Below are 72,089 nucleotides of genomic sequence, written 5' to 3' on the forward strand. Positions count from 1 at the left end.
CAAATAACTAAATTAGAAAAAGATAAGATAAGATAAATAATTTTTTTTCTTTTCACCTTCATAATTGTCTTCTGCATGCACAACATATTTTTATAATTGTTAACAGTACTATAATTATTTCCGTAACAACTATTATTACTAACACTACCATTATTGTTATTATCATTTTTATATGTTGGTATATATCTTAAAAGTTAATTGTATAATATTTTTAGTCTTTTATTATATAATGTATATTATTAATAAAATATTTTTTATTGTGTTATATATTATTTATTTAGCTATTTGATTAATGTAATAAAATTTTTAGAAAATAGTTTTGATACCTATTTTAAAACCAGAGAGAAAATTACATATGTTTCAAGGATTATCAAGTAAAGTATGGGTTTGTAGACTTAAGAAGCACGCCTCTCCTTCTATCATTTTGTTATATATATATATATATATATATATATATATATATATATATATTATTCCTTTTTACAGCGGATCTTGGAGTCTTTATTAAAGTGTCAACTGTGGTTTCTCCTTCTCCTGACATTATTTTCATTTTCGGTCTTAGCTTCCCTTCTACTCTAATGCTTTATTTTCCTTTTCTAGAAGATATTATTTCCAAGATAGCCTTGAAGCGACATCCTCCTTTCTCTCAAGGGTATTTTTTCTTCACCTCTTTTCTTCAAAAGCTATTCTTTTTCGAGTTCAATGAGACATGAATGTCGTCAACCTTCATTACTCAATAGTCATTAAAGTCGCTGCATTGGAAACCACTTTACTTTCTTCCAAGCCTACTGGACCTTGCGATTATTCTTTCTAAGCATCTTTTGTTTCTTTGCACCGTGGATCTTTATTTCAATCCTTCTTATTTCATTCTTGGGTCAATGTGTCTTTTTTCTTTCCTATTTTATCTTTACTTTAGTATTCAGTTCCCAACAATACCATAAGGTATCAAATATGACTTGATGATGAGATCATATTAGCTGTTAAATTAGTACACGATGAATTAATGATTGTCTCGTAAGGAATGAATATAACATATCAATTATGCTACATGAGAACATATTAAGTTGGCTATAGTACTTTAACCACAATGAAAATAGTATATAAATCATTACATGAGTTATATGTATTAATGTCATCAAATATCATGTCAAACTCAATAAGTATAAAATTAGTTATTATATATATCACAAATCATATAGAGATAAAAATATAGTCAAATGAAATTTGTTTTTCTCATTAATGTGTTAAGTTGATTCTACCATGCTCCTTAGTTGGAGCATGCATGAATACTCTTTTAGTTATTAAGTTGTGAGTTCTTATTACTTATAAGTTGCTTAAGTTCTTTATTTTATTGAATGTATAACTTCTTCATTCATACTTGACCTTAATAAGAATGTACTGGCAAGTGCCATAGTTATCAACAATCATATAATTTTTTTTATTGAGTTTGCAAAGAAATATATATATGGACTTCAAGTTCATCATGAGTTTTGAATATAATATGGGTTTCAGGAAGATTAATATTATTTTCACATTTTATTTATCTTGCTTAGTTACTTTCCAATTCCAAGTAACTAAGATGAGCAATTTGTTGGCAATTGATCCCCATAAATTTTAAGGTTGCTTGCATACTTAATGGAATATTAAAGGTCCTAAAATAATTAATAACTGAATTTTGTTTGCACATGTTGTATGACAGGTTCAATAGACAAGTTCTTGATTTGGTTGAGAGTGATTTTACTTTGACGTCAAGAGCCTTCACAATGTTAAGGGCATCATGGTAGATGTGTATTTAAATAGTTTATGCACAAAGAATGGGGTTGGTGTTTGATTTTCTCACAATATTCTAAGATAAGATTGGGGTGAAGATTGCCACTACTAGTGTGAATGTTGCATATTGAGGAGATAATATAGGTAAAGAGAATTATGGATGAAATGAATATGATGAGGAGAGAGGTTTTGGTTGTGAAATGATGGTGATTCATTACCTCTTCTCTAGGTGTGTTATTGACTCTATTTTGGAGTATTTTATTTTTTTCATTAACTTATGCTAGGAAGAACTCAAGGGACCCCAAATGAATTAGCTTTGTTAACTTCTCTAATATTTCTTGCTAAAGATGATAATAAAAGAATTAGTTGGACTCAAATAAAAATTGTAAAGACTTACAATAGTTACATATTATATAGGTAAAGGATAATCTTGACCCTTGAATAAGTTATTATTATATCGATGACTATTAAGAATAGGAAATAAAGCTCCACATTAAGTCTGATGCAAGTATATATATTTTGATTTTGTTTTATTTTTATTATTTCAAATACAAAATCTTTTGAATACTTAAAAGATAGGAATGAGTTATTAAAATTATTGCAAGGCTTTAAAAAAATGATTTTTCTTAAGACAAGAAAGTTGTCAATACTACTTTTAGGACATTGTTTACTCTTATAATAAACTTATTAATGATATTTTGGTCTTAATTAGTCATTGTTACAATGAATTGATTTGATTATTGGATTAAATTAGTCTTTATAAAAAAATTGACATTATTTTAATAATCTTAATATCGATTTAGTGTTCACCTCATAACTAGCTCTAAACTTCTTGTTTAGATATTCTTTATATAGTTAGAAAACTTAAGAAATCAATTAATAACATTGTGAAATACAATTTGAGCTAACTTTAACATGTCCACAGTGAAATTTAGCCTTAAAGTTAGATCAGAAGTGCTAGGCGTATACATATGACATACTCTTAGTATTTGGGGCATATCTTACTCAAATTAAGCCTACTTAAAACAAATGAGAATTCTTAGAAAGCTAATTTTGTAAGTTAGTATCTTGACTGGAGATGGATTAGGAAATAACAAATATATGACAAATTTAAGAGGGTGCACAAAATAATATATTTGAATCATTTGTGTGATTGACCATTTTGGATTAAATAATTTTTCTTTTCTCTTTTCCTTTGTATTTCCTTCATTTTGTTGGAGCCTTATCTAATACAGTTTGCTATGGAAGATTAAACTCCTAATCAATCTAAGAAATTCAAAAAGTAATATAGCTTGAGTTTTGAGTTTCAAAGCATAACTCTATTGAGAATAATGATAAGTCCTACCACATGAGCTTGAATACTTTCAGTTGATATTTTTGTTAATTGAATTTTTGTTACATTTTTCTTGCATTTTAATATTTTTGCCATGAACAAGCGTCCCTTTTTCTAACCCTCTTAACTTATTCAAAAACTCAATTTAATTATTGAAAAGATATATAAATTATGCTTTACACTAAAAATAATAAGGATTGTTTATTTTTTTTGGGCATAAGTGTGATACTATCATGTCAATCTAGCATTCAAGCTTAGTTTTATATGCAATAATAATTTTATTTTTTGTAAAGAGAAAAAAAAAGACAAAGTATAAAATATGTAAATTATCAAAAATTAGAAATATAGAAATTGCATCAAGAGGATCATCAAGGGCAAAAGAGATTTTCAATCAAAAGGGACAAATAAGTTAATTTTGTAGGCTACTGAGTTAACCTCAAACAACATAACATATTAGTACATGAAAGAAGTTTTTCATAAGATGATCAATATTCTGTAGGATAAAAACATACTTTAAGAGAGACTAATCTTGATTTCTTCGGAATAAGGTTTACCACTTCTAAGCAATCAAATTCCAAAATCACCCTATCACTTTTCAATTTAGCTAGATGGAAACTCTAAATTATTATTTTTAATTCAACACAAAAAAGACTCATTACCATCAAAAGATGTAAACTTCATTAGCCACTAACCATTATAGTTTCGTATAACACTACTACTATATATATGATCTATTGTACAACTATCATTCACATTAATTTACTCTAGAGATAGTGGATCTCATGACACCTCTTGAAAAGAGGTAAATTTGAGAGATAACTTATTTGAAATTAGCAAAGAACAATCTTTCTTATATTAACTAATGAAATTTAAAACAAGATAGATATTACATTTCTCCTCATCAAAGAACACATTATTCCTCCAACGCCAAAGCCACTAAAGAATGGATAAATATGAAATAAAATCTCCGTGCGAGTTAAGGTAGCAATCCAAGTAGTAGTAGAGTCATGAAAATTACAATGGAAAAATAACACCTTCAAGTAAAATCAAACTTCTTTAGAGTAAGAACATTTCTTAAGACAATGATTAATATTTTTAAGCTCATGAGAATACCTAAGACTAGAGTTTAAAGTAGTAAATTCACAATGATAATGCAAAGCATTAGAAGACAAAGATCCATAGCCAATAAGCCAAATAAAAAAAAAATTAAACTTTCTCAATTAGTAACAACTTTCAGATCCAATCAAGATCTAAAATTGATAAAGAGTTGGATTTCATTTCACTAAGGCAAGCACAAGTTGCCTTTGCAAAGTAAGTTTATTTTGTACTTACCACATTGGTCTTCAATATTTTTGTTTGTTGACTCAAGAAGCTGGGTATATATGGGTTTGTTGTGCTACAGTATACAATGTTGAGTTGGTCCAATTTCTTTCCAAGTGTCACAAACAAACAACTCACTAACTTGAAAGTTTGTACTAGAGATGTGAACACATAAGACTGAATGATATCTAATAACCAACTCTTTTATATAGCTCCAATCAATATAATTGTTTACATCTCGAATATTTTATGCCAACAAACTAAGATTTTTGTAATCCATTAAGATTGGAATAAAAAATGATTCACTACCTGTCTTTCCACAAAAGTATATTTGTTCCTTGCCACATGTAATATAGAATATGTTATCTTTCATAATTATTAAGATATAGTATTCAAAGTTCTTTCATAATACCTTTTGCTTCTATTAGAAAGTCGTCGCATGCAAGTGGATGGAGATTTTGAATATTTAAGTTTCAAGTCTTTGAGATATGATGAGGTTTCTTTTTTGAATTGACTTTGACCTATTTTTCCATCATTAGCTCAATATGAAAGAACTCATAAACATGTATGTTATTCGTTATAATAATTTTCATAATATTTTCTTTTAAAATATGAAAATATTTGTTTTGAGCTTCAATTTTGTCTTTATTTTTGACACTTTTTTTTTTCTCCAAGTTAGGACAATCAACCAAGTTACATGTGCAAGTCCGAATTCCTTAGAAATTGTTCCTAAATTTTCTTTTTTATGATTAGCATTTACTGCACGTCATGATTAACAATTTTTACATCATGATTCTCACAATTCTGATTAACATTAGGGTTAACTACGTCATCGTTTTATGTAGGTTAAACTATTATCGAGTGGTAATAACAAGTAAAGTAGTCGTCATGTTAGACAGGAACAAGAGTGGCGTACATATCAATTATAATTAGAACAAATAATATGCAACATTCGCACCATACTGTACCAATTATTTTACAACCAAACCTTATTAACAACAAAGAGTTTGAAATTAATTTTAACACAAACACGAACAAATCTTCCTCTCTCCAAATTCATAATTCTAGTATCAACCTTAATAGGAGTACTCATTGCTAAAAGCAAGTAAAAAACTCTCGTCGTAATAAATAAGATTCAGCTCAAGAAATATAATTCAAATAAGTTTACTCCACCTTTTCTTCTACAGCAACAAAACTGACTTTAATTAGTAATTACTAAATAATGGTCAAAGCTCATTCATCCGCCGTTGATAATCTGCGTATGATCTTATTCCAAATTGAATTTCACTGTATAAAATTTATTATTAATATTCATGATATCATAACTTATTTAATAGTTTTCATTTTTGTTTCAAATTTTTTGTCTTAAACTTGTAGCCAATGTCTTTCTCTAATGACTCGATAATCAAAGCCTTTGTCCATAATGTTCAAAGCTCAAGTACCACTAAATTTGAAACTAGAACTTTGGGATAAAGTTGATTCTCACCTTCCAACTCAATTGGAATAAGTCCTTTCGCAATGAGATCCTCCCACGGACAAGAAGATAGTGGAGCCTTAGGACCCATGATTTTATCTATAAGGACATAGAAGCGAGAGAAAAAGGGGAAATGAGAGCATGTTCCTCTGAGTGTGGTAACTCGTGAGGTTTTAAGGGTCATGAAAAAATCTTGATTTTACACAGAAAAAATAAACTTTCTCATTTTACTGTTTGTTTTTTTTACTAACATAAGTTATTGTTTAAAAATAATTAATTAGATAAAATTTTCATTTTTTAATAAAAAAAATAAACTATAGAATATGTACACTATTTAAAGTTAAAAGTTTAAAAATTACGTCAAAAGTATCATCTACGTACAAATTTAATTTTTCAAAAGCATCAAATTAATTATATATGAAAAAAATAATTTCCTTCATAAATTTAGCGAGATATGATGTATATTCTTTTCATTAATTAATAACGTAATTAATTTAAGTTAGGTTTAAGAAAAATAAATGGAGTTCAAACTTATTAAAATATCTTAAATCAAATTTACTATAATGTTTTTAACCCAAATTCAATCAGCTCTACCAAATTTGAGGGTCGGGTTAAAAGACTTTTAAATTTTTATTGAAATCTACTTAAAATTTAAATAAATAAAATATTATTTGAAAGGAAAAAGAAAAGACATAGTTTGGTCGGAAACTTTTGAATTTTAACGGATGAGTCCAAATTAAAAAATTAGTTTTATATTGTCCCTTTCAATAGACCAATGAGTAGATGCCATACAATTACCTTTTATTTTCTTTTAATTTCATTTCATATATTGATTTATAAAATAACATAAAAAATACATTGTTTAAATTCAATGGCAGATATTAATTCCTGTGAATATGTATGTATGTTCTGAAAAATCACATCAATTTTTATAGAATTTTGCATTTACATTATATATGAATGCGTAATGGAAATAAAACAAAATATAAAAAATGGCAGGGAAGAAAATGAAAGACATAAAATAAGTAAATTTTTAACTCATTTAAATAGAGAGAAAAATAAATAAATGAAAAGAAAAAAAATACTTTATTTCACCACTCTTTGATTTGATAAAAAAAAAGTGTCAAGATAATTACTACCATGTCCTTTATGCAGATTTTGTATAATTAAACATTTTATGTGTCACTTAAGATTCAAATTGAATAGATCCTAATATTATAATAGAATTAAATTAGACCTATGTTACTTTAAAAAATTAATTTTAAGAAAAAGGATAATTGAAGTCTTATAAAAACTATTTTAACCTTTTTTTTTAATTTAGGTAAATTTTTAGAGAAATATTTATAATAAAAAATATAAAAAATGAATAAAATTTCTTTTATAAACTAAAAATAACTTATTTCTTCAAATTTTAAAGATCTTAAATGAGAAGCTTTCTACGAAAATAGATAAGTATAAGTTTAACTTATAAAACAAATATTATTTATTTTTATATTAATTTATTTTTTATAAAAATTTCTCTAAAAATTTATCTAAACTAAGTAAAAAAAAAACATTTTAACTTGATTTTTAAATGTACGGGGTTATTTATATCAACTTCTCTTTCACTCATCTTGAAAGCGTGTAACAAAAAATATGTTTAAGAACGTTTTTCTAACAAAGAAAATGAGATATTTATGAAAAAAAATATTAGTAATTAATTTTTTAAACACTTTTATGTTAAACAGTGTGTCGCTTCATTTATCTCTTTACAATAATTTTTTTTATTTTTTTAAACATATGCAATATTGTATAAGATAAAAAGTTATAAATATTAAATTTTTATTCAAAATTATAAAATTTAATGCAATTAAATGCATTAATACTATTCAATGCTATAATCTTTAATAAGAATATATTATATATAACTTCTTATTATTTACAATATTACACAATTAAAAATTAATTTTTCTTTATTTGGCTTTCCAATTCTCTTTTTGTGCAAAAGAATGAACACATTAATAAAAATATTATTAAAAATTTAAAATATTAACTATTACTTTGTAGACATTAGTAAAGGATAAACATAACTTTTTAATGCATCACAGTATAATTTCTAATAAGAAGCTATTATTTATTATTATTTTTAAGACACTGATTAACCTAATATAATTTCATTTTTGAGAACTTCAAATTAGGGAGTGTGACTTAATTTATAATATGTAAAATAAAATTACAAACTATTTACATTTATAACTATTTTATTTGCTCTGGTAAGTTTATGACTTACCACTTTTTCAAGAAATGTATCTTCCTAATAGAAGCAAAAGCCAATTCGTTAACTCATACCGTAAACCGGACGTATATACCTGTCCCGATCATAACTTGTGGAGCTCTTTCTGCAATCCAAAAATGAATGTGAATAAGAACCAATAATAAAATTAAAAATAAAGGAATATTATAATGGAATTGGAAAATATTTATTATAATGTAAAATAAAGTGCATTTTGTGCTTATTTTTAAGTAATTAAAAGTACTGAACTAGTTTGTTTAGAATACTCATTAACAGAATAATAATAATATAAACGCATTTCAATACAACACTTTATTAAGAATAATGTTACACTTTCAAAAAATTCTTATAATATTTCATAGCTTTATTTTCATTTATTTTTCTCTATCAAATCGCTCGTCTATTTTATAATTTTTTTTCTTTTTATCACAAATTGTAAAAAAAATTGTATGAGTAAAATTATCCTTCTATTAATCTACAAAATGGTATGACTTCCATCCGGGTGTCAAGCAGTGGCAAAATTGCAGGGCAAAGATAAAAAAACTAATGCTCACATGTCAAATGTTAAATATACCATACAAATTTGTGTAAAGGATACCCAGACAGTTGACAGGAACAAAGATACCGAGTCATACGTGGCTCGAGATTCGCACCCCCGCCACTTTATCCACTGTGGTCCCTCTAGAATTGAACTTTAAGCATTCAACATTCCAAAATTGTCCACAGCTTGTTAGGATTCCACACCTGGACATATATATAGACCTTGCCCAGATAAATTTCAGCTTAACTCATACCCTTTAAACAAAAGTGAAAAATTCATCAATCCAATCAATTTGCTATCTATTTTCTATTAAAAAAATTGTGTTTGCCTCCAGCAATGTTGAGTAATGTATCATATTTTTCAAATGCAGCAACCATAAAATCAAAACTCATGTAAAAAACCATGTGAAGTTGAGCCTCCGGGTTCACAAGTGCCAAAACACCACCAAAATAGCTGGCCAACTAATTTTATTTAGCTACACTTAAATCTTTTGAAGTTTCTTCACTTTCCCTATACCTTTTTTTATACCAGCCGCTTCAAATCTGCATCAAAAGATTCCTTTTTGCTCCCTCCTGCACTTGAAGCATGTTGAATCTTCTTTGGTTTTCTGATGCTGTAGTAAACAAGAGAGTAGAAAATCATTTTCTAACTACCTATTTGCTTCCTCAGGACTACTTTGACAACTTTGTCTTTTCTGTCTCCACGTCTCTCCCCACAGCTTGGCCTCAGCAACAGCTCGCTCTCTTTGTGAGTCTTTAGGCAAAATCACTGATGTCTCTTTTGAGGACTCGTCACTCTCTATCCCTCCTGTGTTAACTACGTTGGATACTTTTGGGGCATATTGCTTGGATGACAAGTACTCTATAGCTAGCACTATATCACCCGCATCAGGCCGGTGACGTGGCTCTTCTCGAAGACACATGGCTGCTAATTCAACGGCCATCCTTAGACCAGATCCTGGGAACTGACCTTTCAACCGTGGATCTGCCAATCTTGGAAAACTCCTTTTGTCCCTAAACACTGGGCGTGCCTATAGACATTATGAAACCACGCTTAGTTAACCTTGCAACTGGGAAAACCAACCTTAACTTGATAAGGTAGAAATAGCGTATATACCCCAGATCATAACTATATCTATCAAGCTATAACAACTTTCTTATGAATTATATGCATAGCCATATGAAACTATAATGTATTCTCAAATTTATGATTTCGCGACGAATGATCGGTTTATATTATCTTATCAAAATTAAGACTTTGGATAGCATTTAACCCAATCGCATATTAGGAAGAAATATCATGTAATATTCTGAAACAAGGGTTAGACCATGCGAACAGAAAGAGCAATGCAATTATATTCCCCGATATATTTAGAATAATGTATGTTATTCAACTAAGATAAAAACGAGTAACGTGTACGTTGTTAATCATGGGCCAGAAAAGTAATTTACCCAGTCAACGAGATGCTTGTCTGGGCCACGAGTATCATCATATGCTCTACGTCCAGTAATTAACTCCAATAACACAACCCCGAAACTGTAAATGTCTGATCTCATTGTTAATTTTCCACTAGTGGCATATTCTGGGGCACAGTAACCTTGTGTTCCCATAACCCTAGTGGCAACATATGATTGGTCTCCAGTTGGACCAAATTTTGCAAGCCCAAAATCAGAAAGTTTTGGATGGAAATCTTCATCCAATAGTATGTTGGAAGATTTTAGATCCCTGTATATAACAGAAGGCTTTGCTTCATGGTGCAAATAGTTTAGTCCATTTGCTGCTCCACCAGCTATCATCATTCTGGTATTCCAATCAAGAGGTTCTTTATCAGATGAAATATCTGCAAATAATCATAAACATATTGAGGCACAATGAAAAGTAACTTCTTGAAATATATCATGCAAATGAACAATAGAGTGCACATTAATAAGTGACCAAGTGAAACCTCTGTTTATGATTAATGAAAATAAAACAGTGAAATAATCAAATAGGGTGTGATCGTTAGTGTTCCTTCAGTCCCTTTATATTTAACAATTTAAGTTTTTCTTTCTTTGATGAGAATAGGTGAAAGAAAAGCAAAATAGTAAAAAATAATGAACCGCTAAAATTGTATGTAATTGTATCGATGATAGGGAATCACACTGGTATGTCATGTATTGCATGATTCAAAGTAATTTGCAATTCATCACATGATAAAAATCATTGGCTTGCCGCATCATTTCGAATCACGTAATTTGAATAATGAGTTGTGCGATTCTAGCAACTAAGGTTGCAACTACTTTGTAACAAAGAAGCGTGCCAAGCATACACGAGTCACAGGAGTTATAAAGCATTAACATCCGATACGAAACATGGCATTAATGACCTAATTAGCAGAACCTCTCTTCATCCCAATTAATCATGGATAGTTAGATGGAGTGTAATGAGTAACTGATGGCAATTTTGTGTTGAAGACAGTAAACGTTACGTTATATTATATACCATGGAGATGAGATTCTAAGGATCCCAAAGGCATGTATTCATACACAAGAAGACGTTGATCCCCTTCAGCACAGTAACCAATCATGTTAACAAGGTTGGCATGGCGTAGAAGAGAAAGCATGAGAACTTCCACCAGAAATTCTTTCTCCCCTTGGACACCAGTAGTATCAAGTCTTTTAACAGCTACAACCTGATCAAACAATGCAACATACTGATGAGCATTGTTAACAAGAAACAGGTACAAAAAAACAAATCCATCCATCAAAATGTACCTGATTTGTTTTCTCTAACTTTCCTTTGTAAACAGTGCCAAACCCACCTTGCCCAATAAAGGTTTCATCCCTAAAATTTTTTGTTGCCGTTGCAAGCTCTCGGAAGGTAAATATGTGAGCCTTATTAGAGGGAATACTCTCTTCTGTTTGATTTTCTTCTGGTCTAACTCCTGTATCAAGTCATGTCATGTTAACTTGAGAATACAAGTTAAGTTTAGGGCTTTTCAGACTTGTGATCACCTCCATGACACAAACCATAAGACAGGGTTATAAAAGTTTCAGCAAAAAGAAATAACAATTGAATGACATTTGCCTTTAAACTAATATTTTTAGATAATAGAGCTATTCGTAAAAGAAAAGGAGAGAACAAAAAATAGGAGACACCCTTCTAAAGCAAGCAAGAAATGAAGAAAGATATTCAGCATTTGAGAGAACATTAGCTCATAAGAGCTTCCTATCCCTCAGTATATATGGTTTGGGAATCTTAGTCTATATTTATACTTTATGTGCTCTAAGTTGATTGTACAACCTTCGTATTTCCTATTATCTCAAGCATTATGATGTCCAACAATCTTTTCTGAGTAGCCAAGAGAACAGAAAAATAAAAAAATTGGTTCTATTAGTCCAAAGCCAAAAGTTCAGCGAGCAGGCATCAGGGATTATGTGTATGCTTCACTTAAGATTAATTCTCAACTAGGGTGTCCATCCCTTTCATTTCATCGTAATTTACTTTTTCTAGTAGCATACTGTTACTGGATTAAAATTGTGTGGAATGAAGAAACTGTTTTACAATTTTACTAATAGGAAAGTCAAAGCAATTGATTTACTTTATAAGTATATATGACAGTTTCGAAAGACCCTTGGGTCCAGTATGATAGTGGAAGATGAGCAGGTAAATTCAACATCAATAATAAAAGCTACAAAAGCCCTTTCCCACTTAGTGGAGTTATTTACATGAGCAGGAAAATTCAGCAACCAAAAGAGAAAGGTAATGTTGAAACTGCTGTGAGCATAAAAATGATTTACACCACTACACTACTGCAACCATAGTCTATGCATATTACTTCTTCACTGCAAAGGTAACTTTGTGTCATATGAAGGAAGATAACTGCTATTCTAAATCTATATAAGATGTTGAAATGATTATGTGCAATTTGTACTAACTGTGTATACATTGTGTCCACGTATCTTGATGATGAATTTTAAAAGCAAAATATCAACTTCATTTAAAAGTGAAAATCTCTAAATAATTGGTATTAAGTAGACACACACAGAAAAGATATAACATTTTGCTTTTAAATTGGAAATTTCTTGCAAATTTTTTTTACATCTGGAATGTAGTCTGTGGTTTAAAGCTATACTAGAGCGATTTAACAGAGATTCCCTTCAGTTTATAACAAGTGCACCACATATGATTGTAAAAAATGCAATTAGAGTAAGGCTATGATAATCAATACAGGGAATTTGAGAGTTGAAACAAATAGTATCCTCCAATGAAATAAATAGTGAGTTTCAATGGGAAGCAGGGAACACTTAAGCTCTACAGATGACAAATAGTATCACCAAAAGTTGATAGAAAGCATATACTCACACTTAACAACTGTCTTCCTTCGTAAAGAAGGAAGGAAATTCTGATTATGAGAACAAGCAAAAATGTGATCAATCACCACAAAAGGTACATCTGTAACCAGTTCCTATGACATTAGAGCCATTGAAAAAATCAATGAATTTCACACGGCAGAGCATTACTTCGGCTATGTAGTGATTTTCCAAGGTTTACTTAAATGCAAGGGAGATGAGGTCTTTTCCTAGTGGTTTTTATAGCCTACAGCTACAGTAGTACTAAATTGATTTCAGATGAAGCATTACATTTCAAATTGATTTCAGCGTAACATTTTTATCAGTTTAACGATTGCTACCTCAACGATTTCTCTTAGAATTAAACGTTTATGCTTGCACTTCAAATAAGAAATAACCTGAAGATAACAATAACCAAGACCTTTTCTTTCTCTCTAAGCACCTTGTCAGAATTATAAGCAAGAATCAGTAGAAATTTCATCTAACAAAAACTTCTAAAAAAATCTAAAGCTTTGTCTTAAAAAATGATTAAAAATGGTGGTGAAGCACAAAAGCTGAGATTGAAGGATAACATGACACAGTGAATTCCTTAAAACCTAAGCCCATTAAAAAATAATAATAAATCTTGCAAATTACTATTTAAACAAGATTAAACCTTTATAAAAAGAAAACTAAATGACCACTAATAAAGTGTAAGAAGGTAACCTGAAGATTTTTGAGGGACATTCTCTTCAGGTTCATCATTCTTCGCAACCTTGTTTTCTTCCTCCTGAGTCTTGAGGTTCTTCCCTTTGCCCTTCCTCCTCAACCCAAAACAAGGGCATCGACCCATCACCCCTACAAGAATTCAAAGCCAAAACAAACGTTTATGGTGCTGTTATGCAGAAACAGTGCGAGCCTTTCAATTGCCAGAAGAATATGTCGTTTTGAAAGAAAGACAACGATACGTACACACACAGATCTCAACAGAATCTCTCACACATTCAACGCCACCTCGGTGTGTAGGTGTCGTTTGCCGCTATGACATTCAAAAATTGATGCAAGTTTTGGCCGAAAAAGAGAAGAATTTGCAGGCAATAATAATGTGATTCGTATAAATGGCAAATTCCCCGGTTTCGATTTTGTTTCCAATAATGTTTTCCTCTTTCCTTATGGAGGAAAACCACTGCTCTTATATGGCACAGTTTCTACGATGACGTGCATGTCCATTTGCTTTCTGTCCATTTGCTTTCTCTTATAACGTACTTTCTCTACAAATCTGTCCTGTTATGCAACATTTGTCTCCGATTTGGATTTGGTGCTGTTCAAAATGGTCCAGTCATGGTGCAGTGAAGGAAATCTACACCGTCCACACTATATCCAATGGCTCTCTTTTGTAATTACGACATCTGCAAAAATTAATAAAACTAGATTTTGCATAGTTTATAATATATATATATATATATATATATATATTAATTGTTTATAGTGTATTATTTATAATTTTTCATATCTGTATTTATGTTAGGTATATTTAATAAAAATATTAAAATTTATTTGAGGAAATAAATATTAAAATATTTATTCAATGTTAAATTTTTGCTTTATATTAATTTAATAATTAATAGAAGTTTATATTTGGAAATATATATTATCCGAATATTATTTTTAAATGAAAATAATATATTTAAATGGTATAATTATATATGAATAATTAATATTAAAACTATATTATAATTATTTATTATTTAATCAATTTTTATAAAATGTGAAATTTATCATGAAATATTTAATATTATCTTTATGATTAAATATTAATATAAATAATATACAATTATAATCTAATAATTAAATTATTATATTTTATATTAAATTTTTAATAGTATAAAATATATAATTTATATATGTGTAATTTGATAATTTTTTTGACGGATATTAATGTATCAAGGCTTTCATAGTATCCAAAAACTATTTATTTGACAATATGTATCGTTCGTTGGCGGTGGTGGCACATGCAGCATTGGAAACTTTGTATGTTTTAATTACTATTTAAGTTTTATTATTTCTATAAAATAGTCATTTAACATTAAGATACAGTAATTAAAAAATATATTTTATTATAAATATTATAAAAATTTATTATATATTTTATATAATTTTATAGTAAATTTTTTTAGAATTATTTATAAAATTATATAAAAAAGATAAAAAATAAATTTTGAAATAGTATTTATTTCTAAAATAAAATTAAAAAAAATAATTCTACATTGAAATTGTAAGATAACTGTTATTTAGAGAAAGAGAAAATTTGATAAAAAAATAAATTTTCAAAGAGAAAGAAAGTAATTAATATTAATGTATATTTTTAAAAATGTTATTTTTTTATAAATATTTATTATTATATATATAATTTATAATAATCAATCTATTATTTGTAATACTCTTATTCTAAATTTCATGTAATAAAAATAATTTTTCATTAGAAATTATAAATTTCATTTATCTTTTATAAAAAGTTAGATTATTTTTAAATACTATTTTTCATGATTTTTTAATTAATGATAATAAATTAATTTTTAATATTAATTATTTTTTAAAATTTTTCTATATATTGTAATATTATATATATATATATATATAATAGTCTTACTTTTTGACATTTTTTAATACAATATTATAATATTATTTAAATTATATTTTTATTTATGTATACATTATAATTAGTCTAATTTTATTAATTTATTATATTCAAGTATTTTTATAATAATGTAAAATTCTCAACTTTTATACATTTTGATTTTTATAATATATTTTAATATTTTATATTTATAAATTGTGTTATTTAATTACTGAATTATATGTATATTTATTTTAAAATAAAATATTTGTGTATTTTATATTACTATTAAAGTGGCTATTATAATAGTTAGTTTACAAAAAAAAATATTCACAAAAAATTATGTAATCATAAAAAAATAATTAACTCTTTCTTAATATTTTAAAGTATTAAATATCTTGAGATAAATAAAAAGTATTTCAGTACAATATCATTTAATATATTGTGTCTAATTAAAATTTATTAGAATGAAAAATATCATTTATCAATGTATAAACATAATATTTTAAAATAATATTAAAAAAATATATTATTAAGTTTAAACACGTATTAACAATCATGTATTGATTTTTAAATTAAATATTTAATAAAAAAATTTCTTGTTATTTTGTGTCATAAAAAAAATTGTATAAAAATTAAACTAATTACTCAAATACATACGTACGTGCTTATAAAAATTAAATTAATTATTTAAATGTTTAGTTTTTATCTTATTAATTTAATAATATTTTTGGTTTATTTAGTGATAATATGTGCATGTGTGTGCTAAAATTAAATTAAATATTTAAATTTTGATCTTAATTAAATTAAATTACAACTGTTGGATGGAGTAGACGGTGTAGATTTGTGTGAATGCCGAAGTTGTACAACAACTAATTACAAATTCATATTGGATGTCCGTGAAAGACCCTATTAGAGTTTGGAACGCAGTGAACCCTTACCCCTTACGAGGAGAGTTGGATGAAATAGGAAGCATGGGATTGACGAATTTTGTGCTGACGGTGGCGGGTGTGAGTGCAGTTGTTCTTCTTCTGAGGAGTGACGTGAAGCAATCTGCATCTATCTTCAGGCGCAATGTCAAACACATTCGCCACTGGCTGGAAGAAGAAACTGCAACTTCCTCCAAGTAAGTCCCCTTTTCTATTTACTTCAATTTGTGCATCAATTGGTTGAATATGACAGAAGACATTAATCCAGCAATATTTTGTTGCATAGATTATTAAACGTATGATTGTTCTGCTGTTGGTCTTTATGGTCATTGGAGGTTTTGCAAATACTATGAATCATTCAAGTGCCTCACTGGGCAACCAGGCTATGCTAATTTATTTATTTATTTATTTTGGGGAAGGGGTTGTAAATTAATCAAGTCTAGCCAAACACTTCAAATTTAAGATTAGACTCCAACAGTAAGTGAATGATTCAGCTCATATGCGCACTTAACTAATTGTGTAAAGTTTTGTCGGTGGGAATTAACTAGCTTCATAACACTCTGCTAGACTATCAACCCTGACCCATTTTCAGATTATGCTGTAACCTATTCCTCATTTAATGAATTTGTTGAGAGAATAATTATCATATTGGAAAATTAATTTCTTTCTTTCTGAACAACTACTGCTTTTATTTCTTTTTAATTTTCTTTTCAATTGTTTTAGTGTTTCATGTTTTTGAATCAATGTCTACCCATCTAAAATGTGGAATTTGATGAAAGTTCAACCTTGTAAATATTATTGAAAACGAAGAGAGTTGGTAGAAAATAGAAAAGTACAAATCAAAGAGAAAATTATCATTTTTCTAAATATATCAGTCCATTGTAAGGGAAATTAAGATATTCAACCTACATATTATATAGGTCAGGAGACAATTATGTGATACAAACTGGATCAGAAAGTGGAAAAAGAAAAGAAAAGAATGATAGGAATCTTTATTAAGAGAAAATAATTGAACAATATACCCAGGTTTGTTGAGAGATCTGGTAGCCTCCCTCTCACAACAACTTTACCCAAATCAGATCCTCCTTCTAACTCCTTTCTATTTTATAACCTCTCTTTTTGTTTGCAAATTGAGCTGAGTCCTCAATTAGTGTAGTTTCTGTTATTTAGTTACAAGTCACAGGGTTGTGATCCCCTATTGCCCCTTTTTTCTTTCAACTGTAGACCTTTTTAAATTGGTGGTCACCTAACAATTCCCCCTAAAAGGAGCCACCTTGTCCTCATTGTGAAATCATGGAAAATTATCTTGAATATTGGCAGCTGTTTCCCAACTCTTGTCACAATCTGGTAAGTATGCAATTAATGAGCACCTCTACATCTCCAAGGAGGCCTTTTCAACTGCTGATCACAGCTTTTGGTTGCAGCTGCAATTCCAAATATGCATTGAGCACCAAGGGAAGTGAGTGAGGAGAGTGGGGAGGTCTTATTGCTCTATTCTATTTAATAAGGAGACATGAAAAACAGGACAAATCTTGCTTCCTTTAGGCAATTCATGCCTGTAAGCCACAGATCTTACCCTTCTCATTACCTGAAAACAGCCATTAAAACAAGGCCTTAACTTTTCATTAAGTTTCTTGGCCAATGACCTTTATCTTGTCAGGCTGCTACAAGGTACACCCAGTCTCCAATCTGAAACCCCAAGTCTTGTCTATGTTTGTTTGCAGAAGGCCTCATATAGTTTTGTGCCTCTAGTCGGTTCAACCTTAAGTCAGTGAGCTATTCATCTTATTGTTGTGACATCCGATTCACCTGCCCAACCTCAGAAGGGATAGTTTTGCCCTTAAAATAGTGGTGGGATCACTTCCATATAGAGTTTTAAAGGGTGTAGCTGTAGTTGGTATTGAACAAGAATTCAGTGCTTTATGTTGAATTCTCTAGTTCATGAAACTTTTCCTGCTTTATTTTGAAAGGAAGCAAAACAACTGCAGTTGGTTGGATCAATCCAATTTTTCAAATAAAACTTGCTTAGTACCTCATTTTAGATTTATTGAGTTGGTTGTTAAAGTAGTAGTATTAAGAGTATTTTTTTTTTTGATTCATTGGTTGTTAAATGTATGCTTTGAATATTTTCAGATCATAATTTGATGACTTTTGGTTTGATTGCTAGTTCTCTTTTATAAGAGTATGCATGCAATGCTGCATTTTGAATGTCTTACATTTTTGTACTTAGTTATTTATATGTTCAGATACTTCCTTTCGTTTTTCTTTTACATCATAACCCAATGCTATTTTTATTTTTTAAAAATATAAAGCAAGTCAGGAGAGCTGAGGGATATCAAGCTTTGTGATTGCTTTTGTGGCAACTATTTATGATCAACTTGTTAAACCAAGAAAAAGGTGTTTTAGTTCTAAAATTTTATTTAGACATTTTTTGGGGGTAGTTCTAAATAATTATAATGTTTAATGGGAACAAATGGAACAAGATGTGCATGAGGATTAGGTTTTATTGCCTTTTTCTGGTTTAACGCCAATCTGTTGAAAAAATGTTGTTGTTATAAATATAGAACAGCTGTTGTAGTTATCCCACTTCTTTTATTACTTAGGCAATGTGATAGCAAACCATTAATAAAGCAAGTGTATGTTAAAAGGATTAAAAGAGGGGTAGGGGTAAATTAGTTGGAGGCGGTTAGTAAGAAATTATATATAAAAGGAAATATGATAGGATAGAAGGTAGGGAGGAACAGGATCACTGTAAGATTGGGGAGAGTCCAGGGTCACTCAAATACCCTGTGAACCATGTAGCATTTCCTTTTGTTTCTTGGTCACCTTGATTAGGGGCATTCATATGAATAAAATACATTTAAATGTTTCGTTTTTCATCTATATCGAACCAGTTCTAACACAATGTCTTGATGTTTTAGAGAGTAGGGGATGAGGAAGGATAAAATCAAAAGGGACTGGCTTGAATAGAAAAGAGTTGCCTTTCCAATGTGATGATTAACAAGTGAATAAAGATGAAGGAACAAAGGATTGTGTAAAATTTCATTATGAGTTGCTTGCATAAAATTTTAAAATTAAAATTATTTTAGGGGTAAATGGTAAATTGCATTTTTTTCAATAAAAATTATAGCTATCCCTACTCATTAGTCCACAATTACTATAGTATCAAAAGCTGCAATTGAGGAAGATTGGTTCCCCCAAATTCCTTGGCATTAGAGAATGAATTTTTAGATTCCTAGTGGGAGTGTGGAACTAACCATGAATTTTGTGCCTGAAATGGGACTCTTGATAATACTGCAAAATGTGAAATGCCTATATCTTGATTACGGTTTTTAAATGAATCATTTGATTATGATTACAACGAATGTATACTCTTTTGTTCCACTCCTTCCCTCAAACAGTCTTTATGTAAGTGATGGCTTATTACGTAGATTATTCACAGATTGTAACATGATTTTGTGCCGTCTTTTCAGGGCAATGGAGAAGCCCACTCCTAAAGAACTGGAATCAAAGGTTCCTCCAAAAGATATTCCTAAGGAGGACAAGCATTAATGTTTATGCAGGTGATGGAGATGTTTAGTGCTGTGATTTTGTTGTTTCTTTGTGCTCTTCTTACCGTCTTTGAATGGAATCATATTTTTGTTTTTGACTAAAATGAATCCTCTATCCATGTCTGTTCATATAACTCAGACCAATATTCATAAATATATTTAGCAATAATACGACAGTTATTGTTATTCCACATTCACAATTTTTAGCACATTTGCATGATTTGACTGCCGAGAACTATCTGGCTGTAAACTTTCTTAGACTTAAAAATGCTATCTTTTGGTGTGCAATATTTTTTTGGTTACTGCTGTGAAGTGATTTATATTCGACCTGAAAGTTTACATTGATTAAGGAAAACCCTTTTTCTCAGGCATATAAAAATTAGTAGATGGAGATGAGCATGTCTAAAGTTGACAATTTGCTTGTGATGAATTGTAAATTTGACTTATTATGTAATGGGTTTATGGCTTATGGCTATTATCGCCTTTATGGGTTAGGACACGTATTAGGATTTACGCAAGAACGGACCTATGGACAATAATTTATCCTTAGGTCCGTTCAACCTGTGACGTGTTGAAGATTTTTAAATTCGAATTGTTTTGCACAATAATTTATCATTATAAACGGTTATTTGTTGCTCGTGTGTTTTATATTATTGCATGAATAAAAAGTTATAGTAGATTATTTATTTATTTTCAGAAATAAACACATACTAAATTTTACAATAAAAAATTTTTTAAGGTAATTTTTTTTAAAATACACATGAAAAAATTCACATACTTTTTTATATATGTGAAGGATAAGTAACTGCTGTACACATTATCTAATTTTTAGACGCACATACAAACAAATATAATAATCAATTTAACGTTATAATTCATTTATACAAACAAATTTTTATTTTCTATTAGCTGTGAAGCACAAACACATTTCTTGTTTGAAGTATTAAGGGGTCAAGAAACATTTCTCACATTGACACTTTCCATACACTTATTCAACACATGTCACACACTCCTCAATATGTGACTATTTAAAAAGAGTAGACCACTAAATTAATCTCTCAAATAGTAACAATTATACATATTAGTTTTTATTTATTTAAATTATTCTCTTAATCTTTCATATATTAGTTTATCATGTATTTAAATTCTTGTTGTTAATAGATGTCTGAAAAATGTTAACTTTTGTTAAATAATCGTGGAAACTAAAATAATGTCATTTTGCACTTCCTCTCTATTCTCTCTTTTCCCTCTTTTCATATCCATGGTATTCATAGTGGTCTGGTTTGCTGTCAGCTCTTTCTCTTTCCCTCTCCTTGGAACCACAGTGGTCATGATAATTTGCACCTCCAAAGTCCTTACTACATCTCTCACTTTTTCCCTCTTGTTGAACCCACATCTCTATAACTCAACAACCAGCTCCTTGTAAACAACAAACTCCAATACCATTACATATTTTGGATATGCAAAAGCGTTGTCACCATTGTTGGAGTTTGGAAGTTATATGTTTACATTAAAGGCATTATTGGTTATTCTTTCAAGCTCCAACACCACTGTTATTTGAAGGTTTTCTATGTATGTGTGTGTTTGAGAGAGGGAGGAAGCCATGAGGGGTGGCTAGAAAGTTGTGGTTGGGAGGGAGAGACATCGAAGATGAGTTCAACAACAATGCAAAATCGATTAAATTAGTTCTTAAGATTATGTCAAACAACAACATTTTAGCTTCTACTGTCATTTGAGAAACTAATTTGAGAGTTTACTTAATTAAAAATTATTCTTTTTCAGCACAGACACATGAGCTAACACTTCAATATAAATGAAGATACACAACTATCATTAAAAAAATTATTTTATAATTTTTAAATAATTTAGCTTAAATTTCAATGTAAAAATATTTAAAAAAATAATTTTTTATAATTTTTTAAAATCTCATTATTATAAAAAAATAAAATTAGAATATTTATTAAAGAAGGTAAATACGATATAATTTTATTTTGTTTTGAGATCTTTTTGTAAAAAGACTAAATATTAACTTTGTAAAATAATATCCCTCTTAATAGATTTTTGAAATTATATATATATATATATATATATATATATATATATATATATATATATATATATATATATATATAGACACATGAGAAAGATCAAATCACATCGGTGTAAATTATATCTACTCTTACATAGTTAATAATTTGATATATAAAGTAATTTTTATTGATGCAACCTTTGACTTGTAATTATGTATTACTTGAATTTTGAACCAAAATTTGTCAAAATCGAATATCTATAAGATTGATATGAGAGAGTCTTTATTTCCATAAATTTTAATAATCTTAATATCAAATTTTGTAATATGATTAGAACTTTTAATTTAATAGTTGATTTTATGATTAAACTATCTAATAAAAATTATTAAATGGTGTAACATTGGTGTGATTTAATCACACAAATATATATATATATATATATATATATATATATATATATATATACACACGATACAGTGATATTCTATATTGTAGATCTTAATTATGTCATAGCTTCATAGTTATTGAAAAGTCTAGTGAAAATCTTTGATAAATTGATCCTATAAATTTTTAATTTTTTTTTTCAACATAACTTGAGTTTGCTAATCAAATAAAAATCTTTTTGCCCATCGTTTATAAATAGCAACCTAAATAATTTAAAAATTAATATTGACTAAATTTTAAAATATTATTTTTATGAAGCTGGTTGACTTAAATAAGACGCATAATATTATATTTTTTTGTTTAGAGGTTTAGAAAGAGTCTTACTTTAAGTCATCAATAATTTTCATTTTGAATTGAGTTATACTAATTTATTACAAATATAAAAATCAACCAAAATTATATTTCTTTGTGATATTGTGATACATATATTTTTTCTCTCATATACACAATCATATACACTAACCACTCAAGTCACCAACTAATATTCCTATTCTTTGTCAAGTTCAACATACTCGTTAAACTTTTACAAACATTAATATCATAGAATATCATCAATTTTCAACCTTGTATGAACAACTTAGTAATCTATAGCTAAATTTCATGTTCATAGCCCAACTTTATTTCAATTGCAATGTACTAGAGAAATCAAAATGAAACATAATAATCACTCTACTTATACTTATCTCCCTTTTGTTGTTAGTTCATGTGAATCTTAAGCTCAAATAGTCCATTAGAATAGAACCCCTAAATTTCATTTCTTCTACTTGTTTATCGTTCCCTTCCCTCATGTATTGGACCTTATTTTGTTATAGGCCCCACCCCCCACTATGCCTTGCCCCTACCCCATGCTATTGCAACTTGCTTTTGCACTTACGCTCCTGTGTCGTGCCTTAAAGCATCCACGTGTCATTGCATTGAGGATTAGGAGTGAATGTGAAGATATGATAATAACTATTGGACATGAAAAATAAGGGATAGAAACTTTTTTTGGTCAATGGGTAAAAACATTTTAAATGTGCAGAGGCTAAAGAGCAAACGTTAGAACTTTAAGAGTCCAAACCACCAAGCACTAGATGAGTCATGTGTGTGGGCATAAAAGACTATTCCAACCCAAGACATATTAGAGATATATACATATAAATATTCAGTCATTCAACTAGATATTAGTCTGTTTTCTCTATAATAGTTTGTTATATTTTCTATTATTATTGTTAGAAGTTAGTTAGTTTCCATTTTGTTCTAACTAATTGTAGTAGTTAGTTTCTATTGTATCTACTTTCCTGAACCTATATAAGTTCTGTTGCCTCCCTTTCTCATTTGGTGAAAACAAGAATTCTTAGCCCACTTTCTTATTAAACATTTCTCTCGGCTTTTCTTTCTTCTCTAAAATTCTAATATGGTATCAGAGCCTTGAGTAAGAAGGTTGAGAGAATAAAAGAGCAAAATAAGGAGCTTGAACCTAAGTTGAAATCTATAAAGGAGAATGAAAAGACGATCAAAATCAAAGAGAAAGAATTAGAGAAGGAAAAACAACAATTGCTTACTAATCGAGAGAGCTTGAAGAATTTAAATGCTAAACTTGGTAAGATAAAATATGAGATTTCTCAACAGTAACTACAAATATACCAAGAGAGTGAGAATTTAAAGCTTACTAAAGATGAGAGGTTAAAGCATTCTCGTTTGCAGTTGGAGCTAAAACAAGAGATAAAATATACCATATTGCAGAAGGACTTTCTTATAAAGGAATCTAAAAACTTGAGGGAAGAAAGACAGAGGTTTGAGAAAGAGTGGGAAGTACTAGATGAGAAAAGAGTGGAAATTAATAAAAAGCAGCATGGTATTTATGTGAAGAAAGAAAATTTAAGAAAACTTCATAACAGTGAAGAAAAAAGGCTGAAAAGAGAGAAACAACTTATGCAAGACCTATAGAAAGAAAGAGTTGGAGAAGCTTGAATTGGAGAAGAAATCATTTAGAGATTCAATGAAGCAAGAGAAATTTATCGTCTGAAATGGTGAAAAATTAAAAGGCAAAAATGGTTCATGATTTTGAATCAAAGACAAGAAATCTTGAGAATGAAATCCAAAAAAGATAGGAAGAAATGGAGAAAGACTTCAGGAGGAATAGGAGAGTAAATTTTAGGAGGAGATGCAAAGAGAACTTAATACTATTAATGTCTTGAAGGATGTTACTGAGAAGGAATAGAAAGAAGTAAAGTCTGAGAGGAATAGGTTAGAAAATGAGAGTAAGGAACTTGAATCAAATAAGCAGCAACTGCAATCAAGCCAACGTGAGATGCATGGAGATTCTGAAATGCTTATGAATCTCAACTGGAAGGTTAAGAGGGAGCGTGAACGCCTTGTGGCTGAAAGAAGCCTCTTTCTTGAAGATATTGAGAAGTTAAAGAGTTGCACAAGTTATGGTATTGTTGTTAGAGACTTTGTTGTATTTGATATTCAATTACCTGATTGTAAGGAAAGAGGATCTATTCCCTCATATACTTTTCTTATTCTAAATGACAGGCTTTTTAAGAACTCCAATGACAATATAGGGGCTTCTGAATTGAACAGTTTTGGATCTATAAAGTCCATGTCTTGGCTCTGTAAATGCACATCCACGATTTTCAATTTGTCCCCAAGTAAAAGAACTGATGCTATTAATGCTTCAAAAATGGCTGGGGCGTCAACGTTGTTAGATGTGAATGTTAGTGTAGCAAAAGTAGATGGACTTGTATCTCTTCCTAGTATAGAAGGAGCTAGAGTTATTCTTGAAGAACGACAACCAGCAAGTCCATCTAGTTTTTCAAAAGCCAGAGTGTGGAGAACATAGAGTAAGGTAACATGTCCTTGAAAAACCCTATTTTATTGTTTCACTATTGAATATGTTGGTAGGATAGTTAACAGACATTACTTAGGTTTTTCTTTAACTTTATCTGTATATTAAATGTAATAAGTAATTTTTTTTTTCCACTTATATTGCATTTGTAGGGGTGACTTTTAACTTGGTAATACACTATGGGAATGGAATTCAATTCAATAAACTAATTTAAGAATGCAATTATGGAGCACTCTATTTTGAATAGTCAACAAATTAAATTTGTGAAAAATGATGACAATAGATGCAGGGTTAAGTGACTGGTTGGAATTTGTTAGCAAAGTTAGGACCACAAGTTCCTACTGGTTAAAGACCTATATGTCAAAACATACATGTGCAAGGGAATTTGATACTAAGAATGTCAATGCAAGATCGGTGACAAAGGTTATTGTGGACAACCTGAGAATAAATAACAAAATGGAATTAAATGACATCATAAGTGAGATAAGAAATACTTATGCAGTGGACATTTCTAAATAGACAACTTTTAATGCAAGAAAAATGGTAATAGAAGCAATAAATGGTGAAGCAACAAAAAGTACACACTCTTGTGGAGTTATAATGCAGAATTTAGGAGAGTTAACTAAGGAAATTCTTGTAAGATAAGATTGGTTAGACCAGAACACAAATTATAACCAAACTTTGGTAGCTTTTACATGTGTTTGGATGAGTGTAAAAGACGTTTTATCTTTGGTTATAGACCATTCATTGGTGTGGATGGTTGTCATATGAAGACCTAGTATGGTGGGCAACTTTTTATTATAGTAGCAAGGGATGCAAATGAAATATATTTCCCACGTAGTATAAACATAAACAAAGGAGACTTGGAGGTGATTTTTGAGTTTGCTATTGGAGGACATTGAGGACCAATTAACTAAGAAATATGTCTTTATATCTTACTAACAAAAGGCAAGTTTCAGTATTTAGTTTTTTCAATATTCTATACTTTATGTTAGAGGGACTCAATTCTAACTTATATAAGTTTTAAAGGACTAAATCCTAACACTGGTTCTTTTTTAAGGGTTTGGTACAAGTTTTTGAGGAGCTATTAATGTGTTTAGAACAAGGTACTGTGTTAGATACTTATACAGTAATCTAGAAAAAAAAATTTAGAGGGGGTGCAATGCTAAAAATGTTGATGATGGAGGCATCTAAAGCAACTTACCTGCAAGCTTAGGAGAAAAAATGAGTCAAATGAAAGATATGGATGTTATGGCTTATGAGTGATTGTCTGCAATCCCTAAGGAAAATTGGTGTAAACATTGTTTCAATTTTTATCCTAGGTGTGATGTAAATATGAATAACTTATGTAAGACCTTCAACATCACTACTTTGCAAACTAGAGTAAAACATATTCTAAGTATGTTAGAGTGAATTATGTTGTATTTAATGGGAAGGTATTCCACTCTAAGAAAGAAAGGGAATAAATTGCAAGGTGATGTCATGCTTAAACCTAAGAAAAAGCTTGATATGGAAATTGAACATAGTGTAAATTGGTTTCTTACATGAGCTAGGGAGTTGAAATTTAAGGTCACACACTTTATTTACACAAAAATTTGTTGTTGACTTCCAGACACATCTGTTCATGTAACTTTTGAAGTGTAGTGGACATTCCATGTAGACATGCTTATGTTGTAATATCATATAAGGAGGATAAGTCAATTGATTATATACACTAATACTATAGTAAGCAAGCATATATGAGATGCTATGACCATGTTATTAGTCTAATTAATGGTCAAAACAGATGGCCATAAGTAGAAAAGGATGTCATTTTGCCACCTTCATACAAAAAGAGACCAAGTAATCCTAAAAAGCTGAGGAGAAGGGATCCTGTTGAAGAACCAAACCCAGCAAAACTAAGGAGGTTACATTTCTAAGACAAATACAATAAGTGTATGAGGTTTGGACATAATAGGACTATTTGTCCAAACATGTCTAAACCCCTAGTTTAGTAGGTAAGTTCAAGATTGATCATTGGTTAAATTTTTTTTTTTTCATATTAACGACTTTTTCATAGGTTAACAAATTCTCATTTTTTGTCTATAGGAACATGGATCACAAACATCAATACTCACTACAAGCCAATCTGAACTTGTAGTTATCAACCCAATTGTCAACCAATCTAATACGTTAGCTTAATTTAGTTTTATTAGGACCCTATTATTTTTTATGTAGTTATGCCGTAAGATGTACAAAATAGTATGATCTTATTTTAGATATATTTATGCCACATGATGTAAAAAATAATATGCTCTTATTTTGGGTATACTTATGCCATTAGCCTCATGACAAAACAACTTAGAAGGCTTTTATTTTGAATGTAAAAATTTGCCAAGTTATTTTTTGAAATGTCACTTTATTATCATATTGCAATGGTCTTATTATTTTTTGTGCTACAATGTTATTTATTACAACATTAATGACAATACTAAGTGAAATTGCAATTGGATTCAACCAAAATTAGTTAAATAAGCCAAACACTACACACCATAATAAACAACCATTTCAGACTAAACAAAACAATATTTCATTGATGTCAAATTTTGGTACATGAGTCAAGCCATATTGGAATACATACCTAAAAACTTAAGCATTGTAATATCTATACACAATTACATATTACCGATTTGTTAGCCTTTCATGGCAACATACATTAACAATGTAACGTCCTTAATTTATTTATACAATTTATGAAATAATTTTATAAAGGAAATAGGAAACAAAATAAATTTACTTATATTCTTAATGCAAAGCTCGAGAAAATTTAAAACTTTCATCTTCGTTACTCGGACTTACAAAATATTCCAGTAGTAAAGCAATAAGAAATAAATAAATTTAGACTAAAATTGATATATATATATATATATATATATATATATATATATGTGTGTGTGTGTGTGTGTGTGTGTGTGTGTGTGTCGGCTTTATTAATATACAAAGGTTTCATAATTACAGTTACTAATTCTAAAATACATTAGGACTTATATATATCATTTACAAAAATCAAAATAACTTAGTCCTAATGAGCAATTATCTTCATACCAAAATATAGAAGACGATTCTAGTCGTTATCTCTAAGCTAACTCTCTAATTTAATATTTCTCTAGGGACTGGGCATCCTACTTCCCTGAAATATTTAGTAAGGATGAACCTCTTTTCTTTGTCTCCAAAACATAAGTAAATAATAATTTTAAGGCATACATATAAATAAACAACACATTAGCCAATCAAAAATGACAAATACATCCCAATAAAACTTATATGCATTCAACATTTATTAATATTATGATTTCACTTGAACATTCTCACATCGAGCAATATCTCATAATACGTGTGTTATAACCATATTAATTAATGCATTATAATACATGTATTATAATTACATCTGTCGATGTATTACAATACTTGTATTATAATCACACCAATCAATCAATTATGATTCACCTATTATAATTACACATCTCATAATTTCACAACCATTGCCCCTGTGATCCCTTAAGGTCTTCCTTTGTATAGATAGTTGCTGGATAACTGCAACAACATATATACAATGTGTGCTAACCTGACATCTTTTAACAAAAGCATGGTCAAGAGTTTAGGTCACCTATTACATATTATCAATCAATCATGTCGAAGGTCAGATACCTCCAGGTTCAGTTCAAAACGTACATATTCGATACCACATATAACCTAAGTCATCAAGAGCAAAGAAAACATATTTCATCATGTAACTAAATCAACATTAGTTTCACCCAAATACATATTTACAAACAAAGGACAAACAATTAATAATATATTTTCAAGTGTACAAAATACATCATGTTCTTAGTAATGGAAAATAAAACTCTCCTTACCTTGAAATGAAAGTTTAGAAAGAGATTTGTGAATAATCTTGCTTAAAGAGTTGAGTTCTTCCTAAATATCATAAAAGAAAGAATTTTGAGAAGTAAGAAATAGAGAAATAACTAAAGAACGAAAAACTAAGCTCCAAGAATTTACTTGGAGACGATTAGGGTGAACTTCCAAGCTCAGATTTGAAGAAAGATTCAAGTTCAAGGAAAGAAGATTGAGAAATCAAAGAGAGCATAAGATAAGTCGTGACTTAGATTATAATTCAAGTTTTCTAAGTTAAAAACCCTTAAATACTCTTTAACTCGCGACATTCTTACTACAACGAGAAGTTCTTACTATAACGAGTCCTTTTCTCGCTACAACGAAAAAACCAAACAATGGTACCAAACAATATGTATATGATCTTATTATGATATGAGTTTGTGGCTGGAATTAGACTGAAGAAAAATAGGCTAAGTTCTGGTGCAAGGCATTATCGCTGCAATAAGAATATCTCACTGTAATGAGAGGACCTTAGGTAAAAGGCATGCATCTGTCGCCTTCTCGCTGTAGCGACAGAGCGACAATTTGGGGCACATTTCTGGGTGCAGTCTCGTTGTAGCGAGAGGGTCTTGGTGTAGTGAGATTCTGCAGAAACCAGAGTGCAATTTTCTCTAAGTTTTTCGCTATAGCGAGAGGGCGTATGGCTGCAGCTAGGGGAGGGATTTTAAAAAGGGGGTTTGGGATTTGAGAATTCATTTCTCAAAATCCCTTCGATTCTCTCGATCCAAAACCCTTTTCTATCGATTAAATTACCTCTAAAGTCATTCGGAAGATAGATTGAAGGTTGAAATCACGTTTGGGGCGTTTGGAGGTAAGTTTTAATGATTAAGATTTTCATTTTTCAACCCCATCCTCTGTTTTCGTAATTTCCTTGGGTTCTCATGGAGTTTTTCCATGTGGTTAGGCCGAAATCTGTGTGAGGAGCATTTCCAAGGTCGAATCTGAGTGTGGGTCTTCAATCTAAGGTAAGGGGGGACTGTATCCTACTCTATTATGTGTGATTTGCTGTTAATTGTTGAGTATTGTGTGTGTTTACCTGAAATTGATGAATGTGAGTTGTATGCTAGATGTTGCATGATAGAGTGAATATTGTGAATAAATGTGGGTCCGAGGGCTGTGTAATATAGATGAATATTAGCTATGTACTGTGTAATATGAAATGAATGTGGGCCTAGTACCGTGTATTTAAATGCAATGTGGGCTGTGTGCCGTGTGTAAGCGTGATTATTGCATGCGTGAATGGAATATATGTGAATGAGCGTGTTAGCATCGTTGTAATGTGCTATGAATGGTCAGCGATACACTGAAGGTGTGAAAAATGAGGACGGTAGAAATATCTTAGGGAAGGAAGAGTGGTGGTAACATCGACTGTGGAACGGGTGTACCACGGGCCACACTCTCTCTTCCTGACTAGACATCTGACCACTATATTTGTTGAGCAACTCTTGACTACCCACGTGATATCCGTGAGGCGGGAGTAACCGGCGACCATTCATGATGTGAAGCTGTGATCACAGTGCTACAGTGAGCGTGGCTGGCGTGCGCATGCACAGGATTGTTGTCATTATTTGTAGTTATAAATGTGACGTGCTGTGGATGTCGTGAGTGCATCGGTGTTGCACTGGAATGAACTGTGTGGTAATACTGCATGTGAATATGTCTATGTAATGTGTTAAAATGATTCTGAGAGGAGACTCTATAGTTATTTGTGTGTTTTGAGTAGTGTAGAGTACTCACCCTTACAGTTATTTTTCAGATAATCAAGACGATCAGCATCAAGCTCAGTGAAGGGACGGATGGACTGGACTGCTATAGGACTTATATTTTATTTTGAAAAATGTTGTAATTGAACTAATCCTATAGCAGTTATTTGATATTAATTTGTAACCCTTCTCTTATTTCGAAATATCTTATGAAAATTTGGTTATTCAAATTTGCAAAATTATTATTTAATTAAAATTAAAATTTAAGTGTTACAATTTTCACTACACCAAGAATCTCTCTCGCTCCAGCAAAAATTTCTTGCTTTAGCGAGAGTGTTTGTTGGGTCAACCTTATGCACTTCTTGTTACAGCGAGACTCCTTCCTATAGCGAGAGAGTTCTAGAGAACCTAATTTTGGATGATCTTTGTTACAACAGGACATATCTCGCTATAACGAGAAATCATATAGCTCACACATCTTAAACTCTCCTAATTTCAAATAATATGCATTGACAATTGATATACACTACAAAAATAATAAAAAACAAACATAAGGGTGTTACAAACAACAACAAAATAAAGGCCTATGAAACCCCAACTATGTAAAACAAAATCCATCCTTTTGTCTTCTCACATGAAAGCTTTCTTTCTAGTTTTACAATCCTACACACATGGTCTTCAATGATTGTTGCAACTTCATTTGAATACATGCATTTTACTTCCTCAGCCCATTCAAAGAAGTTACAAGACTCCCTCAACTACATATTACACACATCCAATGTAAGAAAAAAATTACAAAAAGATTAATAATACAATATTACGCTGATGAAGGATATTTCTATTACTTACTTTCAAATCCAAATATCTCCAAAATGTCCTTCCAAGGTTGTACTTACTGTTAGAAGTTAGTAGGACCACTAATTCTCCACAACCACATACACATCATCTTGAAGGCTTCGACACTACTAACCAAGACCTTGAAGTTCGCAAATTTGTTGCCATCAAATTATATTTGGAGCTTTTGTCCTTCCACTTCTAATAAAGAAGAGAAGATGATGAAGTGAAGTATCAAAAATTAGGGTTTTTCAGTATTTGCTAAAAACATAAGACCATGAAGTTAGTTGCACAAATTATTTTTTGTTTCTTATTCATTTATAATCTACCTTAGCAGGTATGGTTTCACTTAGGCACTGCAGGGCTTCGAGATAGCCACATAGAGTGCTGAGTTGATTCTCTATTAACCAGTTCAGTACTTAACAAAAGGATAGTTAACAATAAAGACTAAATCATAACTTTTTAACTTTTCAGAGACTAAATCATAATAAAAAAACTTTATAAAGAATTATCACAAAATGTCGAATATTTATAAAAATAAAAAATATAATTAAATTTAAATACTACTCAATAATAATTACTATTGCAAGTGTCAAATATTTTTATATAAACATTAAAATTTATATTTTTATATGTTTTAAACAAGTTGTAGGCTTGTTATTTTTAAATATATTGGATATAATGTATTTTTTATAAATTTACTTCTTAAAAATGCAAAGATAAACAACGATAAAAATTAGTCATTTTTAAAAAATAATGTGTCAAGATATATCTTTATGATAACAATTCCTTTTACCAATTGGGGATTAAACTTGAACTCGAGATATTTTTGCTGTTTAAGTATTAGTACTCATATTAATTTCTTCAAAAGAATTTTTATACAATTTTTTTAATACTTTTACATGCATGGGAAAAGGATAATTGTAATTGGCACTAAAGCCTAAAGGTAATTCATATATAGCAGAGAGAGGTGTTCATAATTTATCCGGTCAATCTAAACTATCCCATTTAAAGTTAATTTTAATAGATTTAGTCATAAAAAAATATATCTAATATATGTAAAAGAACTGTTTCGATTATAGCTGAAGTCGTCCCCTAGTCTGGTGTGTGTATATATATTTATAATACTTATTCTTTCATCATTAGAACACGTGAATTAACTGGTAGAGAATATTTCAAGTAGAAAATATTTGTAGTATAAATAAAAAATTAATATTATTTTTTTATAAATTTTAAAATAACCTTATAACATATTTTAAGTAATTTATTCAATAATTTTATTTTAATTTAATGATATACGTAAAATAAAAAACAATCATAGTATTATTATAGCTTAATAAGGTTTCTTATATTAGAAACGTCACAAATAGAGTATTGAGATGTTCACACACCGTTCTAATCTAATATAAATCGTAAAAGCTGAACTGCAAAATTGAAAACTAAAATAATTATTTTTTAGGTTAATATTTTATTGATTTAATATTTTCATAAATTTATTTGTTTAAATTAATTTTAAATTTTTCTTATGTATTGTATTTTTATATAAACTTTATATTTTTTATAAAAATAAAATTTAATTAAAAATAGTATAGACGAATAATTTATTCATTATATTCTAATTAAATTTAAAATAAAATAAAAGTTAATATATTCAATTCAATCTAAATCACTTTTATTTCAATAGGATTAAATTTAAAATTTTATTTAAACTAATCTAAACAAAACTGTAATATTTTTTATTATTAAATAAAATAATTTTTATTTAAAAACTAACTCAATATAATCCGGAAGCATCCTTAAACAATACAATCTATGTTCAGCATATTTGTTTACTCATAATGAATTAGACGAAAGAACGTAAGAAAGCATTATTAATATTTAATTAATTAGAATGAAGATAAAAATATAAGAAATGAAAATTTTCAAAATTTTTAATTTTAAAAAAAATTCTCTCTCATTGAAAAGTTGAAATAACAGCTAAAACAAATTGAGAGTAGTAGAAAAAAATATACTCCCTGTAATGTTTTTTACAAGATAATTTTTGAAATATTTTAGTAATTTTTTATAAAGCATTTTATATTTTTATAAACTTTTTTAATATATTTTTTATAAATAAAGCTGATGAAAATCTAAATTACGTATAATTATTATATTTATTAAATTGAAATATTAACTTTAATTATTTATATAATTTAATTAAAAGTGATTAATAAAAATAAAATAAATGATATGAAATAATATGTGTCAAAGGTAGGGATGTCAATGAGTAGGGTACTATAGTACCTATCCCCATGCCTGCGTTTAAAAAAAATACTCGTACTCAGCCTTATACCAGCGTGGTTATGAACATTAATTTCTGTACCTGTACCGCATACTTATCTTAATACAATAATTATCGAACAAGGTACAAATATAGATAAAAAAATTTAAAGATCACAAGTGTTAAATGTATCTTGATACAATAATTTTTTAAACTAAAATTATTAGAAACAGTAACCGAAACTAAATATACAAGTTATTTATCCATGATGACTCTATCTTGTATGAGATTCGATTGATCGACAACGAAATAGATCTGCATAATAAGTGACCTTTCATGTGGATCACTTAGTGACAACATTGACAACTAACTCTAAAGAATAACGTTTCATAATTGTAAGGGTGAGAATGAATTAGATTTGTATAAATTCAATCTAAATCTATTTTAAATCTAATTATATAAATTAGATTTTAAACCAATCTATATTATTTTTTAAAATTTAGATTAAAACTGATTTTAAAATTTAAATCAAGTTTAAAACTAATTTTAATAATATATTTTCTTAGCATAGTAAGATATATATATATATATATATATATATATTCATAATATTCTATATTTTTATTTTATTTAATATAAATTAATATATTAAAAATATTATTATAAGATATAAAATTTACTTATCATAAAATAATTAGAAATATAATTTTTAAAATATATTTAATAAAAAATAATATATATATTGACACTGCAAGAAACAAAGTGAAGTGTATATTTGGCGCATAAAACTAAACTTATATAGGGACCATGGAGCGATCTACTGCTGAAAATTAAAAGCGAATGTTTGGGCACAGGCTTCCATAAGAGTGCTGGAGGGAGCTACCGCTAAAAATAGGGAAACCGGTTATAAATTTATCTCAACTCAAAAAAAAATTGGATTAGATGTCTAAATTTTAAAAAAAAAAATTAGATTTTTAAATCTAATTTGTTTTAGTTATAGATTACATCATTAAATTTAGATTTTTTGCATACTCTTATATAGTTGCTAGATTTTAATGAAGCAGATATTAAAAATAAGAATACAGTTAGGGTAAAGAAGTTCAAGTACTAAACGATAATGAAAAGTAGATACATAAAATATATTTTTTAACTTTTGAATCTAAAATTGTAAAAAAAATAACGGATTTAATTAAAATAATATATATATATATATATATATTAATAGTAGTATTTTTAACTTATGTATTATATAAAAGTATTTTGTTAAAAATATAAACTTTTGAAAATTTATTTTAATAAATTAGATATTTATAATGTATATAAATTAAAAAAAAAGAATTTGAATAAAAGATAAATGGTTACAATAAAATTTTATAATAAAGAAATAAACGTGTATATCAAAAAAATTATACTTTTTTATCCAAAGAAAAAATTAACAAATAAGAATTAATAATATTTTTTTTATATTTTATATCTTTTCAAAAACTTCTATGAACATAAATAAATAGTAAGAATAATATTATTTAGATTCAGTATATTATAATTGTGCTTGTAATACACATGTTGCATAGAAAAATATTATTTTAAATTAAAATATAAAAAATAAAATTTAAATATTATCAATAAATAATAAGTTTACGGTAATAGTAGGTAATTGTAAAATTTATAAAATATTTATTATTTATCATTCACTTTATATTTTAAATATTAATATAATTTTATTAACAAAAATATTTGCGTGAAAAATATTTTACATGTGTCATATAAAAATAATATTTTTTTAAAAAAGTCAATTTCATATCAATTGTATAATAATTAAATTGTATTAGCCTAATTAATCTTTATAAAATAGTAAATAAATTTTTTATTAAAAATATAAAACAAAATAAAATTTTTAGTTTACTTTATTATTAAATATATTTTTACATTAATCTTATATAACTTCACATAAATAATATAATAATATAAATATATATATATATATATATATATATATATGTATGTATGCGGGTATTGGGCAGAACATAGATACCTATACCCGCACCTATTTCTATTAAAAATTACGAATATTTACCTATATTTATATCCATATTCATATAACGGGTAAGTATTTTATCTATTGTAAATAAATTTTGCCGTATTCATATTACTTTAATCATTGTCATCACTAGTCAAACGCTAGAAGAGTAGATCAGATTCAGTAATGAGGTCAATAAGGCTACACATTTAGGTGCTTAGTTCTATGTGCAGCACCTATTTACCAAAAATCTAATATTAAAAAAAAACTCAGTTACAGTTGCTACGCTTTGAGAAGGAAGGAAAGAAATTGTTCTTGTTTTCGTATAGCGGAGAGGAGATGTATGTTATCTGCCTATAGTGTCGGCTGTGTATTACACTTGAGTTATTTATATAACTGTTCTCTTTGAAGTCCCACATCATTTAATTTACTGTTATCTCGCCTCTTTATATAACACATGGGTACGTGTTAGCTTGTCCCTTCGGGGACATCTGATAAAATTGGAACGATACAGAGAAGATTAGCATGGCCCCTGCGCAAGGATGACACGCACAAATCGAGAAATGGTCCAAATTTTTTTCGCTCTCGCTGGTGATTTGTGACTATTTTGTAGGGAAGAATAAGCTACTTGTCTTAGATCCTAATAAAAATTATGGTAGCACGGCATTGTATGTTTGAACTTCAATGCTTATGTATGTCAAGATTCATTATTTGACACTTGGTGGGTTTTTGTCACTACTGTGTAGGATCTGTAAGTGCTGTCATCTGCCATTTTACTAACCGCTAAATTGACATCAGTCACTTTGGACTTGGTTTTGCGATTGGAATTTCATTAGGAGTTCATGACATCCAACATACTAACGTGCCCCTCCATTATCAGGTAATTGATGTCTGTTATACTATATATACTAGATACTAATGGATGGCATTAGTTGTCCATTCATTACATGATTCAGCACATGGATGAAACCGTGAAAAACTTGCTCAATAAATTTTAATAGAACAACTGAACTTAAATGTGCTTGGTTCCAGCAATATTTAGTATGTTAGCACAAAGAGGTATTAATAATTTTTCGCCTTTTAATGCTACAACCGTAACTCCTGAAAATTCGGCTCAAAGCACGTATATAGCAGCCTCTGGTCTTGGACTGCACTTTTAAAAATAGCTGTCAACCCATTTTACTTGGCTACCTTGCAACCATGGATCTGCCAATCTTGAAAATTCCTTCGGTCACCAAACATTGGTTGTCCCTATGTTTATTAGGAAACCAAGCTCAGTTAATCTTGCAGTAGGAATAGCAATTTTGACTATATTAATCAAGCTGCAGGCATGCAACTTGTCTATGAAAGATGTGCATAGCCAACTGAACCATTATGTTCTCTCAAATTATGATTTCTTGAAGAGTGATGATTTTAGATTATTTCTTCAAAATATTGACATCAGATAACATTTATCCCAACTAGATATCAAGTAAAAAGATTGTGTCAAGTAAACATGCGTTAGATCAGGCTAACAGAACAAGAAATGCTATAATATTCCCTGGATAGTGGATACTACGTAGTCAGTTAATCATATTGGCTAATTACAAAGGCTATTATCTAATCATTCCTTTCCACACTATCAACATGCCTGCAAATTCATATATCAACAACAGCTAATTAATAAGAAAATGCTTCATATTTCATAATTCAGCTTCTTCCAATTTCAAGTGCAAAATATTAATTAAAAATGAGAAAAGAAGCAGAAGGAGGGCCGTGAATCGGCTATTGTTTCCGTGGCCATGATGTTCTTCGTGTTCCAATTCGTTAAAGAATTGGTGGACCATGTATGAGGTTGTTGCCATTCTAGAGCGCAGCAGTAAATGAAAAACTCTTTTTTCAAGATTTGTGTTGGATAAGAATTTTACATTGTTCACGTTGGAGCACATATGTTAACAAAATGTCCCATAGAAAAGACGATAGAAAGAGTATCTCAATAGCACAACTAATGTTTTCATGTAGAATAATATAATTTTGTTTTAGAACTCGCACTACAAAGTGTTTGCTCTACGTATGAGCCAGATTGCCCAGACAACTTTCATTTCATTTAAGGGACTCATAGATGAAATTTTAAAATAGTAAAATTTAAACAAGACCCATCAGGTAACCCTTCTTCAATATCACCCCTTCATTAAAACAAAGATTATAGCAACGGTTTGCATCTCCTTGACGACCGGTGGTCAAAAGATTCTATTCTCCACCGCCAGCAAATCTGATCTGATATGCCTAGAGTAATAAAAAAAGTTATGATAATATGGGTAACAAACAAGACGCTTTTCAGGGCCACGGGTTCATATGTTCTATATCCGGTAATTAGCTCCAATAAGACAACGCTATTTGTAAACGCCAAATCTCATGGTTAATTTTCCACTAGTAGCACCACAGTAACCATGTTCCTATGATCCTGGTGGCACCATCTGACGATTGGTCTCCAGTTGGATCAAATTTTGCCAGTCCAAAATCAGAAAATTTTGTATGGAAACCTTCATTCAGTAATGTTAGGGACCAAAAAATAGACTGCAGAATAGATTGAAAAATCTGGGAATGATTGTATTATTTGATGTAGAAGAAAGCAATACAGAAGGAAAAACAACCCCACTGCTCCTTCAGAGAGGCTACAGCCCTCTGCCCATAACAGAATTTTCCCGTAAAAAACCAGCCTCCTCTCTCTCTCCTACTCATTCCCTATATACACCAAATCTTCATTCCCCACTGTTTGACAATTTTGTTACAACTCCTACCACCTCATCTTCTCTACCCTTCACCCGGTCTCTCCTAACATACACTCTCCATACCTTGAGCCTTTCCTTATGGTCCAAACCCACGTCCACTCCTATCAAGTAATATATTGAATGCTATAGATCCTGTATAACACAGGCTTTAGCACAACGGTACAGATAATTTAGTCCTTTTGCTGCACCAACAGCTATTATCATTCTGGTATTCCAATCACGTGGTTCTTTATCAGATGAAATATCTGCAAATAATCAATGATCAAATTGTCACTTCTACAATATAATAAATCGACAGATATGGGACAACATTTGCATCCTGCCATGTAATCAATGTTGTCCTCAGTATTGTAAAAAATGAAGGTGTAGAAAATATCAATTGCATTGGAGCAAAGGAGATGGCGCTATGATAGAGATAAGGTCTAGATGTATTTTTGGTGAATACAGAAGCATATACAGAATAGAGAAGTCACAGTAGGAATTACATTAAAGTTATAAAGCATTAAAATCTGCCACCAAACAGGACCCCTATTAAAGACATGCAACGGTGCTAAATCAAAATTTAGTAGTGAATTTTGGTCGGGGAACTATCATTGTCTGCAGCTCCTTTAGAATTAACTTCTCTTAACTTCATGAAGTGTACATTATTTCATGCTTTCTGCTTCGTTTGGTTTGGTGGAAAACTAAGAAAAACAGAATGATTATGATGATAGAAAACTAAGTGTTGGAATAAAATGTACACAGACCCCATGAAAACTTTCTTGGCTCAAGTGCAAAGAAAATTAAAGAAACAACGAAAGTGAATATATAAAATAAGGATAAAAAGTTAATCTTATATCATTCTCATTTTCTTTCTTTTCACCTTTCTATCAATCTAAATTAGCAAGAAAATTTTACTTCTCTTTCTTTTTTTTCCCTCTCAATCTAAACTCAAAAAACCACTTATTTTCACTTCTTTCTATTTCTGTCCACTTATTTCCATTCGGGTAAATTAAGGTTGTGTTTGGATGGAGAATTTTTAAAATTCTAGAAAATATGAAAGCAACAATTAGGGATGCTTAAGAGTGAGAGTCAAGTATGAGAAGAATTATGAATGATAAATACAAAGTTAAGCATAATAGAGAGATTTTGAAATTCTCTCTAAAAACAAGTCATTTGAAATTCTTTCTACAAAAAAATTATTTAGTAAAAATTCTGTTGTATTTTAAAACTTTTTGCTTACTATCCAAATATATAAATTGTAGTAACATTGAAATGCCCTGTCCAAACACAACCTAAGCCTTTACATAAATTTCATCTGATTTTCTAGAGGGTGAGACCTTTACCACCAGTAAGTAAGTGATGAGAGTTCAATGTTAAAGAAACTAAACATTGCATTATAGTAAATTATTCCATGTATTCATACCAAAGAAGATGTTGATCCCTTTCAGCCCAGTCGTTGATCACATTAACAAGGTTGGAATTGGTTAGACCATGGGAACCACAACTGAAAATTTTTTCTCCCCTTTGACACCATTAGTATAAGGTCTTGTAACAGCTACAACCTGATAAAATATTCCAAACCTCTATGGATAAAAGAATCATATTGCACAACAATTTAACTAACGTGCTGGCATTGTAAAAGAAGAAGAGCAACAAAAAAGAAAAAATCCAACCATCGAATTATACCTGATTCATTTTCTCTATCTTTTTCCTTAGGAAACAGTTCCAAATCAACCTTGCCCAATAAAGGTTTCATCCCTAAAAATTTGGTTATCGTTGCAAGCTCTTTAAAGATAAATATCTTACTCTTCTTAGAACTGGCACTCTCCTCATTTGGAGTTTTGACCTCAGTCCTATATCAAACCATATGATGTGAACTTGAGTACACAAGTTCATAGTTCTTCAAATTTATGATCATCTCCATGACAAGAATACTCAGTATTAAAGACAACATCAGTTCGTAAGAGTTTCCTATTCCTCTGCATCTGTGGTTTGGGAATCTAAGCTGTGGATACAACCTTCATTTTCCAATGCTGAGAATTTGGCGAGCAGGCATTGGTGATTATGTGATTGTGTAGGCTTCACTTAAGATTAATTTTAAATTATGTTTCTGTCCCTTTCATTGGATAGTCATTTAAATTGACTATGACATAAGTATTACTATGTCGAATAACGTTGAAAACTGTCGATGTAGACAAATAATGTGATATATTTTTACTAATAGGAAAGTCAAAACATTTGATTACTTTAAAAGATAGGACAGTTTTGAAAGATCCAGTCAAGCATTGAAAAATCATTCTTTGTAATCATTTTTCACTTCATTTTTATTGTCATTTTATATGAAAAATGAGTAAACTGAACATAATTTTGTAAAAGCAGGGATCAAAGTGAGGCTTTTGTAAAGTTAGGGAATAAAATGACCGACACTTACAGTTAGAGGGGCTAAAATAAGAGTTTACTCAAAGCAAAATAGTAGCATTATTTAAGAGTGAAAATGTCTAATTAATTAGTACTAAGTAGACAAATAAAAAAGAGATAACACTTAGTCTTTACATTGGAAATTTCTTTTGGTAAGAATATAGATGTAGTCCCTTGGGTTGAAAATATGCAGAGCAAATTAATGGAACTTTCATCAGCTATAACAAGCACTACATCTGATTATCTTTGGATAATCGTCATGTCCAAGAATGACCCCAAAAAGTGCAATGTAGAGTAAAGCAATGATAACTTCAATAGAGGAAATTTGATAGTTGAAACAACCAGTGAGTTTCCACAGGTGCAGGCAGGGGAACCTTTAAGCACTTTATATGACAAATAGTTTCCTTCAGAGTTGATATAAAGCATACAGAAAATATTATGTATAGTTTCCAATTATGCAGAGCAGGGCAATCTGAAAACTCAGTTTGTCAAGACTCACCTCCCCAAACGCTGAAAGGCTAATGGTTATCACACAATGGAGAATCTCAAAGGCTAGTCACATTCAGTTCATTGGGGGGTCATAAAATGTAGAATGCCTGTGTAGAGGTTGCGGAAAATGTTGAATGGCTGAATCAGCTTCTCTGAAGAATCCAAATCTCACTAAGCTCACTAGCAGCACCCCAAATTCAACTTCAAATTCAAATTCGACTCAACAAACAGTCCCTTCGCATAAGAAATGAATTCAAACTAGCTCCTTCATCTCAGGATACCCCTTTCGATACATAATTGGTTTAACTTTCTCCACTTGCCTGTACCTATTCCATATACCATTCTTTATTCTCTCGTGCACCTCATCATCCAATAAGCCGCCCTCACCAGCCACGCGAAGCGCGTCACAAACCAACCTATACGTATACTCTCGAGGCACAGAACCACCATCAACCAACTCAACAAGAAAACCCCAAGCATCAACAACTCTACCAACTTCACAAAGCGCGTGAATGATCGGCGTGTAAGAACTACAACTAGGAACTCCATGCCCCAACCTCTCCATCTCCCTCAACATCTCAACAGCCTTATCAATCTCATTCATAGCACTATAACATCTAATGAAAGAATCGTAAGTAACGCGGTTGGGGACCACGCGCCTCCTCTTCATGTCATCGAACAACTCCATCGCCCTCCCCACGCGATAAGTCTTACAGCAACCATCAATCAAAGCATTGTAAGTGACAACGTCGGGAACCAATCCTTTGAAAAGCATCAACCGGAACAGACGACCAGCTTCGTATAACCGTCGGCGCGTGGCCTTCCGGCAACCAGTGAGCATGCCGTGCCGGCAATAGGAGCTTATAAGAATCGTGTAAGTGAAGGTGTCGGGCGGGCACCGGAACCCGGGGAGCTCCATTTGTTCGAGCAAGAACCGAGCCTTGGTGAAGTTCCCAACCCTGCAGAGCGCGTGGATAAGCGTGTTGTAAGAATGAACATCGGGTTTGCAACGAAACTGTCTCATTCGGTGAAAAGTGAGCAATGCTTCATTAGCGAGGCCTTGCTCTCCGAGGAGTTTTATCAAGCATGTGATCGTCGCAGTGGTCACGAGCGGGTGCGTGTCGCATTCTTCCTTCGACGACATGCGTTTTAGGAAATCCCAGAGGGCTTTGAGTTTGTTGCCGCGGGCTAACACGCAGGCCATCTCGCGGCACGTGTATTCGGTGTGGGCGAAGGCAAAACGGATTTCAACCCAATCGAAGAACTCGAGGGCTTTGTCGGGCCCGAGGTGGGCCTTGTGAGGGTCTCTGTGGGCCGCGGGGCCCAGAACGAGGGTGTTGTTGCTGAGCTTGCAGTATTCTTCGTTGAGGTTGCGCTGTCGCAAGGGGGTGCGGTGGCGGAAGGCCTTCTGGCGGCCCATGGAGCGAGGAGATTGAAGGGTGTAACGGGAGATGAATCGGAGGACGTGCGTGACGGCTTCGGTGGTCCATGGGGGAGATGAGGGTTTTGTGTGGCCATTGAGATCGAATGGAAGGTCTTTGATTACGAAGACAACTGCTTGGTTCGCCAGGTGTTTGTGATATTGGCCCTGAGGCTTCTTTATCATTTGCGCCGGAGTTAGGGACTCGTGTTCCCTGTTGGCACCAACTCCAACTGCCTTCTTGCACCGCCGCCAATTTTTGGTTTCTCTGTGATTTTTCATATAAATAAAATTAGGTTAAGTTAAATTAAAATTTATAAAAGTAAATATAATTTGAATATTTTTAATCAAATATTTTTATTTTTTATTCTTTGATTAATATTGTCATTTAGTAATTTTTTTAATTGTTATTATATTAGTAAATTCTGTAAATATATTATATATTAGTGAGTTTTTTTTTTATTTTACTTAATTAGTATAAATACTTTATTTATTACACAAGTTAAAAATTTAATATAAAAAAATACTAATAAAAACATAGCAATTAACATTATTTTAAACTTTTATATAAACACATAAATAAAGATATATTATATCTCAAAAAATAAATAATGACTTAAGTAATATTTTAACTTTGTTATTAAATTGAATTGATCTAATACTTCTCTTATGAAACTAATAATAGTTTCAAATATATGTAGAGAAAGGTGATAAAATTATACTGAACATGCGTTTGATATTTTTTAAATTGACTTTTTACTTTTATAAAAGAGCCTAACCATCTACATTAATAAGCATTAATTAGTTGAGATTTTAAGTATTTTTTTTTATTTCTCATTTGAAATACATACGTTTATTATTTGATTTTATTCGTTAAAATGTGTTTAAAAATATCTTAAAATTTATTAACATATATTTAATAGAAAAATTATAACTAGTAACGATAAAATTAGTGTTAATAATAAAAAAAAATAAGTTCTTAGATTGGGTTTCCTCATAACTCCAAGAAACTTTCTTTACTTTTAAGAAAGGAGGGGTAAGACCAACACTATTAGAGTTCCTTGCCATAGCTGTTGGGGAGATCTTAAAGGGATATTACAATTTGAGGGTAGCCAAGGTTCGCCAAGACTGAGAGTTTCTTACTCTCAGCTCTCAACCTAAAGGGGACTTTCAAGGGATGGATCGACACAAGGTAAAGAAGTGTTCAACAGAGGAGTTAGACCAAATGGATCGCAGTACGAAGAATGTGAAGATGGGTCATGGGGACAAATTAAAGGTGCTGAATCAGGACATGCAAGAAGAACAACTCTTTAGATTTGAGGTCAAACTAGGTGTTTTCTAAACCTTGTGTTTCTGAGACTTTTTTTTATAAGGATAAATTGTTAGAGTCGAAAGACTTATATCTTATTATGAATGATGAAGATATTGTTCAATCTGTGCTAGATGATTTGACTACTACATCTGAAACTAAAGATGATAAAGAAATAACTCATTAAAGTAAAAATCTTTGTCATGAATTTAGAATCCTTCAAGAGGATTATGAGTTATGGTGTTTCCCTTGGAAGTTCACCCTTATAGTCAAACTCCTAGGTAAGTCCATTAACTTTAGTTATCTTAATTAGAAACTAAGTAATATTTAGAAAAAGAATAGGTCATTAAAAATTCTTGATCTCAATAATGATTTCTTCCTAGTTAAGTTTGAGAATATAAAGGACTACAAATATGCCTTTTTTGAAGGGCTCTTATTAATCTAGATCATTACTTCTTTGTTTAGAGGTGGAGATTTCTATTTAAGACTGAGAAAGATAGTAGTTTGGGATAGGATTCCTGATCTCCCTTTTGAACTATACAATAACAAATTCCTGTGGCAGGTGGGAGCTTGCTTGAGGTCAATTTTGACGTCCTAACTTCACGAACTAAGTACAGTGAATATATCTAAATACATGGTATTTAACCATTATGTCACACACATATGGATGTATATAGTAGTTAGCGTGCACAACCAATTTTAATACAATTATTTCTGTATACATATATATATAAGTACTATATTCATCTTATATATGAAGCACGCATACACGTAATATAATATTTAAATACGAGATGTATACACGCAAGTACATAATTTAAATAGTCAATAAAGGTAGAAAATCGATTAGTAATTAAAAATACTATATGTGATTTAAATACTTGAAGGTGTCACCATTTCACCTTTCAAATAAGTTCATTAATCATTTATAGTCATTCAAGTAATATAACCAAAGAAGTAAATGAACATCTACAATACTAACAACACCTATGGCTCATCGTTAAAGTAAGTTTGCAAAAAGAGTAAAAGGACTACTATACCCATGTCCCTTCCCAAAACAGCCCCATCATACAAAAGAAAACGCATATACACATATATAAAACAATATCAGTCCACAAGAGTGTATTCCTCTGAAGGATCAGAGTCTAGTGAAGTGGATAATGCAACATCTGGGTCAGAAGGCAAATTGGGTAGGTCTTCATCTACGTCTTCCAACCAACTAGAAGTAAATGAGGATATACGGGAGAATGGAGATGACATAGGGGGTGAGGGGCTACAATGTGAAGGACCAGTCTTGTTGATGGGAGAAAGTTTGCAGGGTGGAGTAGGTGGATGAGGTTGAACGGTGGACTCAATGACATAGATATCTATGCACTTGGGCTCCACAGGAGGAGGAAAGGATGGTTGAGGTGTATGAGCATCAGGGGCCACATCTGGAACATGTACGGGAATAGGGACATCAGGGTCCATGGGGGCTGGTACGGTCATAGGAATGATGAGAGGAAAGGGTATAGAGGTAGCATACAGTGGCAGAGGGAAAATAATCTCTACAAGCATATCAGTGGTACAGCAGGGTTCCCAACCCACCTCAGATAATGAACCAAGAGTCAAGCGGGAGAACCCTTGGTAGATAGTCTGCTCAGTAGTGTCATCATATATCCAGAGGTCGTTCGCAGTCGGGAGGATCGTCATCTTGACCATCTCGGATCCCATCTGCACACACACATGCAATACACCAAACAAACGTCCACACACCACAAAAAAGGGAGAAACAACAACAAAACAAAAGGGTGAATCCATATAGTTCAATCAAATCATACAAGAGTTATACAGATAGGACTTATACATTATACATATACATATATATATATATATATATATATATATGTATATATATAGCATTGAGATAAAGATGACAAGGTTGTTTATAATGTGAATAAATAATGTATGATGCAGATTAATTATGGAATTCTCTTCATTTAATAGTCTTTATACAATGCATAGGGATCCCATATCCTTCTTTCCTATTTAAATTACTTCTGGTCTTAAGGCGATCGAAGAACAACCATTCTCTACTGTCACATCTAGCACATTTAAAATGTTTTAAGCAATTTCGCACTTGAAGAGTATCATTCAGGAATGGGCCTACTGCGATCCTGATAACGAGTGTTCACGTTAGGTTGGACAAGGGTTTGCTAGCGACGTGGCCCAGTCACAATGAGCTACTATGTGCCATTGGATCATCCCTCTCTTTGCCACCCCCAAGGTTTATTGTTGATCCTAATACAAGTAGAGATGAAAACAAGCCAGGCTGCCTGACAGGAGCCTGTGGCTTGGCTTGGTTTAGGCTTGGCCTGGCTTGGCCTTTTTAATAAACAAACCAAGCTCAGACCTTTTTGAAAGCCTGTTTAAGTAAACAAACGAAGTCTGAGCTGTTTATAAAGCCTGTTAAGCCTGACAGGCCGACCTGTATATATATATATATATATATATATATATATATATATATATATTATAATTTAAAAATAGAGCTATCAAAATATATTTAAATAATAAAATTATTTAATAATATATTTTTATATTCTTAATTCTGTTATTATTAAATTAATATATTATGTTATAATTTTATTTATTTATAATTATAATAAACAGAAATTATATTATATTAAAAATTAAAAATATTTATACATGATTACACTTTTTAAATAATAAATTAATTTAATAATAAATTATTATATTTAAACAATTTAAAAAATAGTTAAGTCTTTGAACAGGAATAAGGCGTAATCAAAACTAAATGAAATAAAATTTAAAAATAAAATAATAAATTTATTTTAACATATTTTTTATACTCTTAATTTTATTATTATTAATTTAATTATTTAATTATTATATTAATATACTATGTTATAATTTTTTTATTTATAATAAATAAAGATTGCTTAAATCTGAATTATATTTTATTTGAAAGTAAAAATTTACAAAACAAATGATAACAAAATAAAATAAAAAAACTTATTATAATATATATTAATATATATATATATATATATATACCATGTAGCAAATAATATAAATAATATAATTATAAATAAATTATATAATAATATATATTTTTATAACTTGCACATATTTTAATTAAATTATTAGTCAATTTATCAATTTATATGTAATTTATAAGTATGTGTTTTAATTTATTGTATCAGCAATATTTTCTATATTACATTAATGTTATAGTATAGTTAATTTTACATTTATTTGTTAATTTAAAATAACAAATTAATGAGACAAATAAAATTAAATATTTTGTAATTATTTTTTAATTTAATAGTTATTATTGTTTTCATTTTATATATATATATATATATATATATATATAGTACATTAAGTTTAAATTTTTATATTAAGTTTTATCACATATTTTTTAATTAAGATAAAAATTTAAAAATATAATTTATTTTAATTTAAATATAAATTTTAATAAATCTTCCTATGCTCATATGTTATTTTTCTGCATCTATAAATTTTATAATATAAGTATTTATCATCTACAATTTTTATAATGACGATATTTATTTACTTTTTAAAATATAATAATTTTTTTAGATGATTCAATAAATTTTATAAGTGTTATTTTTTGTAATTATTTTTTTTAATTTAATATTTATTAATATTATCATTATATATATATATATATATATATATATATTGCAGTAAGTTTAAATTTATTTTTTTAAAACATATAAATTTATTTTAATTGATTCAACAAACTGTGTGAATGTTATTTTTTATATCAATTTTATGTATTTACTATAACTTTATTTGTTGAATATAAGATGTCTTTAAATAAACAAAATATGTTTCTAAAATAAAACTAAAATATTTACTATTTATATAATTTTAAAAAACAAATAAAAAAATATAAATATAAATTTTATTAATATAAAATATTTATAATTAATACTTAAATAATATTTTAAAAATTATTTTTAAAATTATATAAATATTATTATAATTATTAATAACATAGATAGAAATTAGAAAAATGTATAAACTAATTTAATACTAAAATATTTATATTTTTATTACTATTAATTTTCTTTTTAACAGACTTTGTTAACAGGCTTCAGGCCAGGTCAAACCACTTAAACAGGTTAAGTCAGGCCTAAAATAAAGCCTTTAACAGGTAACAGGTCAAGCTCAGGTCTAATAATTATATTACAGGCCAAGCCTGTTTAGAGTAAAGTCTGGCTTGGCCTGGCCTGTTTCCATCCCTAAACACAAGTGTCCGACAACTGTGCCAACTGTAGCCGTAAGTTAACTCTCTTTCTCATGAGTATGATGCATAAGCATAGTTCTTATTTAGTTCATTTACTAGTCTTTATAGGCTTTTATTAGTTAATGCCACGTAGGGATGGCAATGGATAGGGTATGGGTAGGGTACTATAATACTCATTTCCATACCAGCATTTTAAAAAAATAACCGTACCCAGCTTCATACTCGCATGGGTATGAATATTAATCTCCGTACTCGTACCCTCTGGGTACCCGCATACCCATCTTATACCTATTATCCGCGCTTATTTGAAAAAAAATATTTATAAAGAAAAATATGTTTATATAACTTTATATAAGTAGCATAATAATACAAAAATTCAATATGTAGTTGCCAAACAAGGTACAAACATAGATAAAAAATAAATATTCAAAGATCATAAATGTTAAATGTATCTTAATATAATAATTTTATAAACTAAAATTCTTAAAAATAATAAGTGAAACTAAACACACAAGTTATTTGTCAGTGATAATCTTATCTTGTGTGAAATTTGATCGATTGGTAATGTCAGAGCAACCTTTCATATGGGATCACTTAGTGACCTCTTGTGACGACATTGACAACTAACTCTAATGAATAACGTTTCATAGTTGTTAGGTTTTAATAAGACAGACATTGAGAATAAGAATAGAGTTAGAGTATGAGAAATTTAATACTAACAAAAGAAAGTGGATACATAAAATATTTTTTTTAACTTTTGAATTTGAAATTGTAAGAAAAATAATAAATTTAATTAAAATAATATAATATATATATATATATATATATATATATATATTAATACTAATATTTTTAACTCATATATTATACGAAAGTATTTTATCAAAAATATAAATTTTTGAAAAATAATTTTAATGAATTAAATATTTATAATGTATATAAATTTTAAAAGAAAGAATTTGAATAAAAGATAAATAGTTACAATAAAACTTTATAATAAAGAAATATACGTGTATATTAAAAAAATTATACTTTTTTATCTGAAAAATTAACAAATAAAAATTAACAATAATTTTTTATATTTATATTTTTAAAAAAGTTCTTTGAACGTGAATAAATAGTAAGAATAATATTATTTAGATTCAATAGATTATAATTGTGCTTGTAATACATATGTTACATAGAAAAATATTATTTTAAATTAAAATATAAAAATAAAATTTAAATATTATTAATAAATAATAAGTTTAAGGTAATAGTAGGTGATTGTAAAATTTATAAAATATTTATAATATATTTATTATTTATCATTCACTTTATGATTTAAACATCAATATGATTTTATTAACAAAAATATTTGTGTAAAAAATATTTTATTTGTGTCATATATAAATAATATTTTAAAAAAAGTCAATCTCATATTAATTATGTAATAATTAAATTGTATTAGTCTAATTAAATGATATAAAATAGTAAATAAATTTTTCTATTAAAAATATAAACCAAAATCAATTTTTTGCTTTACTTTATTATTAAATATATTTTTATACTAATCTTATATAACTTCACATAAGTAATATAATAATACAAAAATTTAATGCATAATTATAGAATAAAGTTCAAGCATACATATATATATATATATATATATATATATGCGAGTATGGGGCGGAGTGAGTACTTAGATACTTATACCCGCACCTATCCCCATTAAAATTTGTGAGTTTTTACCCACACTTATACTCGTACTCATATAGCGGGTAAATAACCTACCTATTGTGGGTAAATTTTGCAGGTGTCCATCAGGTACTTTACCCATTGGCATCGCTAATGCCACGAGTACATCCAAATGAGACTTCACTCCTAGTTATCTAAGATCGAATCCTTCCTAATTGTTCCACATTGTACTATTATCCTGATTCCATGAGCTCTGGGTGTTAAGGATTCTAATTTGTTGAGAAATATTTACCGACCATTCACTTCACCTAGTTGGGCTATATAGCACACTTTTTACTTATTAATTCATTGATTTAAAGTGGGTTATACAGGAACTTTTTAGTTTAGGGGGTTTTTATCACTTAGTTATTTTTTTTATTTTTTTATCGTCACCTAAAGTTCAAGGGATATATCCTATTTAAATCCTACGCTACTTTATCTCACTTTAATTTGTTTCATGGTTTACTTCGTAATTCACTATTACACTAACCTTCTTCATATTTTATCGCTCATGGCTTTTTAGGTGCATTTGTTGGTACAATATAATTTCACGCCATCCTACTATAAGTATATTTACGCAAATTTCCTACCTACGTCTTTAAGGTAAATTTAACGCACATTCCTTTCAATTATCCATTTCACATATAGTCTTAATTGTTCGGCAGGTCCAGGGAATTTTATCACTAAATATTAGCTCTCAAATTCTAATTCTCTTTTAGCCTAGTTTCATCATTACGTACACGCCTTTACACTAATTGCTCTATTATGTCTACTGCAGAACTTTTTCTTTTGGTACAAGGGAGAGAACCAATTTCAGTTATTAACATTATCCTCACCATTTTTCTCACCCAAGGTTTCAAAAATCAAGTTTTAAATTATCACGATAAACATCCAACCGTCCACAATAATCTTAGTCATATAAAAGAAATTATGGCATTCATTCATCATACAATAATTATCACGCAAAACAAATAATCTAGTAAGCATCCAGCCATCCATAATAATCTTAGTCACATAAAAGAAATTGTGGCATTCATTCATCATACAACAATTATCACGCAAAACAAATAATCTACTTACTCACTTTTTCTTTTTACTCATGACATATATACACATTTTTTCATAACTTCACTCATATGGTTGTTACTGAAATTTAAGAAAGAACTTCACACTTATTACTCTGTCTACGAAAGATTACTAACCATATTATTGCTAAATCATTCATTATTCTCATCCATTCTTCACTCGATCACCTAATAGTTTCTTGAGTAGTAAGAAATGTATTACACGCCACTATATATATATTTTTTTACAGGACTAAGATTTCAGGTCATTCATATTCTCTCCAGTTCCATTTCATAAATCCACTTTCCATATTTTGTCACTCACTTTCTCCTTTTTATAATAGATGTACTTTCATTAAGTTGCATGCAACGATTAGTCAACTGAACTCACGACAAAGATTTAACTAGACACCCAATATAAACTCAACTATTATGCAATAATGATTCAGCCGAAAGCATAACAAAAAAAGAGTTTCAATAAAGTTTCACACAATTATGACTCCTCCTTACTTGGTGGTGAGAGTCTCGTGAGGGAAAGGAAGAATGACAACTTGAATGTCATGGCCCTTGTTTCTATTCTTGAGTTGGTCCTTCTAGTAAGGTAAACTAAATTGCAGAAAGAAGAAGATAGAAAAATAATATAAAAGATTAAATGAGAAAACTCATATGCCATAGGTTACTCTCCGATAAGTTTAACCAAGACGTGCATTGTATTTCTTGCTCTTAGTTTTATAATTGATTTTATAAATTCTTGTTTTTAATTAATCTCGTATCTTTGAAGCTTAAACAATTGAATTAGAAAATTCTTAGTAATTGGAAATCAATCCTTGTGAGACAATATTTCGGAAACTTAATTTAAGAACAATTTATTACTTCTCGATGGGTACATTTGCCCTTCGAACAACTATATTGAGATATAAAATGAATATTAAAAAGAAAAGGTTAAGATAAATAAAATTCTAAACTTTAACATAAAAAAATAAAAATGAGTTTTTGGGGTGTTACATCAATACTAAATTTAACCCTTATGCTTCCTTATTATCTAGGAAGAAATTTCTAGAATATGTATTGAAATATACTTAAGAAGGAAGCTAATACCAGCATTTAAAGCCTTTGGTCAGGAATTTAAAGTAGAATATGAAGAGTTACACTTAATATGTTTTAAATGTGGTAAATATAGACGTAGGCAAGAAAAATTGTAAAGATACTATTATGACTAATCGTATGAATCTAGAGTAGGGGTCCCCCTATATAATAGTTTAATAGATAAAAAGGAAGACATCATTAGCAATTTGGAGATGGGAAAGAATATGACTATAGATGAGATAGGGAATGGATTTGCTCAAGAGAATGACCAATTTGGTCACTAGATATTAGCAAAAAAAAAATCAACAAAAAACTTAGTTCTTACTAGTCTATGGGATATTTTGGGACAAATGGCAAAAAGAAAGATACCTCTTTAGGCTCTAGATTTGATATTTTAAATGACTTAACACAAAACCTGGAGCAAGACCTAGTTCCTTATAATAATAAAGTCTTAGTAACTCATGGTGCTAATAGTCACCAATTAAGGACCTTGTACATCATAGATTAGCAAATAGAGCTCCTAGTGGTCCTAAGCTGAATGATCCTTCTAAGAAAAGCAACAAAATTAAATCTGCATATGAAATTACTAAACTAGAAAAAGGGAAAGTTAATACTCAACTTAAAAACCTAATTATCCTTAATAACAACCTGGAGAGCCAAAACACTAATAGCTGTCGAGAAAATAAAAACATTTTCTTCTTAATGTCAACCTTTCGGAACATTCTTTAGAAGAATTATAAGGGGAGTCATTCCATATAAGATTTAATAGGCTTAAATTCTAATCTCTTAGGCAAGGACTAGGTTTTCCCTTAATAAATCCCAATCGATAGGTCTCCTGATAACTTTTTATTAATGGACGTAGACAAATCAAACATAGAGGATTCCAATAATCCTAAAGAACTCTCTGGTGAGAATAGTAAGGGAGTAAGGTTCTAGCATCTTAAAGATGCACCAATTTCTCATTCTTAGTTTTATGAATTGCTTATTCTAGAACTATAGAAAGGTTTGGGGTAGAACTTTCCCTAGACTTGTTAATGACTTAATTGCTATTCATAAATTAGACTTTATTACCCTTTTTGAACCTAGGATCAACATAATTAAGGCTAACATGATTATTAAAAAAATCAACTTAGATAGTTATGTAAGGGTTGATGCTATAGGATACTTTTTGGGAATTTGATGTTGCTAGAATAGAAGAAAAGTAATGTTTTAGACAAAAACAAGTATACCATTCATCTAAATATTTGCTTTGAGCAAAAAGATTGAGTCATTTCCTCCATTTATGCTAACTTGACTCTCATTAATCAATTTGCTAATTACCTGAATACTTATGGGCTTCAGGACTTAGGATTTAAATAATACCCATTTACTTAACATAGAGGAGACATTTAGGAACAAATTGATAGGACTATTGTTAATGATACCTAGAGAATGCTATTTCAAAATAGTTCCCTCATTCATTTCCCTATTTTAAAATATGATTGTAGTGCCTTTGTAATTGAAAATTAAAGATAAGGCTTACTATCTAAATAGGCCTTTTAGGTTCCTGATTTCTTGAATGAATCATTGTGACTTTCAAAACTAAGTTAAAAAATCTCAGGTAGTTTCTAGGCCTTGGACTAAAAATGTAACAAATTTTAGAAATAACATTGCTAATTGGAATAAAAATACATTTGGTAACATTTTTTATAAGAAAAGGCGTATTCTGAGTAGGCTTAGGGGCATTTCTTGTAAGCTTAGTAAGGGGGTAATCCTTTTCTTAATAATTTAATAAAGTCTTCGTGGGCTGAGTATAAAAAAATTTTAGATCTAGAAGAAGTGTTTTGGTACCATCATTATAAGTCTAGCTAGATTAGACTACTGATAGGAATAATAGTTTCTTCCAAAAAGTTATGATTTAATCAGGCAAAAGAACCGCATTGAGGCTTTTAGGAATGATATTAATACTTAGGAATATGACCTCTAAGACTGAAGAACCTTGCTATCTGCTATTTTAGAAATATCTACTCAGATGCTAAGCCCTCTAATAATTCTCCATAAACTACTGTTAGCTTTCTCCCCCTTTAGGGACTCTAACATAGCCACCCTTAATGCTAACATTTCCATTTAGGAGGTAAAGACCTTCTTATTCAACATTAGGATTTTTAAATCCCCTAAGATAGATAGGCTTCATGCTATATTTTTTAGAACCCAATGGAATCTCTTAGCTCCTTTTATAAGTTTGTTTTAGATATCTTCAATAAGCTTGGTGACATTGAAATTGTGAATGAAACCTCTGTTCTTCTCATTACCAAAATTGATAGTCTTGAGCATTTGAAAAATTTTAGGTCTATTTCCCTTTGCGATGTTAGTTACAAAATCATAACCAAGCTAATAGCTAATAGAATTAGAGGTTCCCTATCCCATTTAGTCTTTGCTAATCAAACCAATTTTATCCTTGGTAGGTAGAGAATTCTAATTCTCTAAGAACTAGTTCATTCCTTTGATAAGCTAAAAAATAAGAACAATTATATGGTTATTAAACTTGATCTGAAAAAAGCATATGATAGGCTTAAATGAAATTTTATAAATGATATTATTCATAAAATTGGCCTTAACCCTAAGTTGGCTGAGCTAATTTATAAATGCATTTCCTTCTCCTCTCTATCCATAAACTAGAATAATGATAGGACTGGTGGGTTTAGACCAACTAGGAGAATTAGGCAAGGTATATCCCTTTACATTTTTATTCTTTAATAAAAAGACTAACTCACCTAATTCAGGATGTAACATCCTCTTTTTAATAATGCATAATTATTTTATTTATTGTTGCATTTCTTTTTAAATGAGAAATAATTTTTAAAGTCTAGGCAATAGTTCTACCCCTACAAGGCCATTGGATGCATCAAAAGCACCCTTAGGAACATATTCTGGCCTAGGGCGAGAAGGGAAAGACACATGTATAAGAGCTTCTAGTTACCAATCTCTCTTAGATCAACACGAGGTGAAGGGATATTCAGCATTAAAGGGAGCAACAAAGATTGAGAGGCATGATCTTGATTGTGGGTGTAGAGGTAGGTTGATGTGTGTTTGGCCATACTTCATTTTGCCTAATCACAATGAGACAATTGTTGGAAACCAAACAAAGGGGAAAGGCAAAATAGGAAAGAGGAAGGCATAACAACCCAAAAGAGAAATAAAAATATATTTAAAAGCATAATGAAGGAGTACAAGTAGACAAGCTATCTTGACGGGCAGAGGCAAAGTGTGCCTAAGTAAGTAAATGAAACACCTAGTAGACCAAGACAGCGTGACCAGTTTCTAACACAATGATCCTGTTAACCATTGAATAACAATTGTTGGTACAACCCCTATCTTGTCTAGCAAGATGGAAGATGACTTTGGTGTGGAGGATATAAAAAAGAAGAATCCTGAAGGACAAAATAGGCGGCTGGCATCCCATAAATGACCATAGAGCTTGCCAAGAGGAAGAGTAATAGATATTTAAAAGACATGCACAAAAAGGAATAAAGTTGAGAACTTTCTCATATTTCTGTGACAATGATTACAATATATATATATATATATATATATATATATATATATATATATAATGACCTAAAAAAGACCTAGGTGGATAAGAAAGAATAAAGGCATATTCTTGTACTATGTACAGCTCACATTGTCAGAAAAGCATATAAAAACAGAAAAGGATTATATGCTAATGTGCTTTATATTATGTATTGTTTTGGCTGGAATCATCATGTACTTCCTCTATTAGCTTCCCACAAGCTGGAGATAGAAAAATATCGACTAACTGCAGCTTTGAAAGATTGCTTTGGAAGAGTTGCGGCGGGAGAGCTTTAGTGAATACATCTGCCAGTTGATTAGAAGAAGGGATTGAGAGTAACTTCATGAGTCCAGCTTAAGTCTTTTCACGAACGAGGTGGCAATCAATATCTAGATGTTTGGTCCTTTTGTGGAAAATCAGATTGGCAGCTATGTGAAAGGCACTTTGGTTGTCACAGTAGAGAAGGGACTGTAATAGATGAGTAAAACAGATATCGCGGAGAACATAGGTTAGCCATTGTAATTCACAAGTGATTGATGGAAGGGCTCTATATTCTGCTTCTAAAGATGAACGAGAGATTATGGGTTGCTTCTTTGCTTTCCAAGAGACAAAAAAGTTGCTAATAAAGAAACAATACCCAGTGATAGAACGTCTGGTATCAACACATGTGGCCCAATCCGCGTCACTAAAACCAAAAATCTAAGCTGTGCTATCTCTTGGGAAAAACAGCCTCTTTCGAGACATTCTTTTAGATAACGAAGGACCTTAAGGCTACATTGTAGTGAGCTTATGTTGGAGCTGACATGAACTGACTCAATTATTGAGACGGTGTTGTTCAAGTACAAGAGGCATCCCGCTAATCTTCTATAAGGGAGAGAATCCAAAAGAGGCCCAGAGGAATCAACATGAAGACATAAAGAGCTATCCATAGTGGTAGAGCAAGGTTTACACCCAAGTAGTCCTAAATCGTTGAGTAAATCAAGGCAATACTTTCGTTGAAATAAAAAAAATGCCTTGAGCAGAATGTGCTACCTCTATACCCAAAAAATATTTCAAATTTCCTAAGTCCTTGATGTGGAAATTAATATGCAATATGAGTTTATTTCTTTAATTGAGTTGCTAGTGAGTACAATATCGTCAACGTAAATGACAAGAGTAATAAATTCAAAACCACATTATTTAACAAATAAACTATGGTAAGCATGAGCTTGTTTATATCCAAAACTTAATAGGAAGTTGGAAAGCTTTTTATACCACTTGTGGCTGGCTTATTTTAATCCATACAGCGATTTGGGCAGCTTGCAGCTCTGAGTAGGACTGTAACCATGAACTCCGGGCAGTAATGTGATGTAGACATCCTCAAATAAATTCCCATGTAGAAATGCGTTGCTCATGTCAAGCTGATGTACATGCCAACGTTTAATCGATGCAACGGCAAGCACAACCTGGATCGTCGCCATCTTCACTACGAGAAAGAATGTCTCAAAATAGTCAACGCCTTTGATTTCAGAAAAATCCTTGGCTAGCAAACGAGCCTTGTAACATTCTACACTGCCGTCAGGAAGGCGCTTAATCTTATAGACCCATTTGCATCTAATGGGTTTCACATGAGGTGGAGTGATGAATCTACATTTTATAGATATTTTGTTTACTTGTTTATAGATTATTAACAAAAAAATTGAACTTAAAAACCATAAATACATAAAAATAGCATTTAAATTAAATATTATAGCTCTCTTAATTTTTGTTCAATTTACTTTAATTTTTGTAAATATATTTTATAATTTTGATTATTTGAATAATTATGCAGGAATTTCTAGACAAATCCTTTAGATTTTTGGTTATTGGAAAAATATGAAGTGAAAGAAGGCACTATAGTAATAACTCTAAAAAGCCAATTCCAAAGAATAAGTCAAAGTAACTACTTTTAGAAGCAATAGTAATCACTCCAAAGCCAAAGAAAGCATCCAGGCCTGTGCATGTTTACTCTTGTAAGCGATAGTAAACACTCCAGAAAGCCCCAGGTTGAAGTACCCTACACGTGTTTACTCTTGCAAGCAATAATGATTACGTGAGCCCAAAGCAACTACTTTTACACACAAAAGTAATCACTATAGAAGGGAGGAGGCCTGTGGATGATGTGCGTGTTTACTCTTGTGAGCAAGAGTAATTACTATGAAGGGGTATCATACGTAATATAAATAGATTTTTATCATTTTAGGGTGAGAGCTTTTTGCCACTTGAGATTTTTTCTGTTTTGAAACACTTTTGCAGAGTTAGGTCAGCTTTGGGTGACAGCCAAGGCCACATCCTAAGGTTTGATTTTCCATTTCTTCTTACATTTCCTTTAATTTTTACTTTGATGTCGTTGATTTTTCTCAATTCCCCTCTTGTAATGGTGAGACCATCCTTATAAAGGGCTAATTTTCTTATAATTCCTAGTGAGTTCATATGGATTCTTGAATTCCTGAGCCTTTAATGTTATTATAAACTCATTTTCTCATGAATTTCTTCTTTCTCCAATCTTTTGAACTTAGTTAAGAGTTAAATGAGAGAGTGTTGCTTAATCAACTTTAAATTCATTTTTAACAAAGGTTCTAAACTTGGTTTGCTTAATTTCAGGTTTAATTCTAAGGTTGCTTAACCCTAAGAATTAAAGATTGGAACCCATTGATTTGCTTAATTTCGTATGAAAATTTAAGGTTAATTTTTGCTTATTAAATTGACCTAATTTAGGAAAAAGGTAGAGTATTAAATCTTAAGAGGAATTGAGATAAAATCTATATAAACAAACTAGGGGTTACTATATTCTATTAATTGAACTTTACAATTTGATTTTCTGATTTAGTAATTAGCATTTGGAGCTACAAAACCTCCTTTTTTACTTGTTTCCTGAGTTAATGTTTACGTGTTTGATGTATGTTCTCATCCAATGTCACTAGAGACAACCTACGCTTACATCCTAAACTACATTAATTTTTCTGCATATTTTGATGAGGGTTGCGACGAACTATTTCGTATCATCATAGAATAGTGATGACATCCCAAGTTTTATTCATCATCAGTGCCTCAATTTTAGAATCCATAGTTATTCGCCATTGTTCGTGTTTGATAGCTTCCTGGTAACTTGTGGGTTCGATTTCTTATGACAAGGCCATGAGGTACTTGCAATGAGGGGAGATTCGAGTGTAGGAGAAGGAAGCTTGAATTGGATAAAAGCATGTTGAGGATGATTACATAGACCTTTAAGAGAGAAGATAACAACGGTAATCGTCAAGAAAGAGGGTGGATGGTTGGGTCTGGTTGAACGTCGTAAAGGATGTTCCTCTTGCGGTGGTGATTTGGTTTGGGGTGAACGTGTCGAAGGAGGAGTCATGAGTGTCTTGTGAGTTAGGGATTTCGTGGTTGGGTGAAAAGTGTGAAGGGAAATTTGGTAAAGGTGATGAAGGTGTGAGATCCGTATTGGGCTCAAGGTGGTGTGGATAGACAGGGATATTTTGTATGAAGGGAAGTTCGTATATGGGCTTTGTGCTGGTTTGTGGGCTCATGGGAGATGATTTGGAATAAGGAAATTGCATTTCATCAAATATCACATTCCTAGAAATAAATATTTGTTTGGTATTTATATCTAGGATCACATACCCCTTTATACCATTTTCAAAACCCAAGAAAACACCTTTGCGAGATCTTGCTTTAAATTTGTGGTGGTGATTATCCATAGAGGCAAAATAACAACCAAAAACTTTAATCATGAAAAAATTTAGTTTTTGGTTATAGAGAAGCTCAAAAGGGGTTTTATTATTTATAATAAGAGAGGGAACACGATTAATTAGAAAAATAGCAAGTTTGATTTCATAGGACCAAAAATTATTTGGAATTTTTTATTGGAACATAAGATCCCTAGCAACATTTAGAATATGTTGGTGTTTCCGTTCAACTCTCCCATTTTGTTGAGGGGTATAAACACAACTTGTTTGGTGAATTATCCCCTTTGAAGGAAAAAAAAATCTTTTAAAAGGAACTCGAGGCCTTTATCAGATCAAATACAATTGATTGAAGTTTCAAATTGATTTTCTATTAAAGCAACAAAGTTTTGTATATAGGTTTTAACTTCTGCCTTTGATTTGAGCAAGACTATCCAAGTGTATCTACTATAGTCATCAAGAATGGTTAAGAAATATTTGTAACCATGAATTGATTCCTTAGAATAACGTCCCCAAATATTCATATGAATGAGATCAAATATTTTAAAGCTTCGATTTGTACTAATAGGATAAGGTAATTTTCTTTGTTTTGCTAAATGACACACAACACATGTTTCATCAAAATGTTTGGAAATAAAAGGGTATTGATCATATAAAGTATCAAGACAATTTCTAAATAAATGTCCTAATCTAAAATGTCAAAGGTTGGAGTTGGTAACGTTTGTGATGCAATGAAGGTTGGAAGTTTGTTGTATTTTCTTGTTAATTATCAAGTGATATAATCCCTCCATTAGTCTAACCAAATCAATCATCTTCAACGTGTTGGCTTCCTAGATATCACAAGAATTTTCAAAAAAAAAGTTATGATATATTGAGAGGTGGAAATTAATTTTGAAATGGATAAAAGGTTGAAGGTAAAATAAAGCACATACAAAACATTGTGCAATATGAAATTAAGGGAAAAATGAATACTTCCAGCAATATAAGTTTTAACAAAGGAACCATTTGGTAAATTAATGGTCACAGGTTTAATGCTAGAATATGTGTGAAAATATTGCAAAGAAAAAATAATATGATCAGTGGCTCCAAAGTCAACTATCCAAGGTGCATTAAGAGATTTTATTGCATTAAGGAAGTGTGTGGTGCAAGTAGAAAAAATGAAAAAGGTACTAAATATTGAGTCAGAAAAAAAAAATTGGACAGATAAGGAGGGGTTGGCCCTAATGGGCCTGTCATCTGAAGTCACACCACCCATGGAACCAGGAGGCCGCTAAAGGAGGACCATCAATTGTTGAAACTGGGCTTGAGTGATGTTTGGGCCGGATGGATGTACAGGGGCTTCCTTGTGGGTTTCTCCTTCGTGCCCTAGGCTTCTAGTTCTCTCAACGGCGGTGTTGTTCACAACACCTCCAAAACCAGAGTGTTGGTTCGTGTTGTTGATGCGAGGTCGACCTAGGTACTTAGGGTGACCGGGAGGATATCCATATTTTGCAAAATAGACGTCCATAGTGTGTTCGAAGCGCCCGCAGTGGTCGCATTTAGGGGCTGAGATGCCATTCTTTTGATAGCAAGCTTCAGTAGTGTTTCCAGTGTATCTGCAGTGCTCACATTTCTTACCAGACTCAGTGGTTTTAGGTTCTCCTGACTGTGAAACATCACAGGCTTTGGCAGCAGTCACATTGATGAATGGATTTGAGTTAGTGGAAGTAGACGTTGTGTGTTGTCTCTCATATTGGATAATCATGGAGAAGATATGGTTGGCAGATGGTAGAGGGTCGAGAAGAAGGATCTGTGACCTTACCATAAAGAAGGTTCGCCCTTGAGAAATCAGATGATGAAGTCCTATTGATGAAATGTTTTTCCTAAGCATAAGGTCTTTGTTGAGCATAAGCATGGAGTCAGAGGACAAAAATTGTCCAATTATTCCCATGGAGTCTTCAAACTAGTGTAATAGTCAGTGACATTGTTTGAGCCTTGCTTCAAGGAGTAGATTTCCTCCTGGAGTTCAGCAACACGAAGCAAATATCCCTGAGAAAATCATTCATGGAGATCAGTCTATATGTCCATAGCATCTTCAAAGAAAATCACACTCTGAACAATAAAGGGTGAAACAGAGTTCAAAAGTCAGGACATGAGAAGTGTGTTGCACCTCTCCCAAATAGGATACAGAGAATCAAAGGGCAGTGGTTTGGTAATAGATCCTGTGAGAAAGCCCATTTTATTTTTTAATATAAGGGCCATTTGAACAGACCAGAACCATGATTGATAGTTGTATGCAGAAAAAGTACAAGTAACTATCACAGATGAAGGGCTTTCATTAGGGTGAATATAGAAAGTGCTAAATGGATTTTGTCTGGAGTTTGTAAACATAGGAGATGGAGTATCATTGTTCTTAGGTTCAGGAGACAAGGAGAAAAAGTATCATTGTTCTTAGGTACAGGAGACGCAGGGTCAGAGGCAGCCTATGGTACCATAAAAAGTATGTAGAGAAAGGAATAAAGTTGAGAACTTTCTCATATTTCTATGACAATGATTACAGTATATATATATATACAAAAAAGGACCTAAAAAAGACTTAGGTGGATAAAAAAGAATAAAAGCATATTCTTGTACTATGTACAACTCACACTATCAAAAAAGCATATAAAAACAAAAAAGGATTATATGTTGATGTGCTCTATATTATGTATTGTTTAGTTGGAATCATCGTGTGTTTCTTTTATTAATATTAGAGGGAAAAAACAAAAAGAAAGCATGTGTGTCTTATAAATTAGTTTCACTTATTATAATCCCTCATTTTTCCACTTGTAAACTCTAATTTAGAAACATTTATTAAATTAAAATAACTTAAAAACATAGGATTAAAAGGATTTTGAAAGGACAATACACTCCCTCTCATTTAACAACTCCTAATTAAATATAATTATCATATAAATTTTCTCATCTCCTCCAAAATCTAACTCCTGCACGAAACCTAAATTCAAAGCATTAAGTTTGGGTAAACAGAAATGGTTAAGGAATTGCCATCTGACTTTGCTACCTGCAAAACATCGAAACCACGCATTAAGACTGGCAGGGAATTTCGTTTGCAATTCATGACACCCAACATGATATAAAGGATCAACCAACTCGATGGAAAATGTCAAAAAGAGTTCGTGCTGGCACTGTCTATATCCCACAATTTTACGAAAACATGTTTGAGTGGTATTGGTTGAATGATAAATTTAAAATAAATAAAAGTTAAAAAAAGAAAAAAACACAAAATGCTTGACGGAAATCACGCGAGTTGTACATCGTGCAATTACGAATGAATTCGCACCATTTGTCATTCATTATCCATGCCAAAAATATTAAGATTCGTACTACGCTGAAAATCATACACTTAACACTAAACCTAATAATTGAGTCTCATTTCTTGCTTTTACCCGTTTTCTACCCAAAGTCACATAACTTCAACACTCGTAGTTTCATTTTTGAAACCATACTTAACGCCATTTAATCTTTCTAGCTACAGTCAAATTGGGAGAAAATGGACTACTAACAGAATTCGAATGGGAAAAGAATGATATAAAAATTCTAAAATAAATTATTGTGGTCATCCAAAAAAGAATACAATCAAATATGACTTCCAAATGCTACAAATTGAATGTGATTGTTCTCTCAACATTTTTCCTTGAATTACAGAAATTTTGAAGGGAGTTGTAATCAACTGTGCCAGAACCAGACAATCGGATGCCATATGAAGCAAGTCGGTTAATATCCCGTGGAATTGGGGATTGCCAAAGGCCGTCCCACCAAGCAGGAGGGAGAAGAGGTGTGAAAGCGCATTGATTGGCCTGGTGACGACAACTCAATGGTCCAGCATATCTGTTCCACACATGGCCCCAACCAATCTGATTCTTTAAGCCTTCAGTCAACAAATTACCCTGGAAACTGCTTAAAAATGAAAAACTTGAACCAGACGAGTTGTCTCCTGAAAAAAAAAAAACAATTTTCAGATGCTTCAGCAGTATCTTTGAAGGGACATTGTTTTATGATGAACAAGAACAAGTAATCAGAAGGATGAAGGTGGTGCAGGTACCCAGATTGTTTGCTGCAGCCAGTGCAGCAATTAATTGAGCATAGGTAGTTCCAACACGCCGATGAGCTCCAGAAACAACAGCAAATCTAGCACGAGAGGCAAGGAAAAAATCTACAAATGCAACCCATCTAGGTGCTGGACCCCAATCCTTCACTCTAAAATCTAACTTGGGCAAACCTTCAAAAATATTTCCTTTGAACTTTTCATAATCAAAATGAAGAACCTGGTAAAAGCACAGATGAGTAAGAATCAAAGGCACCTGAATTTTATTGCATTTATTCATGGTTGCCACAGTCACCATGCTCAGAAAGTAAGCAATAAAGACTAGACTACAAAGAAAATAAGTATTCAACAATCTGTTGATTACCTGCTCTAATTTCAGAACAGCAATTTCATAGTTACCAATAAACAACAATATTTAGTATTTAAGAGCAGTATATGTTGTACTCAAAAGATTCATACATTTGAATGCCAATTATTACCCAAGACGAACTAATAACTTACCTCTGCAAACTCGCTTATGTTGGCTGCAATACTTTTAACAAGAGAAGGCGTATCTGACACCACAACCACCTTTGGTCTTGATATTAGGTGCTGACTTTCTATAGCTTTTTTTATGCAACGTAACGCAGACTGTACAGCTCTAATGGACCTTAAGAAATGACAGAAATAGCATCAATCAGTTAAAGACCTCTTGTGAAAAGAATCCCATTCTCCCCCTCCTCCCAAAAAAAAAAAGTAAAAGTTAGAATGTTACACAGATATTTTGAGTCAAATATGCATGTATATACATGTGTTTTCCAAAGGATAAAAGATATCTATTTCAACAGCATATATACAGACAGGAATGGATACCGAAACTGATATTCTTTCCCTACTTAGCCATTTTATTGCGAGGCTGGGCTTTTCTTTTCATGCTTTTTGGTTCATATGTTATTTGTATGTACTGTTATCTTATGCCATCGAAGAGGCTAAATTATTTGACATTTTCAAAAGAAATGTGAGATGGCTGTTTGAAGGTCCAACTTAACACCCATGAGCCTACGCATAAAGTGATTAATATTTGATGTCCTTCTGACTTTTTCTTTTTAATTACCAGGTAGCTGAATGGGCACACACAAATCCATGGTGTCAAAAAGATAGAGATAATAGCAAGATCTAATGGAAACCAAGATTGCATTAAGTATGATATCTGACTTGGCAATATGTTGTTCGACTTGTTGGATGAGTTCTGTCTGGATTGGTTAACCTGTTTGAAGAGCAACTGAAAAACTACATTTAAGATTTTGATATCGCAAATCTTTTCAATTATCCATAAAATATTAAGATTTGCATGGTGCAGTGATTGGGGGTAGAAGGAGACAAGGAGGTGGCAACACTGAGATTTAAATCTGATAATTGTTTAAAAGATACCAAGGCCCAAAAGAACACACCAACAATCATATCAAACATTGTGCGGTATCCCATGCTCAAAGTATTGTTTCAGAACTGTTGTGGTAAGGAACCTACCATCATGTTGAAGTCTGGAAGAGAGATCCATATACATGTGTACATGAGAAATAAAGGGAAAAATAGGTCTAACAAGTGGTTAGGGGTCCATTGGGGTAGGCATCTGTGGAGACTGAAGATGTTTCAATAGGAAGTTAGGGACAAGGAGTTCCTTTTTCATTAATATATTGCATGATATGCATCTGTTTTACATATTCTTGTATGTTTTTATAAGGTTTTAAATTTTATAGTTTAAACTTTAAAACAATACCAAAGCAAGACAAAAAAGAAATTGTCTAGATGTAGAAATTCAATTGCCTATTGCATGCATACGAGATATATATAAAATACCATAGTGAAGGCCATAAACAAATTAAAAAGGGGGGATTTGATGTGACTAAAAAGAAAAAATGAGGTTGAGAGTTACACACACACACACATATATATAGAGAGAGAGATGTGTTTGATGAAATAAAAACAAACAAGGAATCTCCATTGCTGATTGGAAAAACTCATTCCATTAAAAATAAAGGCAAGAGTATTACCAAACAGAAAATAAAAAAGAAATAAAAAGACAAGGGAACAGAACCAATATGGTCACTATTCTCTTGCAGGTATAGGGGCCAGAAACAAGAATGAGTTTAGTTTAGAAGCAAGATTGTCACAATTCCTAATTATATTATGACTTGTGTCAGAATGGGTAAGGTTGAGAAGGAATATCAAAGGCTAGTTTAGTTACTCATATACTGAAGAGAAGATGACATACATGTAGTTATGCTGTGTTTGTTTCATTGTTCAATGCAATTATCAGATATTTTCTGATTTTCAGTTCTTATAATTAGAGTAAGAAACATGACCATGTGTTGGTAGGTGTTACCAACCTCATTCCTTAATCAAGCAAGATAGTTCCCATTCAATGATATTAGAGTATTAATATATTACCTATTCATAAGCATCCGCATATGCAGAGAGATGTCAGGATTCTCCTCACCACCAATAACCCAATTGACTGCTGCTTCAACATCCTTTGAAGGGAAAATGAGAACTCTCATGAGCTCTCCAAATACATTTGGCTGAGATCCCAGAACTTGTGGGTCACCAAATAAATCAAAAGCAGCAATCCTCATTTGAGAGTGTATATTCTTCAAGAAAAATTGAGCTGCCATGGCATCTGTAGTTCCTTGAAACCTAAAACATAACATTCACGGACATTATTTGATGCTTGCAAGACTGATAAGTAGGAAAACCATGTCATTTTACCATATGATAGGTTGCTTCCATTCCTTCCAATTGCTACAGAGAACATTTGTTTGAGCTGGCTTTTCAAAATCATCAGTCCTCATAACTAGTTGCCTACCATATTTGCTTTCACAACCATTTTGTCTCCACAGATGTTTTACTTCTTTCATGGTAAAGGTAAAGTTGGAATAAGAAATGTAATCCCCGAAAGGATATTTGCCTCTGAAATATAGAACCAAGGTGGTAATCAGATAGTGGAAAAATAAATATAGACACTACATTGCAAGATCAAAGCAGTTTCGCAAAAGTACACAAATATAGGTTGCAATTCAAATATTGCAAAATATTTTTTGAACAAGATGATAGGGTATATTTAGAAAGTTAATATATATTTATATAAGAAAAATAGGAAGTAGATGCTCTAAGGGTAATTTTGGTATCTTCTAAAAATTGAGAGTGAATAATTCAGATATTAGTTTTCAATAGAAATTTTCATGCAGAACTAATTCCTGAATTTCACACCCTATTTTTAAAGAGATACCACCAAAACCTAAAGAAACACTAATTAGAATTTCAGTCGTCCAAAAAGAGAAAACTTAGTGCAATAGTTAGTTCTTAAAAGTGAATAGGAAAGGCTTGGGAAAAAACCAATATGCCTGGTTTGGCCAATGATCAAGGACCGGTTTAACATTATACTCAGTGCTGCAGCAGTTAAGACCTTGTACATTTCGTTCCCAAAACCTGCCTCGGCAGTCTTTCCCAGAACAAATCCATGACTACAGAACTGTTCCGGCGGCAAATCCCTGATTCTGGAAGCACCTGAAACAAAAGTTTTCAATTTTATTTTCTGAGTCAAAAACTATTTCTGCAAAACACATGGTTCCCAGTCACCCTTATGTCATGAATTTCACCGAGAGGTGCACAATTATGACTTTGATTGAAGAATTTTTCAGAAAAAAACATTAAGTAAAATAGAATAGTGAAAAATTAGCTTAGATAATTACTAGTCATGATCCATGAACTAACAAGAAAGAAGCAATTGCCTTGAGAGAGAAATAGAAGTATAATAATTATGTGATCCGATAATGACATACTACAATCACAAACTACTCAGTATCAAAACTCTGGATAATTTGTCGTCAAACAAGAGACCATTTCTTAAACAAGTTATGTTAATTTGAAGGCATCCTTTAAGACCGCGCTTAGAAATTTGACACCTACAAGGAAAAAAAAAATACAGAAACTTGGACACAGCACGACCAACAAGCTCGTGTGTTATACATTAAAGTCCTTCATGCTTCAAAAAGAAACTCGAGAACAGTCACTGCGCGATTCTCATGCCAGCAAAGAACAGGTAACGCAGAAATAGTAAATCAAAAACAGAATTAGTAACTACCATTGAGAACAAAGTGAGTCTCGATCATTCTCTTAACTCTCAAGGTTTCCTTCCCGACAACACCTGTTTCGAAATCCTTCCCCATCTCTTCCACCGTCGCGCACGGTTTCTCTACAATGATACCCGCGTTCTCGCCGCCGCCATCCAAGCTCGAGCTGTTTGAATCTCCTAACTCGAAATCTCTCGCGAAATCGACCGTGATAGGAGGATCCAATGGCCTCAGCGCCAGCATCAACAGCCCCAAACCAGTCACCATCGCACACAAAACCAGAAACGGTTGCAATAGCACTCGCCTCCTTCTACCTCCGCCATATCTCATCTCTCTCCCTCTCTTTCTTTTTCTCACTTCAAATATTTCCCTTGGTTTTTAACTGTCAACTTCGGCTAAGCTCAGCTTCCTGTTAAGCCGGATCTGATTCTGAAGTGTTTTCTCTATCTCTCTTCTCCCACGCTTGGTTTAGCATCACGTGTAGCACTCATATTTCTCGGGTTTAGATCGGACCCGAAATCCGTCTTATTCTGAATATCCGAACCCGTTTGGCTGAGTGGCGCGCATTACGCACTGTCTCCGACAAACAGGGCAATAATGAAAGCGCAAAAGTTGTTCTCTCTCTTCGTCTTACTATCCATCGCTTTCAATCAATAAATCTTAGTTAGTGGGAAGCACACCCGAAACGACGTCGGAGAAAAAAAAGAAAAAAATAAACGTCAACGCTCAACCACTCAACCCTCTATATGGAGAGAAGAGAAGAGGACAGAAAAAAAAAATATTTTTAATAAAAAGAAAGACAACAAATCGATGTCTCTCCTCAGTCTTCGCATTTGTCATTTAGAAACGCTTCTCTTTTTTCTTTCTCCCTGCAGGGAAACATAACCGTCTTAACAACCATCATGGACAAGAACCTTGCCGAAAATTCCGGCAGTTTCGTTCACAGAGACGAACCAAAGAATGCCGGTGACACGCCGCATTCTCCGCCAAAAGCGGATCCCAAACCTGACGGCGACACCGCCAAAGCGGAACCCCCGGCTCCGACGGTGCATCATGGAGGAAACAGGGAGGAGAAAGAAGAGGCTGTGGAGTGTCCTCTCCCGAGCCTCGAGAAGGTTTCAGAAGACATTGACCAATTGCTCGTGACTTTGCAGTGGAACCACGACGATGATAAAGATAGCAACAAAGGAAATGCAGAGAGGAACATTGAGATCCCTGGTTTCGTGGAGAGGTACTTGGATCTGGTGGAGGAGAAGATAGTGAAATATGACACAGGAGAAGGCAAAGCCAAATGGGTAGAAGTTGTGGAGGAAGATTCGTGGTTGCTGGAAACCGTGCATCGGATTTCCAAGTTGATGAATTTGCTGACTCATCATAACGAACCGAAAGAAGGAAACAATGGTCAAAGAGACTCGCTGGTGAACCGTATTGGCTCCATTCAACAGCGTGCGATGTCGTATTTGGAGGAGGACTTCCGTCTGTTAATGGAAGAATCTAGAAACCCAACAGAATTAGATCCCGGCGGAAACAATCAGAATAACAACAACGACTCCAAAGGGAAACAAGTAGCATCAGAACAACAAGACGTGCAGGATCACGATCATCAACAACCAGAATCCGAAACCACTTTCCCGGGTTACCCGGAGGAGGCCATCGCCAGCCTGAGAAAAATCGCCGCCGAGATGTTATCCGGCGGCTACGAATCGGAGTGCTGCCAGGTCTACATTATATCCAGAAGGAACGCGTTCGAAGAGATCCTCCAGAAGCTAGGATTGGAGAGGATCAGCATCGATGAAATGGTCCAGAAGGTGCAATGGGAGACCCTGGCCAGAGACATGATCCCCGCCTGGATCAACACGTTCAAGCAATGCGCCGCCGTATACTTCCCCGGCGAGCGGAGGCTGGCGGAGACCGTGTTCGCTGATAACCCCTCGGTAGCCGCAGGGCTCTACAGCAGCCTCTCCCGCGGCGTTGTCATTCAGCTTCTCAACTTCGCTGAGGGCGGAGCTATGACAAAGCGCGCCGGAGAGAAGCTTTTCAAGCTCCTGGACATGTACGAGACCCTCAGGGACGTGATCCCGAAGCTCGACGGGCTATTCCCAGAAGAATCAGTGGAGGAGCTGAAGACGGAAATGAACCTGGCCAAGTTACGACTTGGGGAGGCCGCCATCTCCATCTTCTGCGACCTAGAGAACTCAATTAAATCCGAGACAGCTAAAACTGCGGTCCCAGGCGGAGCAGTGCACCCGCTCACACGCTACATTATGAACTACCTCAACATAGCAGGGGACTATAAAGAAACATTGGAGCAAGTTTTTAAGGAGTACTCAAAGATCGAGCGCGCCGACTCAACGAGCAATGCGCGGCACGAAAACGGCGGCGTTTGGGATAAGGGAGCATCTTCGCCGTTCACGGCACAGGTGATGAGGGTGATGGAGTTGCTGGACGCGAGCCTAGATGGAAAGGCTCGGTTATACAGGGACGTGTCGCTGAGCAATTTCTTCATGATGAACAACGGAAGGTACATTCTGCAGAAGATAAAGGGGTCGCACGAGATGAGCCAAGTGATGGGTGACACGTGGTGCAGGAAGAAGTCTTCTGAGTTAAGAACTTACCATAAGAACTATCAGAGGGAAACTTGGAACAGGGTGCTGGCGTGTCTGAACCAAGAAGGGTTGAACGTGAATGGGAAGGTGTATAAGCCTGCGCTGAAGGAGAGGTTCAAGAGCTTCAATGCAATGTTCGATGAGATTCACAGGACGCAGAGCACGTGGGTGGTGAAGGACGAACAGCTTCAATCGGAGCTTAGGGTTTCCGTTTCGTCAGTGGTGATTCCGGCTTACAGGTCCTTCATTGGTAGGTTCTCGCAGTATTTGGACCCCGGAAGACAGACAGAGAAGTATATAAAATACCAAGCAGAAGACATAGAGACTTATATTGATGAGTTGTTTGACGGGAAGCCTCACCAGTCCATTGCTAGAAGGAAAACATAATTAACTTCCAATTCCATCACCAGTACATATTATTTTATTTTGTATTAATGTTTTATATACATATATTTTAATTTTACGGGGAATCAAAAATAAAAATTGAATACACCAACACTAGACCGAGGAGGTGCACGATGTGATGATGGCGCAAAGGAAAGATGCAATGCAATGCCCGTAGCTAGCTAGGCCTGCATGCATGTTGCAATTAATTACATCGTTTTCATTATTGCGTTATTGTTAGGAGATACGAGTAAAGGTTGATCTTGTCAAAATTAATTTCTTACTTTTGTAATTTGTTTGTACACAGGATAAATCATATCAAGTTATTTGTTCAATTTAGATTCAGCAGCACTTTGAAACCTTCTTTGTTATTCGTGATTTTTTGTTATTTCAGTTTCTATATATGCTTCTTCTTCTTTTTGTCGATGTGTTTTTGTGCTTACGATTTACGGAATGATATTACGAAAGGATAAATATATATACATATATACTGTGTTAAAAAAATAATTATTTTTTCTCGAATCCGAATTTTGAAAGGAAAGTTTTAAACAAGATTGTGGAGAATATTAAAAAAATAGAATATTTAATATATACTTTTCTTTAAAATATCATTCATTTTTTACACTTGAATATAAATTATATAAACATGTGTACTATTCAGTTTAAACATATAACATTAATTTTTTTAAAAAATATATAATAAATATTTTTATTAAACTATAAATTTAATTCCTATAATTAATACTCATTTAGAAAATAATTTTCATATTTAAAAATATTACATTTTAGTGTCTATATAAACATTTTATTATATTTTAATCTCAAGCGTTATAACATTGTTAATAATAGAAGAGATCAAAATATAACAAAATAGTCATATAAGAATTAAAACAATTTTTTTAAACACATAAACTAATTTATAAATAAATATCAACTATTAAAGA

General features: G+C 31.4%; 5 protein-coding genes and 1 non-coding gene across 10 annotated transcripts; 3 read left to right on the top strand and 3 right to left on the bottom strand.

Annotated features, from left to right (window-relative positions):
- Positions 1-9,359: 9,359 nt before the first annotated feature.
- Positions 9,360-13,873, bottom strand: LOC113862268 (probable serine/threonine-protein kinase PBL7). The gene is made up of 5 exons (XM_027495359.1): positions 13,747-13,873; positions 11,464-11,633; positions 11,192-11,381; positions 10,162-10,550; positions 9,360-9,740 (listed from the first exon to the last, which is right to left on the bottom strand). The coding sequence occupies exons 1-5, from the start codon at positions 13,871-13,873 to the stop codon at positions 9,360-9,362; spliced, it is 1,257 nt and encodes a 418-aa protein (XP_027351160.1).
- On the bottom strand, positions 10,508-43,510 carry LOC113861393 (pentatricopeptide repeat-containing protein At1g77405). 5 transcript variants are annotated; one of them, XM_027494189.1, is made up of 3 exons: positions 40,614-43,510; positions 40,351-40,489; positions 38,741-39,190 (listed from the first exon to the last, which is right to left on the bottom strand). In XM_027494189.1, exon 1 carries the CDS (start codon positions 43,438-43,440, stop codon positions 42,088-42,090), a length of 1,353 nt encoding a protein of 450 aa, XP_027349990.1. In that variant the 5' UTR covers positions 43,441-43,510; the 3' UTR covers positions 38,741-39,190; positions 40,351-40,489; positions 40,614-42,087. The 5 variants fall into 5 exon arrangements, with proteins under 5 accessions (XP_027349994.1, XP_027349993.1, XP_027349990.1 ...); XM_027494191.1 differs by having other exon boundaries at positions 38,747-39,190; positions 41,845-43,507; XM_027494193.1 differs by lacking the exons at positions 38,741-39,190; positions 40,351-40,489 and adding an exon at positions 10,508-10,550 and having other exon boundaries at positions 41,845-43,466.
- LOC113861395 lies at positions 16,553-20,288 on the top strand. Its single transcript, XM_027494194.1, has 2 exons — positions 16,553-16,763; positions 20,040-20,288. Exons 1-2 carry the CDS (start codon positions 16,612-16,614, stop codon positions 20,116-20,118), a joined length of 231 nt encoding a protein of 76 aa, XP_027349995.1. The 5' UTR covers positions 16,553-16,611; the 3' UTR covers positions 20,119-20,288.
- LOC113864109 lies at positions 36,650-36,752 on the top strand. Its single transcript, XR_003504713.1, has one exon. It is a non-coding gene; the product is annotated as a U6 spliceosomal RNA (small nuclear RNA).
- A 19,833-nt stretch (positions 43,511-63,343) lies between the features above and the next one.
- On the bottom strand, positions 63,344-68,606 carry LOC113861878. The gene is made up of 7 exons (XM_027494965.1): positions 68,167-68,606; positions 67,427-67,589; positions 66,792-66,992; positions 66,474-66,719; positions 64,548-64,695; positions 64,044-64,266; positions 63,344-63,935 (listed from the first exon to the last, which is right to left on the bottom strand). The coding sequence occupies exons 1-7, from the start codon at positions 68,483-68,485 to the stop codon at positions 63,598-63,600; spliced, it is 1,638 nt and encodes a 545-aa protein (XP_027350766.1). The 5' UTR covers positions 68,486-68,606; the 3' UTR covers positions 63,344-63,597.
- Positions 68,607-69,057: 451 nt separating this feature from the next.
- Positions 69,058-71,148, top strand: LOC113862270 (exocyst complex component EXO70B1-like). Its single transcript, XM_027495360.1, has one exon. The coding sequence runs from the start codon at positions 69,058-69,060 to the stop codon at positions 71,146-71,148; it is 2,091 nt and encodes a 696-aa protein (XP_027351161.1).
- The last annotated feature ends 941 nt before the right edge of the window (positions 71,149-72,089 follow it).

Source organism: Abrus precatorius, unplaced genomic scaffold, assembly GCF_003935025.1.
Source record: "Abrus precatorius isolate BTA unplaced genomic scaffold, Abrus_2018 Scaffold3, whole genome shotgun sequence".
NCBI lineage: Eukaryota > Viridiplantae > Streptophyta > Magnoliopsida > Fabales > Fabaceae > Abrus > Abrus precatorius.

Excerpts from the sequence above, each read along its gene's own strand:
- LOC113861393 (XM_027494193.1), bottom strand. The coding sequence starts at position 43,440 with ATGATAAAGAAGCCTCAGGGCCAATATCACAAACACCTGGCGAACCAA.
- LOC113861878 (XM_027494965.1), bottom strand. The coding sequence starts at position 68,485 with ATGAGATATGGCGGAGGTAGAAGGAGGCGAGTGCTATTGCAACCGTTT. Across the intron at positions 66,993-67,426 it reads TTGATCATTGGCCAAACCAG|AGGCAAATATCCTTTCGGGG; the intron begins GCATATTGGTTT and ends TCTATATTTCAG. Across the intron at positions 63,936-64,043 it reads GGCTGCAGCAAACAATCTGG|GAGACAACTCGTCTGGTTCA; the intron begins GTACCTGCACCA and ends TTTTTTTTTCAG.
- LOC113862268 (XM_027495359.1), bottom strand. The coding sequence starts at position 13,873 with ATGGGTCGATGCCCTTGTTTTGGGTTGAGGAGGAAGGGCAAAGGGAAG. Across the intron at positions 11,634-13,746 it reads TGTCCCTCAAAAATCTTCAG|GAGTTAGACCAGAAGAAAAT; the intron begins GTTACCTTCTTA and ends GACTTGATACAG. Across the intron at positions 10,551-11,191 it reads CTTAGAATCTCATCTCCATG|ATATTTCATCTGATAAAGAA; the intron begins GTATATAATATA and ends GATTATTTGCAG.
- LOC113862270 (XM_027495360.1), top strand. The coding sequence starts at position 69,058 with ATGGACAAGAACCTTGCCGAAAATTCCGGCAGTTTCGTTCACAGAGAC.
- LOC113861395 (XM_027494194.1), top strand. The coding sequence starts at position 16,612 with ATGGGATTGACGAATTTTGTGCTGACGGTGGCGGGTGTGAGTGCAGTT. Across the intron at positions 16,764-20,039 it reads GAAACTGCAACTTCCTCCAA|GGCAATGGAGAAGCCCACTC; the intron begins GTAAGTCCCCTT and ends CCGTCTTTTCAG.